We start from the raw sequence: 72,089 nt of genomic DNA on the forward strand, positions 1-72,089 counted from the left end.
TTCTGGAAAGTACCAACGTTGTTTTAGGTACTAAGGAGAGAGGGATAAATCAGAAGCCCTTCTCATAGGTGCATGTGCTATCGGAGGGAGTGAAAGGCAGACGTAAGCAGAGCTCTTGCACAGCAGAGGGAATAAAGATTACAGGAGAAAGAAAATGAGGTGAAGGAGGTTAGGTTTCCAAGTGGATAGGCGAGGCCTGTATGAGGGGGCCATTGAGCTCCTGCTGGGAGCAAGTGGGGAACTGAGCCACGTGATTATCTGGAGGAAGAGAAGAGCAGAAATGCAAGCCCTGCCCTGGGCGGAAGAGGTCTCTGTTACCTGCTTTAGTTGCCTTGCTACCAAGCAAACCAGGCTCACATCACCACTTGCCTCTGCCTTAAGGTCACCAGGTCTTTGGGCTTTAGCAATAGACCTCTATGGGGCTCTGTCCTTGAAGGGGCTGACCCCCATATATCTCAGGCTAGGCATACAATCTGGTACACATTTCCTAGTGTGCATGAGGGATGCAGGCTGTAGTCACCTCGACGGATGCTTCTTTTGGTACCGAACTCTTTGTTATATTGAAAACCAAGAGAAGTTGAGGAGAAAAAGTCTATGACACACATTTATACATACATATACATGTGTGTATGTATATATATATATATATATATATATATATATATATTTGAACTTGAAAGGACTTTGGGACATAAATCCGAACACACTTCTGGTCCCTGCTTTACCAAAGATCAGACGCATTCAAGTGAACTGCGACCAAGCTCTGCACCAGAGATTTTTTTTTCTTCTGCAAAATATAAGAAGTCATTGGACTAACTTAAGGGGTTCAGGACAAGACTTTGAATATTATGCAGTAATGGGAATCGATATGGGAAATAAGATGTCAGAGATGCTCTCAGTCTTAACTCGGGCAGAGGACAAGTTCTCGAAACTTTGCCATACGCTTAGAGGCTACTGCCCCATGGCTATGGTGGCAGAAGAAACTTTGAGCTTCCAGAAGCATGCAGTTTATTTGGGAAGCAATCCCAGAAAGCATCAGTTGGAAGCAGGCAGAAGTGAGATGGTGCCTTGCCAGGACACTTGCTACTGTGAGCCCCAAGGGCTGAATCCTGTTGGGACCGCCTGAGGCACCGATGGCTGAAGGTTTCTCCACTGAGTTGGGAATAGCATTGCCCTCTGGCACCCTGGCCCTCGGCAATTGCACTGCCACGCTTCTTTTCTTCAGGAAGCCCAGAGGCAAAGGAGTGGAGGCACTGTTGACTGGAAGTTGAATGATGTGTCAGCTTCAAGTCACTCCAACAACAGACCTGATATAGCAGGAGAGACGACTCCAAAAAAAAAAAAAAAAAAAAAGTTAAAACCCTTTCCCCAGATCCACATGTGTGCTGGGTGGGCATGACTGCTGTCAGTAATTCCAGCCTCGGAAGACAGACACAAGGGATCTCTGGGACACGCTGACTACTGAGACTAACCGTATTAGTGAGATCTGGGTTTGACTGAGAGATCCCACCTCAAAGGATAAGGCAGACAGACTATCATTCAGTTGCATCAGCATCAGGCCTCTAGCCACATGCATGCACATTGTATCTACATGTGTACCCACACATATGTAAACATGTGTGCATACACACATAGAAAAGAAAAAAACAACAACAACTGTTTATGGGATAAAAAAAAAAAAGAGTGTGCTGGTTAGTTTGGGTTAACTTAACACAAACTAGAGACACTAGGGAAGAAAGAACCTCAGCTGAGGAATTACCTCCATCAGACTGGCCTGTGGGCATGCCTGATGGGCATTTTTCTGAATGATGGCTGATGTGGCAGGGTTCATCTTACTGTGGGCATGTGGTACTGGGCTGTATAAGCAAGCACATGGAAAGAAAGCCAGCAAGCCACATTTCTTCATGGTCTCTGCTTCAGTTCCTGCCTCTAGGCTCCTCCCTTGAGTTCCTGCCCTGACTTTCTCCAGTGATGGACTGTAAGCTATAAACTGAAATAAACCCTTTCAGCTCAAAACTGCTACTGGTCATGGTTGGTGTTTATCACTGTGATAGAAAGCAAACTAGGGCAGCCCGGTTGTATATGTTTGGCGCCCAATGTGATGGACTAAATCCACTTAAAAACCTGCGAGGGCTTAAAAAGGAGAGAGAGTTTAACACAGCTTTTTGCTGTTTGCTGGCAGCGTGCGGCAGAGAGACTTTCCTGACTCAGTGAGAGCAGCAATAAAAAAAAAGAGCTGCACCATTTTAAAACAAGTCTTCCTGGGCCCTGCCGCAGGTGCAATCTCCAGCTATGGAGCATTTGTGAGCATAAATGTTTGTGTGCCCATTTGGGGGCGGGAACAAAGTACCTGAGACCATGCTTGTGGCTTGGTGCTCCCTGCCTGGGTAGGCAGCAGGATGAGGTCTACTAGAAAGTGGTGGCTTTGAAATACCAGTTTCTGGGCTGCCAGCGTGACCTCTGTCTCTTGAGGGAGACAGAGCATTTAGATGGGGTTTGTGACACTGTGGCTCAGAGGCACAAATGACTCAGAGACACAAGCAGCTCTGCCATGATAGCGGTGCAGTGCGCATGGCTCAGACGCACAAGCGGCTCCACCATATTGGACTGGGAAGGGCAAGCAGGCAGTACTTTGACCTGGGATTGTCGCAGCTTAGATTCTTGAGAGCTTAGCATTTAAAAAGTTCTTCAAGACAATAGAGAAATAAAGACAATGCAATAGGACAGATTCAGACATAAAAGACCTCTAAATGGTCATAGTGTTAGATAAAGTATGTAGGCTTGGGAGAGAGAAGAAAAAAGTACAGAAAGTCATAAAATACTCCAAAGCCACAGAGAAACCCTGTCTCGAAAAACCAAAAAAAAAAAAAAAAAAAAAGAAAATCATAAAATAAAGTTAACATTTTAAAAAAGGGGGTAAAGTCTTTAAAGAGACAGAGTACAGATAGTCATAGATTAAAAAAAATAAAGAAAAATAAGCCACGTAAAAATGAAAAATTCACAGAGAGTCTGGACTATGTGTATTATTGTGTTTTCTTTAACTATTTTGACTGTGAAGGAGCTAAGTACAGAGAGACATCTCATTATATGGGCTGCCAAGCTAAACCAGCATGGATATTATAAAGGTATCTTGACTTCAGAATTTGGGTCTAAGGATATGATGCTTTGGAAAAGGGGTTCTTCTTTTGTTTTCACAGAAGATGAGACCCTGTGGATTGCTTCTAGACCAATATGGTATGATAGACCACGCCCTCCTGAAAGGTTGCAATAAACACCCTCAAAAAATTACTTCACTCAACTGTAGACTAAGATGACACTCGCACACAGGATACATCATAAAAGACCTGATTAACAGCGCCCCCATAGAGCACCAAGCAGTTTGGAGAGAAAAAAAACTGCACCCATATTCCCAAATATTGTTTATAAATGTTCTTTCACATTTACAGGGGGATATGATATAGATATGAATAATTTACATTGATATAAATTTTGCTTTGTTGATATAAATTTAAGGTCAATGTTGTTATATGTATATTTCTGCTCTTGATTAAGGTATTGTGATTGTGCATTTCATTTAAAAATGTAATGTATAATTAGGGAATATAAGTTGTTAATGGATAATCATTGATAATAGTCAAGCTTGTAGTTAGTTAAGATTTTCTAGATATATAGAGATATATTTCAGTTAGATAGGCATTCTTCATGTCTTTAAAAGACTACAAAATATGGCATTAAAAATGTTTTAATAACTTAGGGCTTTTCATGACAATGAGGCATGTCTACTCCTGGCAGCACCAAGATACTTCCTGAAGAAGATGGGCATCGAAGAGGCTCCTTATGGAGTTTGTTAGCCATTTGAGCAAGAAACTGCTCTTGCCTGAACTGTAGCATAAACTGGACATGAAGAACCTGTAGAGAGAGGACTACTGAACTTGCCTAAAGGTAAGATGGTCCTTTGGGATTTCTGCTTCATGAAAGAGTCTGTGGGACATTCTGCAGGATACAAAAGAAAGTAACTGGACTGCCTTTGAAATTTCCTGCTTCATGGAAAAGTCTGCTGGATATTATGGGCCTGAAGACCAAAGATGGATGCCCCAATGGTATAGAAAAACTTTAGGTGACTGTCCAGGCAATGAAATGTCTCTGTCATTTCTAGGGTTTTGGAAGTTGCTTACTTCTTGTTTACTTAGGTAATATTATATCCTTCTGGAGTCTTTGATGGATTTGAAGAATAGTTGGTTATAGTTTTCCATTGTTATCCTAACAATAAAAGATAAAATAGACATAAATATTGTATTTGTAGTTCTTGCTTGATAACTGTTTTGTTATATGTAATTTTACTATGTTTTTTTACTTAAACAGAAAAGGGGAAATGGTATAGGAGGTCCTTCTGGATTTGTGTTGCTTTCATTTGTTGAATAAAGAATCTGCCTTGGCCTTTTGCTAGGGCAGAACTTAGATAGGTGGAGTAGACTGAACTGGATGCTGGGAAGAAGGGCAGTGTGGCAGATGCTATGATTCTCCTGCCAGAGAAGGACGCTGGTTAGACTCATGCCAGTAAACCACAGTCAAGTGGTGATACACATTAATAGAAATGGGTTGAATCAAGATGTGAGAGTTAGCCAATAAGAGGCTAGAACTTATGGGCCAAGCAGTAATTTAACTGATACAATTTCTGTGTGATTATTTTGGGGGTTAAGATAGCCAGGAGTCTGGGAGCTGGGCAGGACGGAACAAAGGACCCACTCTTACTACAGATGTTTGTGTCTAAAGTTAGGCAGCCCTATTGCTTTAACCAACAGTGAGGGAAACAGACATATCACATCATAGCAGGTTGATCTGTCCAATGAGGTGCTCATGTCTCCAGCCGAGAATCAAGGGGCTAGATTAAGAGATTGGCATGCCCTTTGAGGGCATGATCCCAATAACATAAAGACCCCACTTTAGGCTTTACCTCTTAAAGGTACACAGAACCTCCCAATATCTCCACCCTGGGAAGCAAGTTTTTACTTATGGACCGACCTTGAGGGGCACTCATCCAAACTACAGCAAAAGGCAGTCACTCACTGTTATGTCTCAAATAGCTAACTGGGGTGCCTATTAACATATCAAAACAGATGCTGGCCACAAGATCCTCCCAGCATCTCTCAGTCCCTAACTATTACAGAGTCCTCTTGCCTGGCATACCTGCCCCCTAACCTAAACTTCCCCCTTGCTTCTCTGATTCTTATGTAGCCCAGTCATTTTTGGTTTGCGGTCCTTTTGGCCTCTTGGCCACTGCTCTTGGTCTTCTTTCATTTCACTAAAGTGGGAAGGGCAAGAGCATAGGAGTAGAACACAGCAATACCTACTACGGTCCCTAGAACAAGGACCTGTCCTGTCCCATGTCTGTCTTTCAGGCAACAGGGCTTACACTTTGGCCTCAGATGCACACCAGAGAAGTCCACCCTTCAGCAGCAGGTGGCAGCTTCGCACTCTAGCCTAAGGTCTATCTATGTGTGCTCAGGCCCCACACACATGTAGCAAAGATGAGAGCTGAGAAGGCCAGTTGAGGGTTTAGAAAGAGCTTGGGACCCCAGAGAATTGGTTTTCATGGAAGGTACCATGTGCTCAGCCCCTCAAATGAGCTTGCCAGATGAGAACTTCTCTGTGTGATGCCCCTACAGAGGATGCCACTCTCTGACTGACAAGAGAAAGGCTGGCACTATTACCATGGCAACCAATAAGAGCCCACCCAAAGACCCTTCTCCTAACAGAAAAGATGGGGCACAAACCAGAACTCAGAAACTCCCCCTCCACAGAGGCAACTGGAGCCAAAGTTGGTGGGTTTTCTTACCCTAGACATTGCAAATATGACCCATAGCTTATGCATGTGCTCACACAAATGTTTGGGTGGCACGCACACACACATACACTACCCAAAGCTGGTTGGGCCTGGGCAAACAACTGTCACAATGTTGTGCCGACTTGCTGGGTAAGCAGGAACAAGTGGGTGTCTCTGTTTTCCCCTGCATGGAATGATTCAGATGGTACCAGTTCCATGGCCTTCACCGTGGGAGGAGGCAAGAATTGATGCAGGAACGTCTGCGAGGCATTTGGAGCATCTTGAAAGAAGCAGTTGAAAATTCCTGTTATGAAATCCCAAAGTCTTCCTTTCCTTCACACTTGAAACCTTTAGTCTTCCCAATCAGCAATTCTTCAGAGACCACAAAGCATCCAGAGCCACTGACCACAAAGTGAAGGTAAAAATAAAACGAGAATTCAAAAGATTTCCTAACTTGCGGCAAGATTCCAGTTTGGACCTTAAAAGCTTCCTCTCTGGTCAGCTTCTTGCGTTGAACCCCGCCCCCACCCCCCACCAAGGCTCTCTTAGCTCTGAGAGTCTGTGTATTCTTTGCCATTAGAGACAGAAAACAGGAAATGAAGGGGCCTGTAGGGGGAAGGGAAAGCTTAAAACAACTTCAGAGAACAAGCTGATGAAGTCATTGATCGTATCGCCCTGCCTTTTCCATGTCGGGTTTCTTTAAAGATAAGGTAGTGACTCAAAATGTGCTGCCATTCCCCCCCAAGATGGAGCAGGGAGGATTTCTTTAATATCCTCTTCCCTCCCAGTGTTTCCAAAGATAACCAGATGAGAGAAGCGACTCGATCCACGTGCATGTAAAATGCGATTACAGGACAATTTCCTCCTTGCGGTCCCTGAGGGCTGAGGGAGGAGGAGGAAGGGGGTGGAGGCCGGAGATGGAGAGGAGGCCAGTAGCCACTAGGTCTTGCATTGTTGATGAGGTGATTTTGTTAAGGCCCTGCTCAGGCTGGAGGGGAATGCTGTGGCCAATGGCTGCTGGGTAACTAAATGGGAGCCGGTGTGTAACTAAATGGGATATTGTAGCCTATATCAAGTGGGTATCCGAATGATGGGGCCTGGCAGAAGCAGGAAGAAAGGGGGAGGTGCTGCATGCCCAGATCTCTGCCTGTGAAATGTAAGGCAGAGCCTTTGAGAATGCTAACAGGTGGCCATGGTACACCATCACAGGTGCCCAGGCTGTGCTGGGTCAGGCAGTACTGTGAGATAAGAGGTGGGAAGGCAGGCACCCCAGCCAAGCACGCCACTAAGACAAATGCAAACCTTGATGCTGCAAGGTACAGATGAATGACAGCGGCTGGGAGAGCTCCGTGAGAGCAAAGATCTAAGAACACAGGGGAGGGGACGCACAGACCTCAATTCAAATCCGATTCTGCTGCAAACCTCTTCCCAAAGCTTCCATTTTCTTTCCCACAGAAGTGGCCACTGCACATAGCATGGGATTGATATGGGGTGGTGATGGGGAGGCCTGAAGTTTGCTTTTGCAAAAGCGCTTGAGGCTGTGAGCTGTGGAAGGGTGCCATAAGGAGGTATTTATGAAGTGCCAGCAAAATGGTACTGGGGGAGCGGGCCTGCCAAGTTAAAGGAAATACACAAAAGTCGAGCTAAGCTTATTTATGAAACAGCGTCTCTGGCCTTTGGGTGAACCTAGAGAACAATTTCCGTCTGGCAAGGCAAAACAGTGGTGAGCAAGAGATTGGGGGCTTGTGAAGTCTTTAGGGCAGCTCGCTTGGAAAGGGAGCCCCTTGCCTCTCATGAGAAGTAGACACCTGGCCTTGGCCCTGCCCCACCCTGCCAAGGGTGATGGATGTGGGTCAGAACCTACAGGGCCAGGTTTCTTCTCTCTCGAGGCAGTCCGGGATGAGAACTTGCAGGAAATTAAGTAAAAAGATGAGAAGTGCAGGAGGAGGTGGGGAGGGTTGGACTGGGAGGAGGAGGGGTTCCACGGCACACAACCTGTGTGCACTGTCCAGAGTCCAGGAGCAGGGATGTGAGAGGAAACAGATCAGAGAAGAGCAAAGAAAGGTGGCAGGCAAGGGAGCAGAGAAGAGAACATTGGACAACTAGTCCGGGCCTGTTTCCATGTCCAGCCTAAAAGAACAGGAGGGCCATTGCCTTTGAAGTTCTTCATTCTGCTGAAGAGTCTATCTCCTTGTCACGAAAAATGAGACAGACACAATGAACTTTTGTCCATGGGTGAACTGCAGTAAATGTATTTGCTGCCCTCTCCTCAACCCCAACCCTGTGTGCTATGTCTTTGCTTATGGAACCAGTTCAAAAGAAGTACCCGTCTAATATCCTTCCGCCTCTAGTCCCACATCCCAAGCTGCTACCTCACCTACTCCCAGGGCTGTCACACCCTCCAAAAGATGGCTTCTGGCTGAGGCACAGTAATGGCATCTTGGAGCAGTCCGGGATTACCACTGGGCTCCAGGAGTCAGGCGAGTAGGGATCGGTGGTGGTAGTGGTGGTGGTAGTGGTGGTGGTAGTGGTGGTGGTGGTGGTGGTAGTGGTGGTGGTAGTGGTGGTGGTAGTGGTGGTGGTAGTGGTGGTGGTAGTGGTGGTGGTAGTGGTGGTGGTAGTGGTGGTGGTTGGGGGTGGGCGGGGACTGTGACACTTTGAATCCAGCTCAGGATTCTGTGTCTCCATGACCAGGAGGCACCCTGGGCTTCAGACTCATGGTCCTTGATCCTCAGCCTTGACTCTCCATGAATGAAGCTGAGATCCACAATGACAATCCCAGATTACTTGACTTCCTAAAAGCTCTTCCAGATAATTTTACCAAGCAAGGTTGAACACTCCTATTGGAAGGACTTAAGCGACTAAACAGTTCCCATCTCTTCTTCGGACAACAGTTTACCTCGGAGAAACAAGGGATTTGGATGCAGGAATTCACCTCCTTTGCTACTCAGTACTTCTGAGGAAACACCAGTGCAGGCACGCTCATGAACACACAGGCACTCAGCATTCACGCAAAGCTACGGATATGATATACACAATCAGGATTGGGGGGCTTACTTCCCAGCTGGAGGCGCAACCATAAAATGAGAATGCATGCTTCTCCATGTCTCTCCACCATTCGGCTCTGCTTCCCCACACCCAGAGGCAATGGAGCTAAGCGAACATGGACTGAACCCCCTGAAACTGTGATCCAAAATAATCCTTCCCTGTAAGCTTCCTCCCAACTGTGTGTCAAGGAGAGGAGCAACTAACACCCAAGTTTTCCTTGCTTCCTTCTACCAGAAGCACATGAGGTGAGAGAGGGCTTTTCCAGTGGAGACTGAGGCAGAGTTGGTTAGGCTGGGCATGGAGTCAGGGTGGGCACACAGAGAAAAAGGGAATGCCAGAGAATGTCATTCTTTTGTACTGCCCTTCCTCTACACCCACAGATCAGGTCATGCAAACTATTTCCTGCACACATTTGTGCTGGTCTGACTTCTGTGGATCAAAAGGACCCCTGACATTCACATGAGGAACAATGCCCCCCACCACAGCCAGGCTCTGGGTAGACCAGTCCTATGTCAGAGTCTGGGCTGCATCGACAAGAGTTTAAGCCTGTTAGAACCCCTCCCTCCTCTCTCGTTGGCCCTACTTGAGTTTTCAGCATTCAGACACAATACTGGAAGCCCTGGGAGGGGAACAGCAAAGAATGGAACACTCACCTTCTTTCTCCCGGAGCAGCTTAAAGATTTCTTCTTCTACTGATGGATGAAAGAGGAAAGCTAGGCCAGCTACTGCTACCAGGAGGGATGTAACTGTCAGTGGTCCAGCACTGTGGGCGTCACTGCCTCTAAAATGGAATGTCACTGCCCTGGTTTTCAAAGAAGGATTCCAGGGTGGAGAAAGGGAATAGCTGGGGAGCCTTCCAGAAGAAATGTTTGCATTAGAACCACAGTGTTTAGTGGGGAATAGAATGGCACCTCAGGGCCAAAGTTTCCTCTTAGGTCCTGGCCAGAAAGCTAGTGCCAGTCCTTTCCCTGAGAGCCTAGCATAAGCACTCGTTAAATGAGTGAACGAATGGATGTGAGGAGAGAGCTGAAGAGCTCAGAGCAGAGGCAGTGAGTGGGTCACCATGTAGCAATGTATGAGTAATCACAGGAAGTGGAAGTCATTGGTTAGAGGAAGAGAGGTGTCTGAGCTGTGAGGAGCAAACTGCACCTCAAATGGCTGAGTGGATGGACTATAGCCATGACTCAACAAGAGACATGGAAGCAGGGCCAGGGTTACTTCACACAAGGCGAACTTCAAAGCAGAGTTCCATAAATTTCTCTGAAGGAAGCAGAGCAAATGACTCCTCTTGACACTGTTTCTGGGGGCCCTTTCTGCTTGCCATCATCTTTGCTCCTTTGACAATTTCATATATGTATAGAATGCAACCTTTCCTTATTTATAGGGCGGCACAGTGGGGGACAAAATATATTATTTGACAGCTAGCCTGAAGGATGTCTCTGCCAATGCTCAGCTTACTTTGACTGCAAGTCTTCCGTCTTGCAACGTATCTTCTCTAGCATCCGTTACTTCCCTTTCCTGTCTGCCTTTATCCCATAATAAGTCACAACAGCATCTGCGGTCAGTTGGTGAATGAGCCTGCAAATCCAGGGAGCTCTCTTTCAGTCATGGTCTGCTTCCAATCACTCCCCAAACAGTTCTTAAATGCTCCAAGAAATGCATTTCAGAATATTCGGCTTTGGAGCAGCCAAAGCAGAAGCAACCACTATCCACTGAAAGCAAAGGAGAGAGGAGGACCAGGATGCATACATACACAAGGCGTAGAGAAGGAGACACAGCACGACTCTATCTCACACATAGCATGCCGAGTAAAGGAAGGCAGATATCAAAGAGTCCACAGGCATCTATTGATGCGCACGGTTCAGAAGCAGACAAAGGGAAAATGTGGTGTTGGGAAAGGATGTGCAGAGTTCAGGGAAGGGCTGGGAGTAGAAGGGCATGAAGGAGGCCTTGTGGCTTCAGAGGTCTTCACCTAAGTGTTGCTTGCTCTGTACTAATTCTCTGAGCTAATCATTCATGTACTAAGCATCTTTCTTTATATGTGTTTTCTCCATAGGTGTGTGTGTGTGTGTGTGTATGTAGTCAATAATATCATCCAGAAGAAAGGAAAATTCTAGGACTGTCTAATCTAAGACATGCTGTGGGGACCAGGAAAACACCAGGAATTTCACTTGACTGTGGTGGTCTGAGACTACAGAAAGCCAAGATTCCTCAATACATTTTATTAGGTATGTGTGGGGAGTGGATGTGTTCTCACGCATGTTTATGTGTTTATGTGCACCTGTACATGTAGGTGTATGTGCATGTCTGTGGAGAACTGATGTCACTATTGGGTGAATTTCTCAGTCAGTCTCTAGATGAATTTTTTGAGACAAAGTTTCTCATTGAACCCTGAGTCACTGATTCATCTGGCTAACAGGCCAGAGAGCTCCAAAACTGCACCAACACAAGGATTACAGACATGGAACTGACATTCCAAGCTTTTTACATGGATGTTGGGGACCTGAACTCGGATCTTTATGCTTGTGCAACAAGCACTTTCATGACTGAGCTGTGTCTTCAGCCCCTAAACTCACTTTTGAAAACATCAGTTACGGCAGATAAATGCATAAGTAGGCAATGTCCCCAAGACACACCTGAGTCTGATTATGTCCTCAGGCCATCAGCACGCTCTAAAACCATCCAGCCCCTCAAAGAGAAGTCTTGAAGTCACAACCTCCACTCTCCTCTGTGATCGCTTGCTCCCGGTGGACATATGCCTTGCTTCCCCTAGAGAACATCAGGTTCTTCCTCTCTGGCCTTGAGCGGTGGACAGTCTTTGTTGAGCCCTCTCCACAGCACAGGGCCCGACGCATCTCACAGCCACAAAACTAAAATGTCTGGCTTCAGCAACAATTTCCTCACAAGACACAAACATCTGCTCCCTGGGGATATCAGCCGCTCTCTGCTAGACACGAAGCAGCTGCTACCTCTTAAAGATTCCACCATCTTCATCTCTGGATGCTGACAGCGTTCCTCTCTGCTTCCATCCTCCACAAGGCAGCATTTCCACTACAAATATCATCGTATTTTCTTCTGTGCTCCCACTTACAGCCCATTGCCTGGTCTTCTACACTATGCTACCGATGTTAAACCAATGGATGATGAGCAAAAATACAATCGCCCCGTAGCTTGGATGCTCACAGTTTCTAGAGGTATGGCAGGAGTAGAAAGCTACTCTTGAGCAGTAGAGGAAGGGGAAGAGGACCAGTTAAGAGAAGGGGAGAGACAAGAGAAAGGAAATATGGATAGAAACAAAGCTAGGGAAAGGAACAGGGAGGAAAAAGTCAAGGAGAGACGGGGGAAGAAGGTGATGAGAAAGAAGGGGAGACATTCCAGGGAAAGGGAAGGTAAGAAGAAGGGAACTGGAGATAAAGGAAGAAGACAGGAAAAGAAGCTGATGGCTTTTGTGAATTGAAAACAATCAGCTAAGCCAAGAGCATCCAAGTCATAGGCTTCCTTTGTAGTTAGCTTGCAACCGTGATTGTTCTTTAACTCACAAAAATACAAAACCTTTGTAGCAAGGCAAATTCTATCACTCACGTGAAACATATCTCCACATAGAGGAGCAGGGACCACGTAAGTCCAAGGTTTTGTTATCCAGTTGGAAGACACTACAATCCAAGTGATCAGAGTCCGAAGTCAGGACGATTCCAAATCTAGGCTGAGCTTGTGTATCAGGCCACCCAAACCAACTCCCCATGGCATGCACTCCCGCCTGCTCTCTCAGATCAGACTGGCAAGGTCTTTTAGCTGCTCTTCTGCATTCTTCTGTCCTTCACCACACCACCATCTCCCTTTCTTTTCCTGAACTTATGTCCCCAAGCACTTCCTAGATGCTCAGATAGAGGAACCTATCTGTCCCTCATCCTGTTGTAAACCTCATTACTCACTTCCTACTAACAGTCTCTAGTCAGTCAGGACCTAGTTAGCATATGATAGTCTATTGGCAGGAACAGAGCCATCCGGGTATTAGTTTAGGAAAAGCTTACTCTAGTATCAAAGAGTCAAATTGTATTTCTTTTTCAGGAAAAGTCCAGTTAAGGGCCAGTGTTTGTTACTTTGCACAACTGTAACCAAAGTATCTGAGGAAACAAGAGAAGAAGAATAATGTTGGGCTCACAGTTTCAAAATGATTGAGTTCATGGTTGCTTGACCCCATGCGGTTGGGAAGAACTTCATGATGGCATGAATATGTGGCAGAAGAACTTCTTCATGATGGCATGAATGTATGGCAGAAGAACTTCATGATGGCATGAATGTGTGGTGGAAGAACTTCATGATGGCATGAATGTGTGGCGGAAGAACTTCATGATGGCATGAATGTGTGGCGGAAGAGACTCTTCAAATCATGCCAGTCAGAAAGCAGAGATGGCAAAAGGTACTAGGGGGCTGGTATAACTTTCAAAAACCCCTAATGACTTAGCTCCTCCAGCAAGACCCTAGCTCCCAAAGTTTCCAGAATGTCCCAAAGTAACATCACCAACCAGTTGGGGACCAAACACTGAACATATGAGCCTGTGGGAGGCTTTTCAGATTCAAACCATAATGTGGCAGAAGAAGAGACTTAGCTTTACATAGTCATTGAGAGTTCAAAACCAATAGGTAGCTCTGTCTCTTTAACAGTAGAAATTCTAATTTCATAGACTGAGCATGGGATATGAGCATAGAGTTTTGTTTTAGGCTTCCCTGGTATCCCTAGTGGGCAGCATGTTGAGAATATTTAGTCTTCCAACATCACTCTATATGTTAACTTCTAACCAGCAGGGATGACCAATGGAAGAATGAGATCCAAAGACCATGTAGGAAGTAACTATCAGCCAACCCTAAAAGTACTTTGCATACATTTGACTGTGTTTAATCAGCCACAAGTCAATTAAATGGCCATACTTTACCCCAAGAACGGCTGGGAAATGTAGTCCAGGTGAGTGTCCAGGACTAAAATAAAATATGTTGGATGGATATTTAGTTAATATATCAATATTCAGGACTATTTCTGTCTCTGAAATAGAACTTTAAACATTGATAGCCTTAAACCTTGATAAATTATCTCATTTTATTATTTATTATTAAATGACAGACAATCTTGTATGTTTATGGGATACAATGTGATGTTTTGATCTACGTCTATACTATAAAAAGAGTTGATCAAGCTAATTAACATATGTATCACCTCCCCAACTTACCATCTTTTGTGATGAGAATGTCAAACATCTCTTTTAATAATTTTGAAATTATTACAATGTTTTTATTAGCTGGAGTCACGATGCAACGTGACAGACCACCAAAAGCTATTCCTTCAGTTTGACTAAAACTTTGTACCCTTTGATCAACATCTTTTTATTCCCCACATCCTTCTCTTAACCTTCACTAACTGTCTGTCTCCTCTATCCTTCTATAAGGCTGGCTTTCAAAGATTTCATATCCATGTGAAATTGTCTTTTTTTAAATGAAAAATGGCATGGACTCTGAGAGAATGAATTCTAGAAGTTTCTGGTTATAGCATGGCCCTCTGCTGAGATTGTCTGACTGATAGATTATTAATGGTGTTATGTTCATTCGCCCTTAGAATGAAACAGGGTGTAGCTCTAAAGCTGATGGGTATTTGAATGAACATAGCAGAGCTGGATAGAAGAGTTACCTAGTACATATTAGAGACAACACTGCGTGGCAGAACAGAACCCAGGACAGAAGAAGGAAAAACAACTGTAACAAGACCAAGGATGGAAAAGGCTGGGACTTAGAGTCACACCCACATACTGCCTTTAGGGCTTCATGGGCTTTTACTGAGGTAAGCAAAACTCTGCACAGGTCCATGAGGGGGTGGCAGAATGTCAACTGAATGGATTCACAGATGTGACAGACAGCCTTGATGTGATGGCTATGAAAGACAAAGTGTGTATGGGCTGAGGGAAAGACTACAGAATGGTTCTGGGCCCAAGTTGGCCCTCTTCGATGTGTAAACCACCATTAAGTTTATGAAGAACTCAAATCAGAAAGGAAACTGAAGGCATTCTGAAAGCTTCTTGTAACCAAACCGGTTCTAAACCAAAGTCAGGGCCTGACGAGACAGCTTCGGTTTGGGTTTTGCACCTGAAAGCAGGCTTATTGTAACTTGAAGAGAGCCAGAGCCAGCCAGTGTCTGGAAAGTTCTATGAGGACTGACTTTCAAGATGGACCACCCTCAGTTGGGCCAGCATCTTCTTAGTTCAGGTCACTGTAGAAAATGATCTCAGAGTGGAGTTCTAAAGAAGAAATATTTCTTTCTCATGCTTCTTGAGTTTTGACAGCCAAGACCAGTGAGAATTTGGTCAGGTTCTTGGTGAGGACACTTTTTCTGATTCACAGATGGTTGCTTCTTTTTTTTTTTTTTTTTTTTTTTGGTTTTTCGAGACAGGGTTTCTCTGTGGTTTTGGAGCCTGTCCTGGAAATAGCTCTTGTAGACCAGGCTGGTCTCGAACTCACAGAGATCCGCCTGCCTCTGCCTCCCAAGTGCTGGGATTAAAGGCGTGCGCCACCACCGCCCGTAGATGGTTGCTTCTTGCTGTATGTCCTTTGGGAGAGTGGGAGTGTGCAGAGAGAGAGAGGGACAGAGACAAAAAGAAAAAGATTCTCATTTCCATTTCTTTTATTTTCTTGTGGTGCTGGGGACTGACCCAGGGCCTCGTTCACAGTGGGCAAGCACTTTGTGCTAACCATCAGAACTCTACCCTCGGGAGCTCACCGAATGGCGGTCATTTTAGGAGAGGAAGAAGCATGCACACAGGAATTGAACACCGATGTGCCTCCTTCTACCCAAGTGAAGGTATCAAACAGAAACAAAGCCAAGAATGGGAGACGGCACTGGGGCTGTTGAGGCTGAGAGGTGCTTTGTGGCCGTCTTTTTACCATATTGAGAGGAACGGTCGGAAAAGTGCATAGACCACACATATACGGTTCCACAAGATTTCACAAACTCAACAATCTGACCTCACAGCACCTAGACCAAGAACTCGGAGCAGACCCGCTCTCTCTTTGCAATGACAAAACACTCGCTATAAATAACATAAAGGCAAACTGCTTATTTTGTCCTACAGTTTCAAGAGGTTCTGTCCATGGTTGCGTGGCCGCCTATACTGGAGAAGTATAACCGCAGGAGTATGCGGCAGAGGAACTGCTTTCCCTCATAGCAGAGAGGGAGAAAGAGACTGGGGACCTGGCATAAGCTCCAAAAGCATGTCACCAGTGACCTGCTTCTTCTAGCTAGGCCTCACCACCTAAAGTTTCCAGAGCATCTGAATTTAGCACTGCCAGCTGTGAACCAAGCATTCCTAACGGAGGCCTTTGTGGGACACTTCAGACTCAATCGGCAAGCAGTGTGAGCCCAGAAATCGCCTTGCATTCTCTCTCCGTCACTGCTTCTGGCCAACAGTGGCCCACGTTCTGCTTTCCAACCGTATATGCTAATTTCCCTGGATTCAGAACGTGGCATCGGTGCAGTCAGGGAGTACATACTCTTTCACGTCTGACTGCTCTTGATCAAGGCTATGAGAGTCATCTGTATCGTTGCACCTAATTGGAGGTTGTTGGTTCCCATTGCTGATACTGTTTCATTGTGTGACGGTGACATGCCTTATTTATCTCTTCTCCTGCAGATAGGCATTTGAATTGTTTCCAGGGTTTTCTTTTTTCTTTTTTACTATTATGACTATTTTTGTATGTGCTCTCTTAGCAAACCTGGGCATGCATTTCGGCTGAGCAGAGACGTGGGAGTAGCATAGTTAGATCAAGGGGAGCGTGTGTCTTCACTCTTCATAGATACTTGCAAACAGCTTGTTCAAATATATGTATGCCACGAGACACTTTGGAGAGCCGGTGGCGTTGCCTACTTAGCAAACTCCATATCAGAGTAACAAAACCAAACATGGACTGCCCCAGGACAATCTGTCTCTGCCTTTGTGAGAGGCCTGCAGTCCTGTATCCCTGGCCATTTCCTGCAAGGCCTACCTATGGGGGGAAAGTGACTCACATCCAGGGATGTGAAGCATTCTTGCAAGAACATGTATTCTAGAAAGTAGACCAGCTTCAGATATCCTGGCAACTAACACCCTTAAACTAGCACGTTTCCTCAGCAGAGAAGGGGTATGGAGACTGCCCTCTGCTTCGGCTCTTCTTCTGTCATTTGTGCATATTCTCCCAAACCTCCCCAAGCCTTCCACACAGCAGTTAGTTGAAATTGAACCTCTTTGGCAGGTCCCTGAACTGCACGGCTAGAAAATGGCACGCCGTGCACATCTGCCGCGAGGAACGTGAGGCATTCTAGCGGAGATTTATTGCCGCCTTTCCCTCCTCCTTTCGGAAGGTTTCTGGATGCCGTTCCCTGTGTATAGCATGTGCCTCCGGCTTATCACTACGGTAAGTATAAAAGCAATTAATTTCCCCCCTTTTGGAAAGCGGAAGTTTTAACCGCACTTGAATACCATTTGCATTTCTGATTTCTATCAAGTTCACACTTCCAGCAAAGAGAGTCCTGCTGATATAATTTGGTTTTTTTTTTTAATTGCATATTCTCTGGCAGGAAGCAGCTCCTTTTGCCTCCAAAGCAGAAAACACACACACAGAGAAGTGTGGAGCATTCGCCCTCTGCTTCAGGTCCACTCACCTTCTTGGCACAAGGGAGGCAGGACAGGCATGGGGACTCAGAGCAAGGTTCACCTACATTTTTCTTTTTTATCTCTGCGTCCACATATGCTGAGCCTGTGCAAAGCGGTTGCCCTGCATGGGGAAGGTGAGCAGTTTTCACTACCTGCATCTTTGTCATTGGCTCTTCCGGTCAGAGACATTTTATAAAGGCAGAACAGACCGATTCTTGCTTGCTGTCATTTGCTGGCACGTTTTCTGCTTCTCTGCTTCCAGGTCAATTTTTGTCCTTACAGAATACTTAAGCCAGGAGGCACCTGGCTAAGGAACTTGTGACCTGGTGACTTTTTTGTGTTATAGGTGAGGAGGCTATGGCCAATTGCATCATGGTACCACATCCTTCACCCCACTTCGTGGTGATGTCACATCACAGGTGGAGTATATTTCCTTGGTTTCAGGTGAGATGTGACATGAAACTTGCTTCTACTGTTGGTGGGGCCTCAGACCTTTCCCCTTCTCCATGGTACCTCTGGTATTAATAGAGGACAGTTGTCTTAGACCATTTGTATTGATATAACAGAATACCCGAGGCCGGCTCTTGTAGGAAAATAGGGATCTAGTTCTCTGGTAGCTCTGAAAATTGAGAAGTCCAAGATGGAGACTCTGTGTGTTTCTGTCAGAAGAAAGGAAGGCAAGAGAGGTAGGTTGTCCTCGTATGGCAGAATAGCAGAAAACAGTGCCATCACTCCCATGAGCACTTTTGAGAGCAACAAGAGTCACTTCTCACTAAAGCAAGGCCTTGTAAGCTCCACACTCCCCAGATCCTAGTACTGCTGCTTAGGAGATGCGGTGTCGAGCATGTGGATTTAGGAAAGGACTGGACATCGAAGCCACAACACCTGCCTGGCCGATTGATCTGAGAAGGAGGTATGGAGAGGCACAGGTCGAACAGAATTGTTTCAGCCAAGGCCCTGATCTGAAGCCATGGGCCTGAAGGAAGCCCGGACTCTATCAGCCCCATCTCGGCCACCCACCAGATGTGTGGGACCATTTGTTACCGCTGAATATCGTTGATACTTTGAGTACGATTTTTACATGCCACGGCTAACCAATACAGATACAGCAACCCAGAGAAGAGACATGGCTCGCCGATTTTCACACACATGGCTTGTTGTGTCGAAAGCAAGATTAGAACCTGTTGCCCCATTCTCAGTCCTGCAGGAGTTATCCCAAGAGTTTCACACACATGTGCAAGATACCATTTGGTTGTAGGTCTTGCCGCTTTTAGGAAATATAGCTTGTAAAAACTCATTGAGAGAAAACAGATGAAACTTTACATGGCTCCGGGGATTAATAATGTAACGGGGATTGTTCCACTTCTGCTTTGAAGTGAATCTGAACTGGCTGTTCCCCTCCTCTCTCCCTCCTCTCCCACAGCTGGGGAGTTCCCCAGGAGGAAGGCTTTAATGGCTTGGGAGCTGCTCCAAATAGTATCTGCAAGAACCAGAGCTGGAGTAGCCCTGGAGACCAACAATGACTGAAGCTGGGATGTGGCCTTTTCCTAAACAAGCAGGAAGACCAACCCCCAACCCCAGCACTCCCATCCATGGCAGCTCAGGCAAGAAGCACGCAGAAGATGCTGGAGGGCTGAGGTGCCGCGCACCACACTTCTTTGCCTGCTTGTACTTGGGAGTGCCAGACTGTCATACAGTGAACTTAGGGAAGCAAAGAGCCGCGTCCACCTCCCAGCCAGTCTATGAGTCTCTCAGCCTGTCTATGAGAGACAGGGTTTCTCTGTAGCTTTGGAGCCTGTCCTGGAACTATCTCTTATAGACCAGGCTGGCCTCAGACTCACAGAGAACCGTCTGCCTCTGCCTTCCAAGTGCTGGGATTAAAGGTGTGTGCCATCACTGCCCGGCTATATGGTGTATTCTTATTGATGAGTGCAGGCTATGTCTTCATAACTCTGGAACTTTTAACAGACTACAGGACATTGTCTTTTTGCTTGACTTTGTTTTGTTTTGTAATGGGGTCTCATTTAGCCCAGGCTAGCATTGAATTCCTTATGTACTTGAGGATGTCCCTAAAACCTTGATCCTTCTGCCTTTCCCTCCCAAGTTACAGAATTACAAGTCATAAGGCTCCACAACACTGTGTTTTAATACAGTTTTGGGATTCGGCTAGTGTAAAAGGAAAGCCAGCTGCTGCCGTGTAACTACAAACGATTAAGGCTTAATCAAGCCAGGTATGGGTGGCATACACCTTAATCCCAGTACTTGGGAGGGAGAAGCAGGCAGATCTCTGAGTTTGAAGCCACCCTGATCTACACAGAAAGTTCCAAGCCAGCTAGGGCTACATTGAGAGCTTTCTCTCAAAAACAAAGACTTGATCGAGGTCTATGTCTATTCCGTATTATAAGTTCAAAAGAGAGGAAGAACATATTGTCATTTTTCTTCGTTACATGGCCAGTTCATAACACAGTGCCAAACACATAAGGACCATCGCTATAGGGGTGGATGAATGAATTTGAGAATAAACAAACACAGCTGGTCGGAGAGGGAGCCCACAGGTGGCATTTTTGCATAACTGGCCACCATGGTTCAGCATATGAGACCTGGGCCTCTGGGTCCTTTGGCATCTGGTGAAGGTCCCCCTGCTCCTCCCCATGGCACCAGGCCATGCTAAACTTGTCTCAACAAGTAGTTACTGCTAAGCTAACATCTCTATCACCCCAGCCTCCCTAGTGACTAGAGGGGACAGGGGACACTGGGCACTGTGGCAGCCCGAGCAAGTGACTGCACTCTCCTGCCGAGTCCCCACCCCTGAATCGCTGGCAGAAGTTGGTGTGCTGGCAGCATCTGCTACTGTTTGGAACCAAAGCTGCTCATTGTCATTCCTGGTGCCAGCTGGGCAGCCGAGCAAAGTCACCAATGCATAGGAGAGTCCAAACTGTCAGGGGCCACCAACTGCCTGCGACAGGGCAGACAGGCCATGTCTGGTAAGAACATCACATGGTCATTAACCTTGCTCACTGCTAGGACAGGTTGTCTGAGGCCAGTGCAGGGAAGGCAAAAGAAAAATAGCTGTCCCCTCCTCCCATGTTTCTTACTCGCCTTCGTCCAAGGCAACAGTCTGAGACAGGCTGAAGCTAGACACAAGTGCTGCTACCCGGCCTTGACGGATGCTCCTGCAAAGCGGAGGTGAGGTTGCCGGGAGACTGAGCCAAGGTAAGGGAGGAGAGTCAATTTGGGGTGCATTAAGGAACTGTAGGCATTTGCTGGGGCTCAGGCATTTGTTCTCTTTGAAAGCCTCTGAAGGACGAAAGGCAAGTAGACTATTTACTCTTATCTTGTCCCCCATTGCAGGTGGGTTGCCCCTGACCTATATACTTCCTTGCATTAGCCCTCAAGTGGGCAAGCTGAGAGGCACAGGTTCTTGAAGGAAAAGAGACGCAGTGCTCTCCAGAGCTGTCCAGTCAGAAACATTGAATCAGCGTGTGTCTATAGAATATGAATGTGACCTCAACAAGTTCTGTAAATTTGCTTTACAAATGGCCTAGAATGAGGTCGCCTGCACTTAACTGTAAGATCTTGCCTGTCAACTCAGCCTCTGCTTTTCCATTCAGGAAAACACAAAGGTTCTGTCCGTGAAACTCGGAGGGATTGTTTGGGGAAGCAAATTATAACAGAGAACCAAATATGCCATGTTTTTATGTTAATATGAAATCCTGGTCCTTGAACTTGTCCAAAAAGCTACCAAATTGCTCTCCTGTCAATACGCTCTCAGGGAGGGTGTCTAAAGCTACAAGCTGTCAAGGCCCCTGAAAAAACTAAAAGTACAGTACAGTTTCAGATGGGAATATGTCAATGAGTCCACCTGCCACCGGTTCCAGATGTTTCTCTGGGAAAATCTGGCCCCTTGGAAAGGAAGATTCTCATGACCTCATTCAAGAATTCTTCCCATACTTGGATGGCCCTACTTAAGCCTCGGTTACTGATCTCCTGTCTTCTCAACCTCTTCCCTCACACATCTCATAGCTCCTCAGGGTGATGCTAATAAGTTCTCTGCCTCCTCACTTCCTAATTCTGTTAGTTAAAGTAATGCTGGCTGCTGTAACTTACTGACCGTCACAGCCCTGGGCTTCTAATGAAAGGTTTCATTCTTATGTGACAAGCAGTCACCATGAAGCCAATTGTTCTGGACCCATCTGCACCATTGTCATCATCAGCATGAAGTTCCTACAGGAGTTCTCTGTGTTCAGTCAACTGGAGAGGAATAAAAATGTGTGTGGATGCACAAACATCAGAACGTGGACAAAGTCTGGTCTACTGTATACCGCCACTCCACTAGAACTTAACTGTCATGGCTACACTTAGCTGCAAAAGAAGCTGAGAAGGGCAGGCCACCTTAGTGACCAGGCAAAACAGAAAATGGCCTTGGTGACCAGACAGTAACACCGACATAACCTTTAGGTCCATATGGTCAGTTGTTAGAGTTTGGACCTTTAGTGTCTCCTCAAGGCTCATCTGTTGGTGGCTTGGTCACTAGTCTCTGGTGCTACTGGGTAGTGATGGAACCTTTAGGATAGGGTCCCAGTGGGAAGAAGTGATGTCGTTGAGGTCTTGTCCTTCAAGGAATACTGTAACTGCAACCTCCACCCCACACCTGTGCATCAACTTCCGTGAGCTCTGCTTTGACACATGCTGCTCCATCCCCCATACTGCTCGCTCTGTCTTGCCACAGTCCCAAAGCAAGGAGACCCACCGATCATTGTCTGAAATCTCTAAAACTGGGGAGGGGGGGTCTAACCTTTTGACACTGTGGTAAGGTGTCATCTACAAATGTGTTGGGCAACATTCATGTCTGTCTTAGGGCACATGTGGCTGTGGGCCCACAGATTGGACATGTCTCTCTGAAATAGTCTCCCAGAACAAAACTTTCCTCATTTTGAGCTGATTACCTTAAATATCTTATCACAATGACCAAAACTTAACACATCAAAGAAGAACTGACTCACCCGGGAGCACTTCCTGATGGAAAGTCAACACACACAAAAAAAAGATGAGTCAAAAAAAGGACCGCAAGGAGACCATAGTCAGAAAAGTTAGCAGTTGCTCTAGCTGTTGCCTGTGCATGTCCCCATGCAACCCTCCCATCTACAGGGCTAAAGCACCTAACGCTCTCCCCAAAGCCAGGGGTTGACATGCTTCTGCCCCTTTGCTCCTATGTCTTCTTTTACCCAGTGCCTTTCCCAGTTTCATTTAGCTGCTCCGCCATATGTCTGTCCCAGTGAAGCCAGCCTCCTGATAGTTAGGCTCTTGACACATCCCCTCCCTTTAAATCGGGGCTGATTGCACAGCTATGCTTAGTCAACAGACTGAAGTGACGGTGGCAATTGGACAGTTCCAGGCCTAACACAGAGGACAGCCTGACAGCTTCTGCTCAGGTGTTCTGGAGCTCCTGAGTCACCGTTTAAGGAGTCTGGCTGCCGTGCTAGACAGAACACACAGCATAACTATGTGGGGATGCAGAGACCACTAGGAGAGGGAAAAGCTCCAGTCTTCAGCCAAACAGCCAGCTGAATTTAGGCACAGAAGGATTACCAGAAAGGCCAACAGAAGAGTTACCCAGCTGATCTCAGCCCTGACTAGAGAAGGATTAGCAAATAAAGCGTGTTTTAAGTCATTACATTTGGGGTGACGTGTTAGGCAGAAGTAGAAATATTGTCCTTCGGGTTTTATGCCAGTCTTAGACGTAATCTCTTTGTTCCCCCGCCTACCTCTCTATCATCCTTGTCACTGTTGGAATATAAAATGACCCCATACGATCATATTTGAACACTCGGTCCCCAACTGACGGTGCTATTTGGGGAGGTTGTGGAACCTTAGAAGCTAGGGCTTAGATGGCAGAAATGGGCCACTAGGAGAAGGCCTTGAGGATTATGGCCCAGCCCCACTTCCAGCTTTATTCTCTGCTTCCTCCTGTGTCATCACGATGTGAATGTGTCGTAAGTTGCAATCATCACAGACCAACCACTCCACCATGCTACCCCATGTGCGATGCATACTCTGAAACTGTAAGGCAACATAGCCTCTCCTCCCGAAACTGCTTCTGGAAGGTATTTTTGTCAAAGAAAGTAACTAATACAGTTCTCTTAGCAGGGTTAGAAACTTCCCTCTCTGAGGCTCCCCTCAGCTCCCACAGAATACTAAACATCTGTTTTGCCGTCTCTCACTCTCGGTCCCATCATTTACATTCCCACTCCTTTGTCTGCAAGGCTGAACACTTTTCATAAACTTGAACCAAGAATTCGTTTTGTGTTTTCCATGCTGACTTCATGGCAGTAGGTGCTCCAAATTCCTTCCTGAAGCAATCAGTCATCGTTTCTAATTGGTTCACAAACTGGAACATGGGTTTCATCTAACAGAGAGAACCCAAGAGAATAAGGTGTGGTTTTCACCTAAAACTTGATAAATATGATTCAGAGCAGTTCTGTGTGAGAGAATTGGGTTGGGTAATTGCTTTCACTTTTCTCCAATTCTACTTGGAGATATTAACAAGCTAAAAACTGCATTTTGAAGATGCCTTTAGAACAAGGCTTCTGACAATGCGCTGAGGGGTTTGGAAGAGGAGAGAGGCACCTCTGCCTGAGGCAGTCGACATGACCAGGTACACAGGCCACTACTGCAGGCAGCAAGTGGACTCCAGTCAATCTAGTTATCAGCCTTCTATGGATCTATGTGATAGGATAGGCAGTGAAAACCAAAGCTCTCCGATCTCCAGGAAGATGTTACAGGACCCTGGGGGATTGAAAAATACCATTGACCTTTGTCTAATGATTGTTGAGAGGCCTGACAATCAAGCACAAGAGAAGGTTCTAAACAGGAAACAGTATGGCTGAAGCATGTGATAGCCTCATGTAACAAGAAAAGCCATTCTGAGGCTATCTCTGAGGGTGTCCTGAGAACAGGAACCACGTACTTGTAACGCAAGGTTTCAATTCAACTTACCATCTGGAGGAGCTGGGCAGCATGGATGCAATACTAGAGACAGAGCAGGAAACCTCTATACCTAGACAAGAGTAGTAAAAAAAAAATCCAGGCTACAATTCCTACAGTGGAGCGTGGTGGGCTTCACACTATCCAATCAGCCACATTTTACAATATGGCACTCATAAGGCTTAAGATGGGGCATGTTAGTTTGTCAATGGCGAATTAACCCCGGGGGACAGAAGGTAGAATGGAGTTTAATCTGTTTTCATGACAGGGAAGGGGAGGAAAATGTAGCAGGGAACGGGGAGAGGCTGATTGACTGACCCTTGCCTGCATGGGTTGTTTCTGTGAAAACATTGGAAACACCACAATGGCATAGTGATTTAGGGCCTTTCACACATAAGATATCTGAGTTCAAATCTCAACCCTACCATCCATATTATTTAACTGAGGACACATTAATTATTTGCATTGAGCCTCAATTTCAAGTTGAGAGATGAAGACACAAATATTATTTCCCTTATAAGGTTGCTGTAATGACAAAATACAACATTATCTTTGGAAGCACAAAATGCCTAGCACAGAGTAAATACTTGAAAATGATAGCCACTCACCAGCGGAGGGTAGAAAATAATCAAAAGCCAGTCTAAAGCAATTTGCTCGTATTGTTAGCGTTTGAATTTTTTGAATGATACAAAAAGGATACTTAGATAAAATTAAGATGTATCCACAATACTCATCTAGAAAAGGGTGATATACTTCTTTCCAGTGATTGACAACAGTAAAACATTTTAATATTATTTATTAAGGTTGACAATATGCTAGATTGTGTCTGAAGCACTTTATATACACAAAATTATTGCATCTTCTCAGCAACACTACACGGTAGATGCTGCTATTGTCCTCACTTACAGATGAAAAATTCAGGGCTCAGAAAGACTAAACAGCTGGCTCTGGGTTGCACAGCTAGCAGGATGCCAGGTTCTAACTTGAGCCTAGCCATTCTGGCTGAGCAGCAATCTACCATCCTCATAAAATGCCTCTCTTCTACACAACATTCCAGGAGGACTGCAAGATCAGAACTTATTTGTAAGCAGGAATTGTTCTGTTATTAAAGAACTTACGAGGGAGACTGGAAAAAGAAATATATTGCTCGTGCAAGTAAATATTTACATACACCAAAATATTTATGTCCATATATGTGAGCACTGCTTTCCGCAGGGGGAGAAGAAAATGCGTAAATATTTACTCACTGGAAATAGCTGACAAGTAGTTAGGAAATAAGAATATTTATACTGTGCATTGCTTTTGTGTTGTTCAATTGTTTCATCTGGAGTCCATGCGCTAATTTCCAAGTTGGACAAGCAATACAAGATTCTCGAACTTGTAAATTCAGGGCTGCTTTTGGAGATCCCTAATATGGACATGAAACCAATCGCTAAGCAAAGAAAATCCTAATTTTCTTAAACGTCATTGTCTACAACGGCACATTACTTTTTAAGATGCCTTGATCCTTTCCTGGAAGAATAACTCTTAGGCCAAAAATCGAAGGCTCTGTCTTTCTGTTCCAAGCCCCACACTGTAAGCTCTGGCTGGGATGCATGCTTTGGGGGTACTTCTGGGCCAACAGTTGGAAGTTATTAGGGAGCAGGTCAAATACTGAATTGGTTGGATAAATGCCCAGATTGGTGGTGACCCCCAGACAGATCCAAAGACTGGAAAATGTTCAAGTTTTTTTTTTACATGCATAGTGGAATTACAAAAGATATTCTAACAAAATGAAACTCCAGTGTGTGTGTGTGTGTGTGTGTGTGTGTGTGTGTGTGTGTGTGTGTGAAAACAGAAATTTATAACAGGAACCCTGACCTAGTGTATTGGTCATTCATGTTGGCACTTTCTCATGTCATTGTGTTTGACCCTAATTTGTTAGGATTTCTTTACAAACTGGATTTGCTGTAGCTGCAAATAACAGAAAATCCCCATGCGTTTTATGCAAATGACAAGAGATTTTTCTTATTTAATCATTTTCTGATTTAATAATGAGTGTTAACGTGGAAGTATGCTGGGGTTGGTAAATCAGTGGGTCACACCTGCTGTCCATGTCTCATTTCCTTCCATTTTTCCCTGTGTGTTCTTAGTGTATTTATTGTCTTGTCCTAGGCAAGATTGTCTCACGGTGGCAAGACTGAAATTCATCTGCAGGCAACACAAAGTCAAACAGAAGATATGAGAGGCTTCAAATCTTTACTCATCACTTCTATTGTCTAAATCTGTCCTGTCATAGCATTGGTCAGAATTAAACCATATGCCCATATAGCCAGTAAAGGGAATGGAGCCAGGCAGTTAGCACACAGCAATCATTAGGTGTCCACCTTGTGAGCATGAGAGTGGGACCTACTTCCTCTGAGGATGCATCCTCCCTGAACAAGGGGAAGAAAGCCCATAATTCCAGGAAAGGATGAAGATGAGAAGTAGTTATCAAAGATGCAGGTGACAGGTTCTCCTCTGTCCCATGAGAAAGATGCAGAAAAGGAGCTTAGAGATGTAGCGGTCGTGCCTTTGGTCAATGTGCCAGCTGTGACTCAGACACACTGCCATTTCTGCCCTGCCAGGTCTGCTTTAAGTATCTCCAACTGCTGCAGCTTCCATGCTAGCAGAGCAGCTGGCTGTGTGGGTACCATTGATGTTCTCCACTGAGCGCTCTTCTCCATCTCCTGTCCAGACCATTCTGAAAGAACTGCTTATGAAAATTCATTCGTAGGCCTTGCTCACCTGCCACTGGCTCCAGGTCTCCTTACTTTATCTCTCTCCAGCAGTCCTGTCAGAGGCCATATTTACCTCAGCATGGAGGCCTGCTGAGCAGAGCACCTCTAGGCTGGGCAATGAGAACCAAAAGCCACTTAAAGGACTATGGCTTCTTTGCCAGATACACACACACACACACACACACACACACACACACACACTTCCTGCAATTACCTGGCCTTGTAACTGAAGCTGCCTCCCTCATACTTAGGTTTTGACTGCTCAATGCTCAGTCCTCAAGCTCAGAGTCACTATCTCCCTGCCCATCCAGCTCCTAGACAATCCCTACTGTTTTCACTGCAATGGTGTAGGAAGGTCTTCTTTCTATGTGTTGCTTTCATTGGTTGAATAAAGAAAACTGCCTTGGCTTTTGATAGGGCAGCCCATAGATGGGCGTGGTAGACAGAACAGAATTCTGGGATGAAGAAGGCAGTGTAGCAGATGCCATGATTCCCCTTCCCGAGACAGACACTGGCTAGACTCATGCCAGTAAGCCACAGTCATGTAGCAATACACATTAATGGAGATGGGTTAAATGAATATGTGAGAGTTAGCCAATAAGAGGTTAGAACTAATGGGCCAGGCAATAATCTAATTAATACAAATTTCTGTGTGATTATTTCAGGCATAAGCTAGCCAGGCGGCAGTGAGCCGGATGGGACGGAACAAAAGGCTTGCACTCCTCTCGGGCAGTGGGAAGTGGCTCCGTTGCTCCTTTTACAACACTGCAACATGATGTCTCCAAAACTTTCTTGTTGTCTGGCCTTCCATGAATCTTTGCCACAGATCAGAGTGCCTATCCTCGCTAGTCCCCTTTGTTTAGAGCCCTTTCTCCCAACTAGATCTTTTATATCAGGCGACTTTATAGTAGCCTATTTCCTTATTCTATTTGTGAGTTTCCAGTGGGTAGGGTCTACATTGTCTACAATGGCTCTTTTAGGCCCAGTGAAAACCAAAATATGCATAGCATGGTGGTAGCCATCCTCTGCACAAGCTCTATAGGCATGAATTTGTATGTGCTTTTGTAATGAGATTTTCATAAGCTTTTGTTTATTGGCTAATGAAGGAAGAAGGAGGTTTATTCATGTTTGTTTTGTTTATGTGTTTGCTTTGTTTGCTTGTTTAATTTATTTTAATGCTAAGGCACTAGGAGAGTTGAGAGAAAAGAGACGAGGAAGTGAAGAACAGGCGATCTGCCAAAGGCTGCTGGTGGTCTGCCTAAATGCCCTAAATATTCTACCTCTTTTTCTTATTAATGGAACCTTTGTTTTATTCTGCATGGCAATATGCCCAGCTAAAATACACACATCCCAGCTGTCTTGTAGCTAAAGACAGCTGCATGGCATGGCTCTGATCATTGAGATACAAGGAAATCTTGGTATGTGAGGTCTTCAGGAACGCCTGCATGGTGCCTCTGAGATGCTGAGGTTTAGGGATGAATAGTTTGTTGCCTCAACTGTTAAGAATTATGCTGACAGACAGTCTTTTGGTGTTAACTCCTATGTGGTTACTTCCACTAGACAAATCACTTTCTTCCTGGCCTCCAGTGACATGTCAGCATGGAGTATGTATAGCTGACTACCCAAACTCTAATTTCGAATGATGTTGGGATGGCTTCATGGCTCTACTTCCCGTTCTGCAGAATCACACTTCTTCCCCTCCCTTCTATGAATCTTCATCTTAAGAGAACCCCCCTTCTACCTCATCTTCTTTGAAGAATCTGAATCCTGGGGAAGTCAAGCTACTACAGCTCTTGAAAGAGGGAGACTCATTCAATTTACAACATCTGTCTTTGGCATACCTAGAGCGCAGATACTAGCTGTATTGATGGCAAAGCAGCCATGTTGTGACCATACAAAAAAAAGTGCATCTAAAAACACATCTGGATGGAAAACATCCACTAGGGAGATTGAGAACACTCAAGGAAATACACAGGAGCCTCTTCCGGACACCATGGCATTTTGGAACCCCTGACATTCCTTCACTGGACGATTACCTCTGAATTTCTTGGTCCCCCAAAATAAGAACAAATCACAATTTGGCAAAGCCACCATTAAGTGTTACAAACATAACATAGCCACCAATAGCACATAATAGCTCAGTTCTGAGGCCTTGTGAAAAAAGAGATTCACTCACTTCGTGGTCAACAAACAGGCAATATGCTCCTACTATCATTTCTAGGTCTATGTTAGGCAGAAGGGACATTATATTAAACAGACAAGGTCTCTGTTCTCATAGCGCTTCTATATTATGGCATAAAAAGGGATGGGCAGGGCATGCTAATGTGCTCGGGGTTCGGAAGGTTTACAATGAAATGTTGCTGAACAGAAAGTGTTCTAAGTGACATTTTGAAGGATACTTTAGGTGTCATAAAGGTGGCTAGAAGTTGACAAGAGTGACAGTGGATATGCCAATGAGGGGGGTCCATGAGAGCAAGGAGGCTTGGGATTCGATGTTGATGGTGGAAACGGAGAAAAGGAAATGGATTTGAGCTTCTTGCTGTAAGGGACTCACTAGTGGATTGCCTGTAGGTAGTATAGAGCAAATTCTAGAATGAGTTTTATGCTCTTGCATAGAACATCTGGAGGAAAGTGAAAACATTTGCCAAGATAGAACAAACTTAAGAACACCTACATGACATGAACAACAGAGTCTTATTGTTTTTAAGTTTGGCATGTCTGCCAGATGGGCAAAAGCAAGCATTAACTAATATCGAGGTCATGAAAATGTGGCACTAGGAAGCAAATAGATTTATGAGATAAGATTCTACACTACACAATGAGACCACACTACCAAAAGTCTGCTCCCAGACCCTGATGGCACCACAGTCTCATTCCTACAAGATATGGGGAATCCTCCAATAGGTAACTTTGGGTAAAGGACTCCCTAGCATGGGCATGGTATGGGACAATTCTGTATTCTGTCAATTATGTTTTAAATAAATGCTGATTGGCCAGTAGCCAGGCAAGGAGTATAGGTGGGACAACCAGACAGGAAGTAGAGGTGAGGCAAGGAGAACAGAAGTATTCTGGGAAGAAGGAAGCTCTCTCCCCAGTCCTGTCCAGACACCAAAGAAGCAGGATGTAACCTGCCCCACTGAAAAAGGTACTGATCCACATGGCTAACGTATACTAGAATAATGGGCTAATATAAGTTATAAGAGCTAATATGAAGCCTGACCTAATGGGCCAATCAGTTTATAACCTATGGAGACCTCCGTGTGATTTTCTTTGGGACTTGCCGGTTGCGGGAACTGGGCAGGACAGAAACCCCCAACAAGCAGGACCTCAATGTTACATGGGCATGAACATTTTCTTTCTTTTTTTAAGTTTTTAATGTTTTTGTGGATTTTACATCATACACCCAGATTCTACTAATCTCCCCCTTCCAACATCTGTCTTTGTAATCCTTCCAATGCAAGTGTTCATTGTAATAAGTCACTGGTCTGGTTCGAGGCCATACTATACTATCTGCGAAAGTTTATATACTATCAATGCTGGCCCCTCCCTCCGGCTCTCTTTGGGGATTCTATTGTTGACTTGTGTCATGGAGATCCTACAGCTTTGGATCTGTAGGTCTGGCCCCTTCACATGTTCCAGCAGTTCATAGACGAGGTAGATTTTGTGGTAGGCTAACTCATATTTTTGGTTGTGGGCCTAGGTGGTAGCTAAGTTAATCAGTCTGCCAACTTTCCTAATCATTACCATCCAGGCAAGCTCTTCATCACTGCCTGGGCTGGTTCTCCCAGGGTGGCAGGCCACAAGGAGCAGGGCCAGTGTTTCTGCTCTCATTCCATCAAGTTCAGCTCTCCCATGCTCACATCACCAAAGCCAGCTTTACTGCTTTGCACAGGTAAGGGGGAGGGCCAGCTTTTCCATTCTCATTTTCTCAAGGCCAGCTCTCTTTCCTTGCAGGTGGCAAGGAGTGGGGAGGACATAATTCCTTCACCCATGCCACCATATGGCATATGAGGAAGGGGGCAACTTTCCTGCTCTCACCCCCTGAGAGCCGACTCACCTGCGCCCTTGCCAATCCCAAGAGGGTCATATCTATTGTGCTGCCCAGGTGAGGTGCAGGGCATGCTCTCCTGCATGCTGCAGTTGGTGAGGGGCAGGGCCAGTTTTCCCTAGTGCTACAGACACTGTCTTTGGTGGTAACAGGAGCCGCGGACATCAATACAGACCTCCGACTACAACTGGGCCATCAACATTTTTCTGGAACTGTGCTACAGCCTGAGACTCTTTGAACTCACTTCCCCTTCTCTCCCTTCATTGCCCCTTCCATGTCATCAGGCCCCCTTTGCAGTCTGGAGGCCCATCTTGCCTGATTCCAGCCCCTGGATTGCTTGTTACACTTCACCAGTATTTCTTCACCCAAAAAACTTCCTGCACATAGAATTCAATCTGCTTCTAAAGGACCTAAAGAAGTACCGTTAGGATGTAGCTAGTAAACCTGCTGCAAGGAAAAAAGTCTCAGTTGAGTTGTTGATAAAAACTTTGAACTATATTGTGAACCTAAATGACATCACCTAAGAAGTATGGGTATAAATAAATTTAGAAGACTATGCGAGACTAAACACTGAGGTTTTCTTTATAGAACTTGTGCAGAAGTGACAGACAAACACGGGGGCATGGCCGCAGAAAGGTGAAAGGTTTTCTATTAGTATTGTTAGCTCAGCGTCATTGTACAATAGGGTGCATTGCACATCCACGTCTGTTTGCACTTAGTTCATACTCAGCGCCATTGTCTTTTCTCATACCCCGCCACTTGTCTTCTTTCCCTAAAGTGGCCTCCCTCTGCCCTCATATCTCATATGCGTATTTAAGTGTAGAGTCCACATATCAGAGAAAAGAGTGACACTTATCTTTATGAAGCCAACTTATTTGTTTAACATAATGAACGCCAATTCTATTTTCCTACAGATGACATAGTTTCCTTTTTGTTAATAACTAAACAAAACTCTGTCGAATAAAATTATAATGTTATTTATGCACTCATCTGTTGAAGACTATCTGGGCTGGTAGCATGTCTTCCCTATTGTATCTAGTACAGCGAAAAACACTGACACACAAGCATCTCTGTGGTCCAAGGACTTAAAGTCCTCCAGATAGAAACCAAGGACAAGTACAGCTGGATTTGTATGTTAGCTCCGCTTTTAGCTTTAGAAGACTCTCCATGCTGATTACCATACAGGCTGCACTAAATGACTTCCCACCTAGCAGTGTATATGTGTTTCTTTTCCTCTACACCTTTACTGACAGTTCTTGCTTGTTTCCTTGATGATGGCCATTCTGACCGGAGGAAGATGGAATCTCTGAGTAGTTTTGATGTCTATTTCTCTGACATGAAAAATTCCTTGATCACTCTTCATATGTTTATTGGCGATTTGTATATCTTAATCTGAGACCTGTCTGTCCAATTCCTTTGCCTATTTATTGATCGCATGATATGATTTGGGGTATCTAATGTTTTTAGTTTTAATATATTCTAAGTATTGTATTAACTCCGTCAGACACATGCTGACAAAGATTTTTCTTTCATTCTGCAGGCTGTCTCTTCACTCTGGTACTTGATTCCTTTACTCTACAGAAGCAATTTAAAAAACCAGGAAAATACTAACTGTGTCAAATGTTTCTTCAAGGGCGAACAAGATGAATCATTGGGGTGTCCAGTGTAACTTAGTACTGGCCCTGAAGTAAAATAAGGCAAATAAATTCATTGATAAAATATTAAAAAATATTATTATTATTATTGTCACTTTCTTAACAAAGAACAAGATAAAGGCATATACTTGCAGTTAAGGACTGGAGGAAATGTAAGTTTGCAGAAAGGGGAGAAATTGTGAAATAACTGTATTCAAGGGCAGATAACAAGCTTCAAAGAAAGGCTTGCCATATGGCTAGCACGCCTTTTGATATTCTTGGTCATATGTTTCAAATGAATCCTTCAGTCCATTTGGATAAAGACCCGCATGAGGAAAGCCGATTTCATGACAGGAGTACGTGAGCTGGCAGCAAGTGGAGCTGTCCAAGACCCAAGGGAGAAACAATCCCCAAGTTTGGACCTGTCTTTCTTTGTTTGCCGTCATCATCGCAGAACTCAAGGCAACTTTGGTACCCTAGGAGTTCAGAGTTGAAACTGCCAAGAAATAAACACTTTGTTGTGGAACTGTGGGTGTATCCACAGCTCTCAGGGGAACCATGTCTTTTGTGAGACACTAGAACAAAGGGCAGTCCCTCTTCCAGTAGTTTCTGATGATATCCTTCCACCAAGATGCCAAGGTTATGAATTTGTTTCTTTGTGTTCCAAGACACAGTCAAGACTTTCTCTGAGCATTCCTAGAAACACCTGAAGGAAACTTTGTGATTCTGCAACCTTATTTCCAGGAATAATACACTATTATAACTTAAATATTGAGAGAATTGATTCTAGCCGATGCTGATAGGTTCATATAGTATGTGGAGGTGTTTGGGGAACTGGATAAACATTTGAGAAGGTAGACTCTATCTAAAGCAGGTTTCCATCTCTCATATATATGGGCTTCATCCAGGGTAGAACATAGAACAAAACAATGACCAAGCAAGACGAAATTCTTTCCAGAACATGAGCTAGTTTGTGGGTTTCCAGCTTGCCAACCTACCTTCTACATCTGGGAATTTTCAACCTCCCTAGTCACTCAACAAATCAACCCATCTCTGTTTCTATCTCTACCTCTTTGTACATGACTTTCTAATCTACACACACACACACACACACACTATCGGTTCTGGTTCACTGGAGAGAATATTTATGGGGAGCAGAGAGTTCTGATTTTATAGAGAGAATATTCATGGGGAGTAACTCGGCTCAGATACTAATTTTCAGGCGTTTCATTTGCCCTTAAAGCCTGGGGAAGCGAACGTTTTGTTCTGTTGTTGTTATCTCAATCTCTGTTGCCCAACTGTTTTATTTCTTGATTTAGTTGACCTTCTTGAAAATTCTAGGGTTTACTTTTCTGCCTATCTTCCTGCAAATGGAGCTAGACTTTTGGAACCATATCTGGTCCTCTTGACTCTACTTTTTTTTTTTTTTGAAAAAGAGAAGTCTAGTGGTTTATAGACCTTGTAATCAAGGCTTTGTGTGAACCTTGGGGGGGGGGGGACCCGCCTCCTTTCTCCCATCTCCTTTTCTTCTCATTGGCTTTAGCTTCAGTATCAGATGGTCTTTTCCTTCACGGGAGAGTGCTCTGCTGACCTTCTGTTGCTCACAGTGTCCTCTGAGACCGCTTCTATTTCTTGTTCAGCTCCCTTTGCCTCTAAGACAGCCCTCGTAGGTGTATTCAGCCAGCCTTGTCCATTTGCTCCATATCCTCAGCGAGAGCCAGACCAGATGTCTTAGTTTTATCGTGTTGCTAGAACAAAATTGGAGTCTGTGAGTAATGCATAAAGAAAAGAAGTTTGCTTGGCTCGTGATTCAGGTGGCTGGAAAGTCCAAACAGCTTGGCAGATGTTTGGCAAGGACCCTCTTGGCTGTGTCACAACACAGCCGAGAAGTGGAAAGGAAAATGGCCACATGCCCAATGGGTGTGTGTGAGAGCAAGGAAGGAAGAGACCCAGGAAGGTTAAGCTCGCTCTTTTGTACTAATCCATTTGTGAGTGAATTAGCACAGTCTTTTGAGAACTATATTAACCCTTTCAGAGAGGGCTTTTCCCATTACTTAATCGTCTCTTTAGAAACCGCCACCCCTGCCCTAGTACACTGGGTGCCAAGCTACCATCACACAAAGCTTTGAAGGATAGTTCCAGAACCTTTGCCAGCCTCCATAAGAGCAAAGCTGACACTTTCTCTACAGAGTAGCTGTTCGGGGTTAAGGATGCAGGTCATTCGGTGGGACTCCAGATTGTTGCCTGCAGATGGCTGGCTCTGTGGTAAAAAAAAATCACGATGTGCTAAATTCTAGGCTTTCTATATTTTAAAAGCTACTCCTAGGCTTTCACTGAAATACATTGGGGACGCTGGGCTCCATTTCCAAAGCTCAGCTGTGGTTTTATGTCAAGACAATTCAATCTAAGAGGCTCTCCGAGGCCACACTGAAAGGGAGAAGCCTCAACAGTCATTGAGATGGGCTAATCATGTCTGCTTTAATCAAATCAGAGAGCAGTCCCACTCCAGAGGAAAATAATTATGTCTGTGTATTTATGTGTCAGCTGCTTTCCTCCTGTCCAAAAGAACCTGGGATTTGCCTATTATAATAACAACTGCTCTGGACTATGGGTACACAGACATCCTTAAAAATGGGGCTATGTCTCCATGCGGCACTAGGACCATAGCAGAACTTGCTAAATAGTTCTCTATTCCTGGACAATTGGATACTCAGCCATTCAGCCTGCTTTACTGAAACCAAAATGAAAAGACCACAGGAAAAAAAAGGTTTAATATGTGCCAGGATCTCACAGAATTCTTAAATTGGAGTTTTCTGTTATATTTGCAAAGAACGATGTGTTCTGGTCCTCATCCAGGGTCATGAGTGACTCATGGCATTGGCAACTAGCCCCCCATGACCCAGAAAGTCAGTGTGCCGCCTTTGACAACAATCATAAAGCCAGGGCAGGATGGCATCTTAATTCTTGATGTGAGATCCCTAAGATGAGAGCACTGCCAGCTGAGGCCAACATTTTGGTTCTTTGTATTGATAAAGCACTCACACACACTACCTACTTGGAATCTGAATGTTAGTGCCGGAAGAAAGCTGAAAGGTCCATCTAGTTCTGTGTTCCTCAACACAAACTCTGCTAGACTAGAAAGCTCTAAATTCTCCACAAAGGATCAATTGAAATTATATAGATGTAATATAAATTTATTCAAATTTCTTAATGAACAGTAGAAATCTTTTCAAACTCAACTCTCATTCCTCTTCCCACTCCTGTAAATAGTTGGCTCATATTAAAGATAGTTTATTTTAAAATGAATTTCATAATCTTATAGATTTTAAGATATGAAGGTTTTCAGAGGCGAAACAAAGATCTTTGTCCTGAACCAATGCCAACTGAATGTCGGAAGACTTTGAGTCGACTTCAGTCTCTTTTGTTTCCTCTATAAAGAGAGAAGGAGAATAATGCCACAGATCACTTAGTCAAGTCCAAAACCAGCATCTCTGGACACCCACACTCACAAAACCCATTGGGTCACAAATATATATACAAAAGGGGGAAGTGTCAGTGAAGTCTGGTGCTCCAAACAGTACATAATAACTTGTCTTCACCACCTGCTGGAGTTTATTTTGCGCATGCTCACTTTATTCACTCTTCTATTTCCCAATCTCCATCACTAGTATGGAGTAGCAGTCAGGATATATTTCAGTACAACAGAAAAGTCTACCTAACAGTGGCCTTTACCATGAATTTGCCTATTTCTATTTTGCACATAGTCTGAAGGTGGGTAGTTATCAGGTCCACTGAACTACTTCAGAAACCCAGTGATAACTTTCCAATTACGTAATCCTCAGCCTAATACCTCTGTCCTCAAGTTTGCTACCTCATGATCTCAAGCCTCAGAGAGCACCCAAACATGTTAACATACCAAACTGGAAACAACCAAGGGAAAACAGGGCATCTTTTTCTGTGGGTCTCTGTTTTATAGAAGCTAGTACTTCTCAGTATCCCTCTGCCATGATTTTCTTATATCTATTTGCTCAGAACTATGTCACAAGGTATCAGTCAATTGTGAAGGAAAGCAGAATTACTCTAGTTGCCTTGGTGTAAGCACGATCTATCCCTGGAGCCTGCACACATTGCCACTGAACAAACTATGGTTCTGTTACCAAGGAACAAAGGGAAACAGCCTTTGTCTAAACACCCGTCTCCACCCTGCACCTGACATGAAAATGAGAATGCTCCTTCCTGGAAGAACAGTCAGGAGCCCTGCTTTCTTTCAACGTTAAGAAGCCATGAGTCATTTGTGTCTAAAAAACACAAAAAGGCATAGTGACCTGGCACATCCTTCTAAAGACCCTCTGAAAGGTACATCAGAGCAGAGGCAATACTACTCAAGGCCAGGGCCCACTGTCTTCCCTGTAATAAAGGAACTGTCCCTCTGTTCTCTCCCACCACCTCTGAAACCCAAGAAAGAAGATCTAGAGAGTGGTTAGGACATCCACGTGTCTCATAATTGCATTAGGTATTTTTTTAGATCTTTCAAAGACCTACAGAACATGGGATTTAAAAGGTTTTAAAAACTTAGACTTTTACTCAACAGTAAGACATGTCTGCTTCTGGCAGCACCAGTTACTTCAAGAGGATGATGGGCATTGAAGAGGCTCCTTATGGAGTTTGCTAGCCATTTGGGCAAGAAACTGCTCTTGCCTGGACTGCTTGAGGATATGCTGTATGAACTGGACAAGCAGGACTCATGGAAAAATGGCTGCTGAACTTGCCTAAAGAAGGTGAGATGATCCTTCGGGGTTCCTGTTTCATGAAAGAGTCTGCCAGACATTCTGCAGGACACAGAAGAAAGCAACTGATAACTTTGTCATTATAAGGCAAAACAAATCTTCAAATTTCCTGCTTCATGGAAAAGTCTGTCTGTCAGACACTATGAGTCTGTAGGCTGAAGATGGATGCCCCAACATTACAGAAGAACTTTGGGTGACTGTCAAGGCAGCAAGATGTCTCTGTCAATTCTAGAGATTTGGAAGTTACTTACAATGAACTTCCTGTTTACATAGGTAATATTATATACTTCTGGGGTTTTTGGTGGAGTTGAAGACAGATAATTACACTTACAGTTTTCCTTAGTTATGATAAAAGATAGATATGAAACTTTAGACCCACAATGAAATATCGTAACTGTAATTCTTGCATGATACCTGTTTGTTTTATGTAATTTTATTATGTTAAAGTTAAAACCTTCCTTTCTAATTAGTCAGAAAAGGGGAGGTGATGTGGGATGTCCTTCTGTATATGTGATGCTTGTATTTGTTAATGAATAAAGCTGTTTTGGCCAATGGTTTAGCAGAGCAAAGCCAGGCAGAAAATCTAAACAGAGATGTAGAAAGAAAGTAAGCAGAATCAGGGAGAGGCCATGTAGCTGCTGAAGGAGACAGATGCCCAGAACCTTTACCGATAAGCCATAGCCTCATGGTGATACACAGAAAATAGAAGTGGGTTAATTCAAGATGCAAGAACTAGGTAGAAATATGCCTGAGTCATTGGTCAAGCAGTGTTGTAATTAATATAGTTTTATGTGATTATTCAGGTCTGAGCAGCCGTGAAATGACGCAGTCTCTGCCTACACTGAAGTGAGATATTTCTCTTATATTTTATGTATTGGGCCATCAAGGCTGGAATGGAAAGGGAAGCTATTCAGGCATTTTCCTGTCAGTTCCAGAACATCCCCATCAGAGACCCCTACTTCTTCCACTCAATTAGACAACCATTGACTCCCAATATGTCCAAGGTAGCTATGGTCTACCCACCCTAGCCTCCAGCTATTGCCAAAACTGTTATGTCCAGCAGTTGGTTACCAACGGACTGCAGGCTCTCTGTGACTTCTAAAATGTCTCAACCTGATCCTGTTAAAAGTTCTTCCAGAGGTAGACCATCTTTCACTAAGGACTCTTAAAACAGCACTGTTGTGTCAAAGACTTCATAGTCTAGCAATACAAACGAAAAACCCACCTCCATAAGATTGGCCTTCAGGCAACTCTGTAAGGCATTTTCTTGATTAATGATTAGCATAGCAGCACCCAGGCCACCCTGGGTGGTATCACCACTTGGCAAGTGGCTCTGAGTTGTATAAGAAAGCAATCGGAGCAAACTAGAGGGAGGAAGCCAGTAAGCAGTGCTCCTCCATAGTCTATCCTTTAGTTCCTGTCCTCTCCCTCCAGGTTAGACTCCAAACTGTAACCCTTTCCTCCCCAAGTTGCTTTTGTTTAGTGTTTAGCACAATAACCCAAGCAAACTAAGGCAGGTCTGGAGGATGGGGGCCCAGGCACAGTCAGCCACATATTTGTGTGTCTAGCCCTGGGAATGGCCTAGCCCCTGACTCTCAGAAGAGACCCTCTCCTGCTCCATCAGTAGACTAAGAAGGAGGGTAAAGTTTTCTTTGCTCAAATGCAGGCTTGAAACAGAGGGATATGATGGCAGCCTTCTCTGCTCTCTGCCAAGAGAGGCATGCTCCTCAGTCCCATGGCTGTCTTGGTATTGGTGACGTCCTTGTGGCTAGGGCCATTTTCTGTTTTCAATTGAGATCTATCAATAGAGCACACCCAGAGGGCTACACTTCATGCTTCCTCTGCCTCTGTCCAAATACACAAGTGTCCTTATTACGGCTATGCAGCAGCCACCATCTCCAGCTCGTTCTCAGATGTCCTTGGGGTACAGGAATCAGATATAGCTGAGAGACTCTGTCAAAGAGCCAAGAAGATAACTATGCCTCCTGTCCTCCTTCTCAGCCCTGACTTTAAATCGAGGGAGGCGAATCCTTCCTCAAGCCTTTAAGGCTATATGCTTCTGTATCCTTCTTCTGTCTCCTCCTACTCTCTCTCTCTCTCTCTCTCTCTCTCTCTCTCTCTCTCTCTCTCTCTCCTCTTCTCTCCTCTCCTCTCCTCTCCCCTTATCCTTTTGCCAAGCCTTGATGAACAAGATTCAAGGTTGGGAAAACGCTACTGGCTAGAATAAGGGCTCAGCTGCCTGTGTGCTTCGCCCCCAAAGGTGTCTAGATTATGCTGTAGGCAGGAGATGAGTAATGGTGTTTGTTCATTTGGGAGAGGCACTATCACCATCTTGGTGTTGGGGGATGAACAGGAACACCCGTCAAATTCCACGCAGAGGGTAGAGTGTGAGGTTCATGCCCTTTAGATCCCAGCAGTGCCTGCTTCTACTGCCCCAGAGCCCCTAGGAGGTGACAACTAGAGCTGCCTGCCTGCACTCACACTGAAGCCTTTCCTTCAAGCTCCCCTTGAGTGCCTGCTGCTTAGAGCCAATGAGATTCAGAGGCCCCAAGCACAGACTGCTGTTTCTAGCTGCGTGGGAGCCTGAAGATGGTGCTGGCTAGAAAACCTCTGGGATCCTCCTGTCTTTGTCTCCCCAGAGCTGTGATTAGAGGCATATGCTGATACGCCCAGCTTTTCAGGTGGATTCTGGGGACCTGAACTCAATTCACAGCAAGCACCGTCCATGCTGAGGCCTCTCACCTCCCCAGCCCCTGAGTATACTCTCACAAATGAGGTGAGGCAGGGACTCTCATCCTAGAGAGATCTGTGGCTTGGTGCCTAAACAATTTAAGTGGGCAGAGGAAACAGCTCTCAACCAGCGTCAGACAGGAAGGTGGTGCCTGCTATGATCTGATGCAGTTTATCCACACCGAAACTCATGCTGAAGCTTGGTACCCTACACAGAAGCGGTAGAGAAGACAGTGGGATTCCAATCAATCAGCAGACTAGGAAAGATCCTCCAGGAATGATCCTCCAGGAATGAAACTGTTCTTGTGACAGCACAGAGCTGGGAAGGAAAGTAGAATTCACAGTGCTTGTCAATCTACTCGGCTGATTATTTACTCTCCTTTGTCTCCCCGCTCTCCCTCTTCCGTGTGCTCCTTCCATATGTGCCTACTTTGGCTCTCTGCTCTCCTCTCCTCTTGGGAAATTACATAGCAAGAAGATCCTGGTGCTACTTAGCCTCCATGACTGAGAGCCCAAACACATCCCTTTCCGTTTGAAATTACCAAGACTCTCAGATTTTGTTGTAGTAACCGAAAACAAACTAAAAGAGTGGGTCAAAGCCTAACTTGCTAAGTCTCCGGGTGAGGCGGCTCTGAACCACGCTCCCAGTGGCCCCCACAGAACCCCCTGGCATTACCCGCAGTTGTCCACAGCAGTAAGCTACCTTCCATGCACCTCTTAGCTGGCCTTGCAGTGAGAGAGCTGCATTTGAGAGGCAGAAAAGAACTCAGAAATCAAGAGCTATTCTTCTCAGGAGGAAATGGAAGTCTCCTGCATTTAAGAGATTTGCACAAGTCCTCCAATCCGATAAGCAGAGCTTGGATTAGATCTCTCTGTTACAAAAGACCACAAAACAAAGCAGCACTCCCACTATTTACTGAGCCCCCATCCTGGCTTGTCTTTTGAGTGCCTCATTTCATTCCCACGAGCATCTTGGGAAGACTGTTCTTTTGCCCTCTCCTCTAGTGAGGAGCTCAGAAATCCACCCTGCACATTGAGAATTTATCCAAGGTCACACAGCCTGTAAGATCCAAACCCGAGTTTGCTCATGCCCAAGGAGAAATGGGCTATTGAATGCCACAGCTAGCACGATGGGATGTTGTTAATCCATAGGTATGACTTTTGAATATATGAGGAGAGGAACATGATTTGATTACTTTCTAGAGAACTTGATTCTTCTCTACTTACTATCCAAGAAGGAACCAGCACAGAAGCTTTTTGAGTTCAGCATGAGAGGAGGAGGAGACGAAGGAGGAGGAGAATTGGGGAGGGAGAAGGAGGAAGAAAAGGAAGAGGCAGCAGCCAGAGAAAGAACCAAAAGCAAAAAGCCAAGAAAGAGTAAATAATCCGCCAATAGATTTCAAAGCACTCTGAATTCTGCAGCATGGCATGGCAGAAACAGGATGCCACCTCTCGTGCTGTGGGGTAGTCTTCCTGGGAATTTCCTCCCAAGCCAGGTAACTGAATTGCAAGGTGTGAGAATGGCTCTCACAAGGGAGCCTCTCCCTCCTAAATCCATGTTCTTTCCGTGTGCTGATGGAGAATTCCTGAAGTGAAGAACTGCCAAGGATTCTAGCACAATTGGAGAGACAATTACAAGGTCTAAAGCAGGCTGCTGGGGCCTGTGGGGGCAAGAAACACAGACATGATGAGTTGCCCAGGGATAAAGATTTCAGTACATGAAAAAGAAGAGAACCAAGGAGAGAGGCAGCAGGGTTTGAGCATCAGCAAAAGAAGAAAATTAAATAGAAGTATGTGGAAGGGGGAGGAGGGAGAGAAAAAAGAGAATGAACAAGCTGCCTAGATTCTAGGAAGAAGGCTTAATGGACTTGACCAAGCCCACAGGGAGACATGGAACTAGAATGTTCTTTGGGAACTGGGTGGAGATGGTGAAGTTTCTTTTAATCCTTTTAAAATCATTTTCTGCATATGAGAAGCACCAGAAGCGGTAGCAGTGTCTTCTTCTAAGGCTACTGTGGCATTGCCAGCAGTCTTGGAAGCTGATCAGAGTAATCTGTCAGCATGTCTACCAAAATGCATGTGTGCAAGCATGTTCATATCTGACCAAGAATATATAACATGTATGCTTGTGATTACTGCTCTCACGATTGGAATTGGGCTCCCGTGCTAAATTGCCACACACACCACTGAGCACCCAACTTGACAGCCATTGCCAGTGTGAGGGGGATAGATACAGCAGAGCAAGAATGAGCAGCACATCTGCCCACAGAAAAACCGTGAGGAAGGCTCCAGAGCCACTCACTGGGAGCTGGCAGGTCAGGAACCAAAGAGGCGGAATGAGACCAGTGTTGGGAGGCAAAGTGCAGATACAGGGACGTAGGAAGAATCTGATGTGATGACTGCCTTTGATTGTCAACTTGGCAAAAATCTGGAACCACCTGGGAGATGCCTCTGGTCGTGCTGGTGAGGGATTATCCTGATTATGCTAATTGATGTGTACAAAAATCTGAATTGTGGGCAGGACCGTTCCCCAGGCAGGGCAAAGCAGACCGTATAACCTGGAGAAGAGCTGTACATGTTAGCCTGTCTCTATGCTTCTTGACTGTAGATGCAGCGTAGCCAGTCGGGGCACCTGCCAATGTGACTTCTCTGCCACCATGTGAACTAAATGAACCTCTTCCTTAAGTTGCTTTTGTCAGAGTGTTTTATCACAATAACAGGAAAAGCAAAACAAAACAGCAGCAATAACAGAATACTAAGACACATGGCCAGAGACTGAAAAGGGGACTGAAACTCAGAGAGGAAAGAGAAAGGGAGAAGGGGAAGATTTACATAGAGCAAAATATAAATCAGACAGGACCAAAGACACACAGACACACATACAACCAACCAGCACACATAGTAGGGCACAGGCAGAGACAAACAAAAGAAGCAAACAGAGGCAAGAGCATGCAGAGAGATGAAATAACGCTAGGCTTTCTTGAGCCTCTTTATTCCTCAGAGAAAGGTGGGTGCACTATCCGCCCATTCTGCAGCCCCATGATGCAGGACAATCAGACATGATAGGAAGTCCAGTCAAAGCAGGAACTCAGTTTATTACTGTGAGCACAAGCGTTAAGAGACACTCTGTGATGTAAGGGTACCTCCAGCCAATGAGAGGCAGCCAAACCCTCCCTCTGGCTGGAGGGGCATCTACCTAGTTTTTGCTGTCTCATCCTCACTCAAACTCCAGCTAGGCTTTTCTCTGTCCTACAGGCCTCAAAGTCTAGGCCCTGAACTTAAACTTTTTTTTTCTGTCCTGTAGGCCCCGAGGTATAGGCCCTGAGGTAATTTTGGCCCAACAAAATAAGACACACACACACACACAAATAGATACCAACAAAGTGAGCAAAGATGGACACAGAACAGAAGAGTAGATTGAAAAGAATGATGAAGAGAAAGACTAAGGAAGACCTAGAGGGGGTGCAAAGAGTCAAGAGGGGAAACTGAAGGAGAAGAGGCAGAACTTGGGAGTGCTAGGCCCTGCCAGGAGTACAGTGATGTGAAGGAGACAGAGGATTCCTCAGAACTCCTAGATCCAATGAAAACATTTCATTAGAAATTACCTGTTTCTTTACCATTCAAACTTAGTGGCAGCACTAACTCATTCCTGACAGGAATAACAGACAGAAGCTGCAGCCCAGGTCCTCAGGGCAAAGAGGGAAACCAGTGGATGAGGGAAGCCTCCAAGGCTGGGCCTCTTGGAAAGCTGTGTTCCTTTGGCCACCATAGGGGGCAGGGCTACCTTCCTTCCCTCCAGCAGCTTCCTGGAGCCTCCTTCAGTACGACTCTCTCAAGCAAGCTTCTCCAGCCACACGCTTCCCAGAACACTCACCTGGACATGCAAACAGCTCATGCAACAGTTAGCTGAGCTGCTGAGCATCTCTGTGCCTATGAGCCCTGGGGTCAGCCTGGTGAGACTCCTCCCTGCGGTCCGCCTTTAGGGAAAACAACAGTTTCTGCAAATAAAATACAGGGTGAAGAGGACTGGAGTGTGAACCCAGTGAGATGCTGAAGCCCAGGAGAAAGTCTTAAGCCATGGGGAGTGAGGGAGAAATTCATGTGGTCAGTTGCTCTCTGCAACTGTGGAATGGCTGCAAAGATGACACGTTATGACCCTTAGGGAAGTAAGGGAGGAAGTTCTGCTATTCTATACAATCATACTCAGCGGGACCAAGTTAGGCCCAGAAGCTGGAAATGAATCTGGGGGATGGTGGATCTCCAGAGCACATTGGCCTTCTTCCTCCTGAGAGATGCTTCCTGATGACCAGGGGCTAGTAGAGCCCAAAGCTACATAGGAGAGGGTTTAAAGTCTGCTGCCATGCCAACAATGTCCCTAAGGTTAGCGGGGCAGAGCAAAGATGGTCAAGGGAGGTTCTTTATTCAGGGATCCAGTGTGCTCCACCCACAGGCTCTGCCAGGCGCTCTTTCCGAGAAGAGCTCCAAATGCCCCTGCCATGGATTAGCCTTCTGGCCTTCTGCTCCCTGTTGACAGCATGTATTGTCTGTGTCCAACTTAAGCCTACTATTCTACAACAGATGAACACCGCTGCCAGCTACACATGTCAATGCAGGGTACGCTCTGGAGAAGGCACAGGTAAGATCATATTAACAAGTAGTAGAACCAAATGCTAAAGTCCGTAAAGCTCAGACAGTTCTTCTTTCGGTATACTACTTTATGTTGGTTAAAATTGACAGCTCCATGCATGACTTCAAAACCGGGGATCCCTGAGTTTCTATGGGCATTTGAGGCACTCGAAAATCCTGTTAAAATTCAGGTAATTTTTCAAGAACTCCGAGAAAAACACAGAATTAAAAACCTCTAACTTGTCCCTGGGTGATGCAGACCCTACTGGTCCATAGACCATTTCAAACAGCAAAGAGCTAATCTATACAGTTGAGGCGGAATATATCCTGAGGATACCAGGGCCTACTCCTACACACCTATCTCTTTACGTGTACAAATGCTGGGCCCTCCAAGGGCTAGAGCATGAAACAGGCAAAAACAATGGACTCAGCATTTATCTAAAGGAAGCAGTGGGTTACAATGGACACAAGTGCCTTTGGGTCTAAACCATCCTAATCTCTAGCTCCCCTTCCACTATGGATAAACAATTTGGCCTTGTTTAAAGTCGCTTGACTTTCTGGCTCCCAGATGTCTCAGTTGTAAAATGGACATATTCGACATTGCCAGGTTATGGGAGAGAATACAAAGGAAGGAAGTTACAGGTGAGTTTGGCCAAACCCGGAACACTTATTTTGAGCCCTTTAACCTTGGCCATCTTTTAAATGCCAGTTCACAGTATCTGAGTCCTGTGCTTAGCAACTCTTCCTCTTCCGATCACATATGCTACCTGTGAACTCTATGTAAAGCTAGGCTTTATCTGGCCTGGTGACCGCTACTGGATTATAAACTTGCTGTCAAATTCTTAGATGGAATATTTTTAATTTAGTTATTACCCACTAAGTACAAATCAAAGGATAGTTGACTGCGTGAATTGATGAACAGATGGCTGAATGATTGTGTGTTTGTATAATTGAATGGACAGACGGCTGAGTGAGTGGGTGGGCAGATAGATGGATTTGAGGATTTATGGATCCATGGAAGGACGGATTGAGCACGACATATGAATCTTTTGATGCCTAGTCTACCTCCTCTGTGACTCTGGTAGAGTCTTAACACTTGGCTCAGTCCTCCTGAAGCCAATAGTTGTCTCAAGCTAAGGTGAGAGATACTGGCCAAGCGCTTGGTGAGTTGGTCAGAGAGAGCAATAGCTACAGAAATTTCAACCAAGAGTGATACCTCTACCTTGATCATTTTAAAGAATCACACACCAAGCTACAGTTTTTCCATCCTGGCAGGAATGAGAGGGCCGCAACTCGTCCCACACTGGTCTGGATATGGAACAAGAGCAAGTGGCGAATATAGGTCATGCGGCTGCCGCTGAGCAGATGAACCTGGTGTCTGCAGGGCCCATCTGAAGGGGAGATTTTCTAGCTAAACTTCTTACTAGCTGCCGAAAGAACGACCCACTAGGAGAACTGGTGCTCTGGTTACAAGAGCACCCTGGGACCAAACTTTTACTCCCATACTCCAAATACAGACATGGTTTGGGGGCCAGGCTTACTATTAAACCTGCCCTTATTAGTCGATGGATTTATTCCAGTAGCAAATAGTTTCCCATTCAGATCTGGGTTCAATGAACAGCTAGCTGGACTTACTAAGGAGAGTGAATTCGGTCCTGGAGCCTTAGGGGAATGATGCTCTTGCTCACTGGAAACATGTGTGTCTTTGGGATGAGGATTCAAGATGACATTTACCAGCTTCTTGTGCTCCCTTTCCAGCTTTTTGGTTTGTATTACTAATTGTTACAGTATCGCATTTTCTCTCTTTGATTTTGTGTAATTTCCTTGGCTTTATAGGAGAATTCAGACTTTGATCAGCCCTGAAGAACAGTTGAACTTAGGGGTCTCATCTTTTTTCTCTGTTTTAAGGCGGCCTAGACCCAGCTTCTGTTCAAGGAAAGATCCTCAGTCTTCCCATCTCTCGAGTGAGGGACTGGATCAGATGATGATGTGGCCTCCTTCCAGTTCTCTGGATCCATACATCAAGAAGTGTCTGTTTTCAATCCAACTACCCAGCACGTTAAAACTCCTTCATATCTTGAGGCTGAAGCATGAGGAAGACATCACTGAGTGGGAGTGAGAATGTGAAAATTTGAAAGAAAATAGTGTTTAAGAGTCATGGCACATTTGAATTAAAATGGAGCTTGGAGATCTCCAGACCTACCAGACTCCTTCACATTGTAAACAATAAAGCTAGAAGAAACTAATGCAATCTTACTTTTTTTTCCTCCCTTGATAAAATATGTTATTAAATAAAAATTGCAACAAAAGATCATTCACATTTTAAAAACCATGTAGTGGATGTACTTAAAGAAAACTCATGTTAATATCTCGTGCTGGGTTCCCACCTGTGGTAGATTGTTCCCTATCCCCCCTGACCAATAAGCCACACTTTATTAGCATTTACTTCTTTAAGGAATCCTCTCTCACCAACTTTGGGATTGACCATGTTCAGTAGACTTAACACTAGCAAGCAAGACCTGAGCAGAAGCGTCCTTATGTACAGCTTTCCCATCTACATATCCGTGCTTTTCTTCTTATACACTAACTACTGGACACTCCCTCCCAGAACCTTCTGGAAGAAGCCCAAGCCACATGGACTAGCACAAGGGCTCTCAACCACAGCCCCAGCTAATGGAACAGGAGCACCATCTTGCAAGCACATGAGGGCACCATCTTGGAAATGGCTCCTCCCCACAACCCTCCTTGATAAATTGTCCCAGAAAATGTGGTGTGTAGCAGAGACAAGCCTTCTACATCGAATATCGCTTGAATTGCATAATCATGAGCAAATAAATGCCTGCTATTTTTGAAGCCACAGATGTTGAGGTGCTTGGACACAGAGCGATGGATAACTGGTACACCACAGTCACACTCAGAGGCATGCTTTCTACTTCTCGGGCTTGGCATAGTTCCTAATGGGGTTCTCCACACTGCCTCGAGGCATTTCTGCCTCCAACCCTGTTGTTATCAGCAATAGCAACTAAACAGCTTTCAAATTCCACCTTTGCCATAAGAACGGACGGTTTGGTTCTCTGTGTCTTTGTGAGCATAAGTTTCTTTTCTTTCCTCAAATAAATACCTTTTTGCATAGACAAATAAAGGCTGAGGAGTGAGAAAGTGCTGATTTAGGGATAGGTTCCATAGTTTGCTTGCTTATCAGGTGCTTATGGGCTTTGAATGCATCAAGGTTCCAAACCTAAAGGTTAATGTTTTGACACTGAAAATCCATCAGTCAGAGGGTGAGGACGAGGGGACAGTTTGCATTAATTATGTCTGACTCTTAATTTGAATCAATGAAAATGCCAGAATGACGGAGGTGTTTGGGCTGCATCATAATTAGCAAGACTGATACGGGCCTGAACAAAGAGGAGTAGGGGAGGGGCTGACAGTTTGTGACAGTAGGGAACAGGCTGACGAGGCAGGGCTGGAGTCAGAGAGGCCAGCCAAGTATGAGCCTTGGGCAGGGTGAAAGGCAGCTGAGGGGAGAGGGCCGAAAGGCCAGGCAGGGAGGGGTCTAGGCTCTGGAAGGGCACAGTCTTTGGAGCAGCATTAGCACTGCGGGGCTTTCTAATCCAAGAATGAATTGAGAACTGGACCAAGGTGTGGATGCTCTCTCATATCACGACTTGTCTCATTTCGGAGCAAAAGTGTCTCTTGGGTTTTTGATATCAACATCCTCAATGAACCATTTTCACCCGCAGAAGGGTAAAAGCTCACAGACTGGAGGGGGCTTGGCCAAAGCCACATAGCTCCTGAAGGACAGAGGCAACAGACTTCCGCACCTTCTAACTCCCCCACCCCAAACTGACCCCTGGTCCCAACATTTGGAAGTTTCATATATATGAATTATCCTGGCATATTTTTACCCTTTCATTGGGGCAGGATGCCAAGCAGTTAGGAACATCCCTGGTGGGGAAGAAGACAGAATAATTTTAGAGATAAATGTTAGTCGCATGAATAAAATACAATTTAGCAATAGTTGGAAGGGGTAGCTAGCCTATTGCTGAGAGTCAATAGGAGTCTTTGTTCTAACTGCTTATTTAAAATTCTACCAGAAAATCATTTATTTGGATTAAACATTTCAGTCTTTATATAGTCCTTTTAAATTACATTTTAAGATTTATTTTTGTTTGTATTCATGTACAGATTAGGGTGTGTGTGTGTGTGTGTGTGTGTGTGTGTGGTTGCTTGCAGAGTCCAGAAGAGGGTGCTGGATCCCCTGGAGCTGCTTACTGTGCGCCACCTAATGTGCTAAGAATTAAACTCAGGTCCTTTAGAAAAGCTGTGAGTTCACTTCCTGCTGAGCTATCTCTCCTGCTGCTCCTTTAAAATTTTTCTTTGTGTGTATATGTATGAGAGAGAGAGAGAGAGAGAGAGAGAGAGAGAGAGAGAGAGAGAGAGAGAGGTGATATTTTTAATTTCAGTTTTAATAAATAAAGCATGCCTGAAGATCAGAGGGTAAAGCACTAGAGGCCATGCAGTGGTATCACACACCTTTAATCCCAGGATTTGGGAGACAGAGACAGATGGATCTGGTCTACACAAGATCAACGCAGAAACAGATTCAGGTGGTGGCAGCTCACACTGTTAATCCAAGAACTAGGTAATCACACACCATTAATCCCAGCACTAAAGGGGAATATAAGATGGGAGGAGACAAAGGAACGGGTCAAGGTTCAGTCTGCAGTCACCCAGTCTTGGTAGAGATAAGACTTCTCTAGTGGTTTTGCTTTTCTGATCTTCAGCTTGAACCCCAATATCTGTCTCTGGGTTTTTATTACTCATGCAGAGAGAGAGAGAGAGAGAGAGAGAGAGAGAGAGAGAGAGAGAGAGAGAGAGAGAGAAAATTGAATCTCTTGGAGCTGGAGTTACAGAAGATTGTGAACCACTGGATATGAGTGTTGGGAACAGAACCCAGGTGCCCCAAAAGAGGTCGTATGGAAGTTACTTATTTGCATCTTCATGCAAATCAACATAATCAACACATTTGCTTATTTAACAGACACATATGGGGTAAACCCTTAGTTCCAAAGCCTGAAACCCCAAAGTGGAGAAACTGCATCTCTTAGGGGCTAGAATCATACCTTTATTGAGCATCTGTTCGGTTCCAGGCCCCAACGACTGAGCCTGCTCCTCTTCTCATGCAGTCTCTCCAAGTAGAGACGGTACATAACCTTCCAAAGTCACATAGCCAGAGCAGGTGAAGTTTGAGCACGGTGCGCTTCTGCCTGGTTCCCAAGCCCAAGCCTTTTCAAGGACGTCGTCTGTGGCCTCCCAGCCGTACACCAGGTGTGAACGGAGCCAAGTGAACGCAGTGAGTTGAGATGAAGGAATGGAAAGAGTGCGTCAGACAACATTTAGGGGTCGTGCTGATGTTATAAGCCAAGGGACAATTTGGGGCCAAAGGCACAGAAAGATAAAAGCATAATCTTTTTTCAGGAAACCCTAAGTAGTCCATCATGACTGAAGCCAAGAAATTAAAAAAAAATCTGCTCACAAACGTAAGCTATGTAGGCAGGCAGGGGCCAGTTCTCCCAGGGTGCCGCTCACAGAATCTGGATTTTATCCTGAGCTTGGCACAAATCTTTGGCCAATGTTAAGCCTAAGAGCTTTGGCAAGGACACAGCTTTGAAGCCTGGGACTCCTGGAGCACAAGGCTTAGGAGCACCTGCCCTGGGGTCAGATCTGGATTCCATCCTGCTCTATGCTACAGAAGCTCATTAACTTTTCTCCTGCCTGCTGGAATGTGAGCTCTCTGAGGTCAGCACCCCAACTTCTTGATCTCTGCTGTAGGCACAAAAATCACTAGCATATAGTAGAAAGTTAGGGGAGACCAGTGAATGTTTCCCCAAACCTTTCTCTTTTTTTTTTTTTCTGGACATATGTCACGAAGGTGACATTCCCACCCTTCTCTGCAGGTAGATGTGGTCATGCATTAAATTTTTCTGGTAGGATGTGGTGTGTGTTTGTGTGTGTGTGTGTGTGTGTGTTGCCACACTTGCTTTTGGAGTTGCTTTTCTCCTTTACCTTACTACAAGCTAGAAGACAAGCGCTGTCCTAGTCTGGCTTTGACCTTATAATGAGTGCAATGCTCTAGCAGATGGTAGAGCAGAAAAGCGGAGTCCTGGATTCCAGAATAATCATCTACAGAGCTGAGCTACTGACCTCAGGATTGTCACACGTAGAACAAATGAAGTATGTTTGGTGAGTCGCATCATTAAAGGGGACTTTATGCCACAGTGGCTTGTCTTTACCATAAGTGACTCCGTGAGTGTCCCCCGAATGAAGTGTATGCTCCTGCAATTGGTATTGGGGTTTTGTTTTGCTTGTCCAGCATGACAACAGCACTCAAGTTTCTGTCTGTCTACTGTCTCCAAAGCTCCTAGATTGGTTCCAGGATCCTGTTGAAATGAACAAAAGGCAATAAAGTCAATTTTGGCAGGACAAGTCTCCCTAGGCCTGTTTCCGTAGTCTGCTTTGCTAATGAGAGGGTTGCCCGCCCCCTCTTCCACTCCCAATACTAGTGAGAGAGCTTAAGAAGTGTTTCAGGCTTTTGGATAAGAAGGAAAAGTTGGAGGCGGCACCACCAAGGTAAAAGCCTCATGGGTGACACTGTGAAATTTCCAGAATTGCAGCTGGCAGAGCTCAAGCTTTGCCCTGCCACGGCTGAAAAGTCACAAGGGAGAAAGGGAACCCCTCTCTGTAGAGAGAAGCATGCCGGCTACAGTAGGGCATCAAATTTAACAACACTGCCACGCACATCCCCAAATCCTGTGCTGCTGAGAACTCGTTAGTGACATCGGATGTGACATATGGGAGGGTAATAGAGTCTGGAGCCTAGATTTCTGTAATTAACCAATAGCAATCAGGAGTGAGGGCAATTCCAGGGGAACTGTAATTGTCTGGAAGTTTGGGGTGCCTGCAGGCTGAGCCGCAGGCCAGAAACCCAGCCAACTCTGTCCCCAGGAATCACAAAGAGCCAAGGTCATGGTTGCCATTTTAAAGGGGCCCTTTCTCAGAAAGCTTGAGATCACAGCAGATTGTGGCAGGTGAGAATTTCCTCTGTGATGTGAGCTGGCTGTTGGGGGTGGAGGGTACTCCGGCAGCACCATGGAGTGAGCCAATTACCTGCCGGGACTCCAGGGAGTAAATGGCACCAGCTCTGGGTGACCAGTAACCGCAGGCTGTCAAGCCAGTTTCAAATTCTCTCATTCGACAAAGACTTACTGTATAATTATCATATACCAAGCTGGAGGCTGGGTCTAAATGTTTAGATTGCTTTTTTTTTTCTCTTGCTTGCTTTTTCTGAGGCAGAGTTTTTACTGGATTACCATCCTGGCTGGCCTCAGATTCATGGCAGTCCTCCTGCCTCAGTCTCCCAGAAAGCATCTGTTGTTGGTGTGTGTTCATTGTATAATATGGTAGGTTTGGGATTGGCATTTTTGTTCAAGCATTGGTCAAGTATCCTCAGCCCCCTTGCCCCACAGCAAACAGTTTGCACTTCATGGCCTGCCTGTGTGTGTAAAATCTAGGTTGGGCCACTGAGAAAATGCAATGACAGCTCTCTTCTAGAGTCTGGCTTATTTAGTTTAGTATGATGATCTCCAACCTTATCTGGTTCATGAAAATTACATTAGATGACATTTTCTGTGGTTGAGAATTTCATACATGCATATGTGTTTTAAACAAATATTCCTGTCTTCCTTCCCATTACTCCCAAGTCTCTCCTTGACTCCGCCAACTTCATGGATTCTCTATTTTTTTAATACACTGAGTCCACTTAGTGCTGCCTATATGTGCACGGGTGTAGGTACTGGAACAGCTTCTTGGTCACAATCCCTAAAGAACACGGATTCTCCCTTCTACCGCAGCCGTCATCAATTGCCAATAGCGCCTCATTTTCATTGTCCATTTCAATACTGATTGGCACTCAGCCTGATTCCATATCTTCGGTATTATGGAGAGTGTCACAATAAGCATGTGACTCTTTGAGCAGGTGATTCCTTTGGCTGTCTTTTTTTTTTTTTTTTTTTTTTTTTTTTTTTTTGGTTTTTCGAGACAGGGTTTCTCTGTGGTTTTGGAGCCTGTCCTGGAACTAGCTCTTGTAGACCAGGCTGGTCTCGAACTCACAGAGATCCACCTGCCTCTGCCTCCCAAGTGCTGGGATTAAAGGCATGCGCCACCACCGCCCGGCCCTTTGGCTGTCTTTAGGAAGTGTTTTTAAATGTTTGCCAAGAAAGGCAAAGCAAGTGTTGCTTTTCCTTTTCTGTGGTGTTAGGGATCAAATCTAGGGCATTGCCAGGCAAGTGCTCTACCAATGAGCTACCTCCCAGCTTAATGCAGATATAACGTTGGTGGCTACTATAAACCCTTTGAGACTGTGTTGCCTTCTTCTTGATAGAACCTATGGAACCTAGTGCCTGCTTCCCTGTCTAAAGGCCATGCCTTTGGGAAGCAGAAGTTGAGAAAACAGAAATGGAGTCTGTGAAGCAAGGTGGTGGGAGAGAGGGAAGGATGCACGGTGGACAAGGATCAGGAGATTGGGGATACCAGCAGGGCTGGGGGAGGGCAAGGAGCTGCAGGGACTAGGAATTTGGTCAGTGTCAAAAGACAGACAAGTCCAGAGAGATGTGGCAAAGAGACCACGAATGGGTTGCCCGAAAAGACTGCTACTTTTGGTGTTAATAAACTGATAAGAATGCTGTGTGAATCCGGGCCCTGTGAGCTGTGTCAAAAGTGACGGGAGGTTTCCCCCCTCTGTAAAGTTGTACAAGAATTCCTTTAGCATCTTGCGATGCACTCTGTTCGGCAAACTCCTCCTCCCTCATCACGTGAAAATAAACAAATGCTTATTGGGCATCTCTCTGAATCATCACAAATTCCAGAGAAGAACAGCCTGTATTAATGAGGCTTTTAAATCTTACTATCCCACGTGGAGCTGGAACGCAAACAGCCCTTGTTTGTCTGGGCAATAGGACACAGAGCTCCAAACATTCCAGGCTGCAATAAGGATCCATAACCCCCTCCCAAGGTATTAAACTCCCAGAAAGGAAAAAGGCAACATGGTTCTGGGTTCTTGAACTTTAAAGAGAGCCTCAGTATTCACTCAAACTTGGAAAGAGGAGAAATCTTTGTTCCTGTCCCAAGGTTGTGCCTCTGGGAAGCAGAGGTGGAGTCTATGATATAAGATTGTTGGACAGGCACACCTGTGGGTAGGAGGGGATAAAGCACAGTGGACAGAGGTGGACAGAGGTGGGGGCTGCCAGTAGGGAGAGGGGAAGGCAAGAAACTGCTGTCTAATACCCACCAGGGTATTCTGCAGCTGGATTGCCTAATAAAAGCCTTGTATTAGGCAGAAATAGCTGAGCCTTCACATGCACGCAAGCATGCATGCACACACACACACACACACAGAGAGAGAGAGAGAGAGAGAGAGAGAGAGAGAGATGCAGAACCAAGACCACCCCAGAAGAAGGCATGACCAGGGGCCAGAAAGCTCTCAACAGCAGAGGTGCCTCGCCAGAGGAGCTGACAGCTGGAGGCTGTCTGTAGACCATGCTCCTCGCAGCTGGGTAGCAAAGTCCTTCCTTGAAGAAGAATCCTGGCAGTACATCGCTGTCTATCACAGCTCCGGAAGGCAAAATTGGCTGTAAGTGCTGCCCAGGGCTTCCCAGCTGCTGGAAACCTCCAGACCAGCCCACTTTACCTGCCCTGTGAGGTATCAGATGAGCTTTGTGCAGAACTGCTGGAGAAGCTGCCTGCCTCTTCCTGTGTAGTCCCTACACCACCACCACTCCCGCCCACACATCATATTGTATCGATGTGGTTGCTTTCTCTGTCCCATCTTTAGAAGGTTTAACAATACTATCAAATGCCAACTCCCTGCTGGAGGTATTGAGGCTGTACTGAGATAGCACAGAAAGGTCTCTGCTTTCGAATAGCTGACAATCTACAGCAGAAAAGTGTGGCTGAGCTGGCATCAAAACCAGCTGTTTTCACCCAAGTTTGACCAGAAAATAAAAAGAGTACTTGAAACACACTGGGCAGTGGTGGTGCATAACTATACTCCCAGCAATCAGGAGACAGAGACAGAGGCAGGCAGATCTCAATGAGTTCGAGGCTAACCTGGTCTACACAGTGAGTTCCAAGACAGTCAAGGCTACATAGAGAAACTATATCTTGACACCCCCTCACATCCCACCAATGAAAAAGTTATCTGAAACGTTTTGACCATACTGCTTCCTAACTTGCTAAAAAGATCACTAGCGGCTATTATTTTGAGGTGTTTCTTGCCATGGCCAGGCACTGTTCTTAGAAGGCCATCTGAGCTAAGGTCTGTCACTCACTCTGAGCCTAGGAGGAAGGTTCTAGTACTATCCTTCTATTGAGATTTAGACATGTCAGGACTCAGTTAATCACTGGTGAAGGAAGCTTCACCACACATATTCTAGCTTCTTCAGAATGCTCCGCTTTCATCTGTATGGTGTACTATCTCTGCCAATTATCTGGTACCTCAGCTACCTCTTGGGACCTCTTCAAATGGGCAGGAAGAGAAGAAGCTTATGCACAAATGGAAGGCACTAGAGAAGAGGAAGCCTTGGAGAGGTAGATAGGTGGGTGCAAGACAAAAAGGACTCTTCTAGCAGGAAGATAACCCAGACAAGGCCTGTAAATGCTAGTATCAAGAGTCTGAGGAGATAGCGCAGAAGTTAAGAGCCTGGATTCTCTTGTAGAGGACCCAAGTTTGATTCCCAGCATCCACAGGGCAGTTCACAACTGTCTGTAACAGTTCTGGGGTATCAGAACCCTCTTCTAACCTTTATACCTATGGGGTACACTACACAGACATACATACAGGCCAAATACCCATATACATAAAATAATATTTTATAAGAAGAAATATTAGCAAGAAGCGTTACAAGTAAGGATTTGAGTGCCAGTATTGTGTATTGTGTGGTGTGTGTGTGTGTGTGTGTGTGATCTCTTTCTAGAAACCACCAAGAGGGAATGTAGTAGAAGATAAACAGGACAGGACAGGTACTAACTGATGGCTGCCTGTCCCTCTGGGGAGTTCTGAGAGATACAATAGAAGGAGCTCCAGTTACCCCACTCAAGGGTCAGGACAGCTGAGGCATTGACCTCCTGGGTCCTATCAGGTATCAGAGAAGGCTCCTCCCCTTAAAGTGCTGATTCCCCCCTTCCTCCACCTGCCCTGTGCACAGGTAGTACACACCTGTGCCAGAGTACAGCACAGAAAGCAAGGTACTCAACAGAATTGTGCAAATATGTCTGATCCCATAGGGATGTGGTTAGGATACTGGCAGGCTGGGCCGGGACACATTCTAGAGGTGGTACAATGAATAGCTAGCGCGCGCGCACGCGCACACACACACACACACACAGAGATAGAGACAGAGACAGACAGAGAGACAGAGAAACAGAGAGAGAGAGAGAGACTTCTACCTCTTAATCCCCAGAGTCTAGAATTGTATTACTCTCCCTAACAAAAGGAACACTTCAGGTAGAAGAAATTAGCAATCTTAGGAATGGGGGGAGCACCCTGGCCTGGTATCTACAATAGGAGATATGATATTGGAAGCCGAAGGGAGACATAAAGAAGGGGCCATGCAGCATGCCATGTAGGTGGCCTCTGGAAGCTGGGAAAGGCCAGTCAGTGGGGACCGCACCTTCTAGAGCCTCCACAGAGAATCAGGTCTCCATGGACCTTAGCTGGAACCTTAGAGAGACTGGTTTTCAGTGCCTGTCTCCTCGAACTGTCAAACTAGATGTGTGTTGTTTTAAGTCGCTGATTCCATGGTTACATCTGTTACAGGGACAACTGCCAACACCTATAGTCCTCTTCCACTGAGGCACTGAGTGAGTTGGCGAGCAAAAAGGTCATAGTTTTCCTTGGAGTCTCGGCTTTGTGCAGTGCTTAAATTTAGAACTTTCTTGGCAGCTCCTCATAGCAATGGCGTTGGGTTGGTTAGGAAAGCCTTACCTCCATGTCTTTCTTTTCTTTTCTTTTCTTCCTTGCTTTTTTTTTTGGGGGGGGGGCGGGTCGGAAGATGAGGCTCAGAGAAGCCAAAGGGATTTTCCTGGACTTCTCAGCACACTTGCAAATGAAGCAGCCCCATGCACACAGCTGCTTTGCTCCTGGTTCTGTAAACTGAGGACCCTCTCGCACAGAAGCAAGTCTATCGTTTCCAGGAGTCTCTCTCCTCTCTGCCTGGGGATGAGACGCTGCTCAGATGTTACCACTGGAACCGGAGCCATGCCCTTTGGAATCATGGACTTGGTCCAGGGAGAAGATGCAAAAGCCACTCTCAGCCCACCTGCGCCCTTGACCTATATTCGCTGACTTTCTTAATCCAATGGATTGCGGAGAACTTCTACCATACGGAGAGGGGCTATGTAGACAGAGTTTCTCTGTATCTTGGCTGCTGCTCACAAATAACGATTCATAAACTTATTATTAATTATAAATGCTTGTCTAATACCTCAGGGTTGTTACTAGCTCACTCTGACATTTTAAGTTAACCCATGTTTCTTATCCGCCCTCTGCTACTTGACTTGGTACCTTTTCTTAATACAACAAGTTGATTTCCTCTCAGCGTTTCCTCCCAAATCTCAGAGACTCCTCTCCTTCGCGATGCTCTCTCTCTCTCTCTCTCTCTCTCTCTCTCTCTCTCTCTCTCTCTCTCTCTCTCTCTCGTCTCACCTAACCTCTACCTGTTCAGATATTGGCCAGTCAGCTTCTTTACTAACTCCATCAGAGTGACACAAGTTAACATAGGGTAAAGGAGTATTCCACAGGGCTACCCAATGTTTGCTCCTGCATCTTATCCTAGGGGCATGGTAGAAGAGGAAGTGATGGTCTAAGTTCTGATACTAGTTAACTGAATGAGCTTGGCCAAGAAATGTTACCTTTCAATTCCTGGTAAATCAAGAGCCTCTGGCTTACCATAGACCAAACCAAAAGGGGGCGAGGAACAGCTGAGCCACCCATGTGGTATCACTTAAGCAAACACTCACCCCAGAGGATCTTAATTACCTACTATTAGGGTGCCTGAACTGCTGTACTAGATATTCGTGTCTTGAGGGAGATAATCTTGTTTTCGAAGGTCTACTACTATTGTGGTTTGAACGTAAAATGTCCCCATGAGCTCATGTGTGTGAACTTGGTCCCCAGTTGGTGGCACTGTGTGATAGGGTCGTGTAACCTTTAGATGGTAGAGCCTAGCTTGAGAAAGCACATCCTGGCAGAGTTTCACAGTATGTTATGGTATGGCTCCATTTCCTGTTCATAATCTCTCTCTGTCTCTCTCGGCCTCTGTCTCTCTCTGTCTCTCTGTCTCTCTCTCTCTCTCTCTCTCTCTCTCTCTCTCTCTCCCTCCTCATTGGCAGGCTACCCTTATGTCCATGCTGCAAGCCCTCCTTCCCTACCGTGATGCACTGTGTGCTCTCTGGAAACCTAAGGTTAACTTTCTAACTTCCTTTTGCTTGTCTAATTTCAGCCCAATATCCGTAAAGTACCTGATGCACTCCATGGAGTGGGAAGCCCTGGGTAACAGCTATGCCTGGAGTTCTGATGGACAGTCACTTGAACCCAGGATTACCACACATTTGAGACTGTGTCCTCTGCCTGAATTTAAGACATATGCAGAAAAGGGCCTCTGCGAGCAGGAAGATGAACAGAGAGCCCTGAGGAAGTCAGAGAGGGAGATGCCAGAACAAAAATCTTCATTCTGACTCTTGCTTTTGTCCTAAGTTGGTCTTCAGGCCAAAGGTCTGAGCTCATGAACACATTTAATCGGCCAGTGTTCTCTTCCTGGTGTTTGTTCCTTCCTGGTACAGCCTAGCAGGAAACTCATTTGGAATCCCAAACGCAATTTCACCAAAATTGTCTGCATATTTGAGGTCAAGGAAGGACTGCGTGATAAAATGTCTCAGTAGCTCTGGATCCCGTTCTCTGCGTTTGTGGGCTAGAAGAATCCAACTGTCAAAGTCACATTTAATTGGTGCCACTGCCGGGGATTCCAAGGAAACTGAGGCTGCGGTCACCTTCCTTGCTAGTGCTGTAGAGAGGAGATGCTCCCAAGTCAGTTCTGTGGGGATGAGGGGGAAGAGCAGGAAGGCAAATGAAGGATGGAGACACAGTACACAACTCAGTCACACCAGAAACCTTCAAGGACACTGCAGAAAACCCTGCATTTGGAGCCATCAGACAGGAGGTGAACACCAAATGCCCATCACTCCTGATCACCTATCTCTCTGCTGTTTACTCCAGCTCACCCTAAGGGTATGTGTCTCCCTGCACATCAAGACCATGATTCAAAGCCTCTTTAGGAGTCTCTAGAGAAGCCAAAGCCATTGTGGTCTCGACCTGATGCTTGAAACATTGCACTGGGTAAGACAAAACCAGGCTGAAAGCCCAGCGGCCAGGCAAAGCAGGACTTCAGAGCTAAAGGCAGCACGAAAGGTTGGGAAGCACGAGTGGGCAAGGAGTGGGGGTAGAGATCAACGGCACTCAGCCAAAAGATGCTGCTGCTTAAACTTGGACTGGAAAGATCACTGTGGGCCCATTCAGAAAAATCAGAAAGTAATGGACTTAAGGATCTGTCCATCCAGTCCCATCTCATGCAGGCTCAGAGCCGAAAAGGCCAAGTATCCTCCTCCATTGACTCCTTAAACTATCTGATGATGCTCGAAAGTTCTGGAGTTTAGCATCTTAACCACCTGTGTAGATTGCCCGTCATGTACAGAGGAGGCTCAGCAAGTTGGCATGTGAAGAAAATAATCATGCAGCTCCAAGGCAGCACAGCTTCGAGTTACCAGAGCGCACTCTGAAAATGGCCGCCTTTCTCCATGAGAACCAGCTGTGTAATGCCAGCAATAAGCACTCTTGTGTCTCTGTCTGTGTGTTTCCGCTAAATCTATTATCATGACAGCATGCTATAGAAAGCCAGAAAGAGAGTGATGGAAAGAGCAGTGTCAAAGCACCCAGGTCACACCAAGCAAAACCCTTCTAGTTGGGCTGACAAAAAGCCAACCCTCGGACACATGATCAAGGCTAGCGACAATGAGCAAAGTCCCATGGATGACTGTAAATGCAGGCACACATGTGTCCAGCCCACAGTCATTGAAACTTACACACTTGGGAAAGAAAAGAAAAGCATATTGTTGTACGTCACCATGTCACTGTAGAGATTTTGTTACACAGCATTCTTATGGCAGTAGCAGACAGATACAACTCCATCAAGCTGAAGATAAACTCCTGCACTGTCAATTCTCATTCTCTCTCTCTCTGTGTATGGGACTTTCTCATTTTCCTTGTTCTTCCATAAACACAAGCGTCACCTTCCAAACCTGACCACAGTCTCCTGAATGTTCAAGTTTACCTTTCTCTGTTTCTTTGCAGGGTACTTAGAGGCACGATGAATACATGGTAGACCGTCAATCTGCCACTGGGATTTCTAGGCCCACATGGATTTCCATTCTCACTGCTCCTTGCTTTTCAGACTAGAAGATGAGAGTCAGAAAAGGATTAAGACAGCATGGAAGCTATCCCCTCCTTTTCCAAACCAGCAAGCTGAGGCTCGAGAGATTCAATTACTGTTCATGGCCACGTGGCTGGCTCAAAGCAATGCTTGACCCGTTGGCCAAGTCTCTTGGCTATGATTCCGGTTCTCTGCTCCCCAGTGGTAACATCAGTTCCGCAACCATTTAGCAAGGCCTGCCCGATACCAGTGTGATGAGATGTCCAGCATAAAAGGAGACAGACCCACGATGAGTAAGCCATATCTTCCAGGAGCACAGATCACCACTGCTTCTGGGTGATTATAGCTTACTTAGCCCATTGATTTTTATTTATTATAAAGATAACATTTTGTTTATCTCACCTTTGTCTCCTTCCTAGTTGGAAGAACACTGAAGCCTCCAGAGGCTCTTACTGATTCCTTTCTGAGCAGACTCAAGATCAGTATATTTGGTTACTCTTTGGACTGTGACAAAATACCCGACAGAAGAAACTTAAGGAAGGAAAAGTTTTGGAAGGCTCGTGGCTTCTGGGAATTAAGGTTCATCATGGCAGGAAATGCATGACTGTGGAAATGGCTCTACCCATGGTGGTGACAGGATGAAGCAGTTGTATTCATATTGTGAAGAAGAAGACTCAGAACTAAATGAAAATAGAGCAAGGCTTTATCTCCAAAATGCCCATCCATGTGGAACCAACTCAACCAGCCAGGCATACCCCACAACCTCCTAAACCAGAGTTACCAACTGGGGCCCCCATGTTCAAACCCATCAGCCTTGGAAGGTATTTCAGATGTCAGCTGTGACAGTGAGTAGCTTCTTTTGCTTTGACAAGGAAGCATTGTAGCATGATTTTTAATTGGTCCTAGCAATTAAATATTTGTTAGATATTAGGGGGTGAAAGCTGAAAGGTCAGAGAATCAGAGTGGCCAGCCACTTGTTTTTACCTCTCCAAAATTCCTCAGAATCAAGGCTACAAGATCCTGTCTCTGAATCCTCACACTAAAGGCTCTGAGCTCCTGCCTCCTCCCACCTTATGTTCCTCTCTCTCGGCCCAGCCATATTCCTCCCTGTCTCAACCTCCCTAGTGCTGGGATTAAAGCTATACGATTCCAAGGCTGAGAACAAAGGTGTGAGCTCCCTTTCTCTTTTAGACTGATTCAATTTCATGTAGCCCAGGGTGGCCTTGAACTCACAGAGATCTACCTGCCTCTGTCTCCAGAGTGCTGGGATTAAAGGTGTGAGCTAGTGCTGCCTGTTCTCTATGGCTAACTAGTGTGGCTAGCTCTGCACTCTGATCTTGAAGCAAGCTTTATTTGTTACAGAACAAATAAAATATCACCACAAAGCATTTTTAAAATCTCTAGTAGTATCTTTCGAGGTTGCAAGCATGCACAAACAGGTTTCCAAGTTAAAGGAAAGCTTAGGATATGAAAAGTAAAAAGTCAAAATCTTATATGGAGGTCAAGAGGTCACAGTAGCATCAAGACATTATAAGCTGGAAGAACTAGTTTTCTACTTCCCCTGCCCCCCCCATAAAACTGGGTTCTCCTTGCTCTGGTCAATGTTATTCATCCCCAGATTAACAGGCAGGGCCATCAGTGAACAAAGCACAGTTAACCTTGACCTTGCATAGACATCTAATAGGGGGAAGTTTTCATGGCAATAGGAGGAAATGCAGATGGGGTTGGAGAGATGGCTCTGTGTCAAGAGCACTCACCACTCTCCAGAGGACCTAGGTTCAGCTCCAGAGGATCTACCGCCCTCTTCTGGCAAGTGCACATACATGCAGGCAAAACACCTATATGCCTGAAATAAAAAATAAATAAATTGGTTTTTTTATAGAAAGGAAATTCTGACTCTATTTGCCTTTCTTCCTTCCTAAGAAGAGTAAAGGGTCACTTTCTAGTATCTTTTCCCTCTATTTGTCTCAACTGATGTCACTTCTTCAAGGAAATCCTCCCAGATGCTCAAGAAAAGGTCAGGGGCCCCTTCTCATGCCCCTTATTCTATTGAGTCTGAGATTGCTCAGTTTTAAGATATACCAATATGATAGGTACCAATCAGCGAAAATATGACACTATTTGATAATACAAGGCTTTCATACCTCTTAGGATTTTTGTTGTGTAGTTATTAAAAGAGTCCTTTTAAATTTATGTCGACAGATTTGTGTGATCTAGCACTCTTGTGCAAAAGAAAATACACTCACAATTAGCTGGTGGAGGCAATAATCCTTAACTTCCTTTGTACAAGGACAGGATCCTCCTTGGAGGGTATGAGGGAGGGAAGGGCAAATGATTGCGTAATGGCCGCAAAGTCACAGCCGGACAGGAGAAATGCATTCTGCTGTTTTATTACACAGAAGGGTGGCTGCAGTCAACAGCGTCACACCGTATAATTCAAAACAGCCAGAAGGAAGGACTTGGAATGTGCTCACCACAAAGCAATGATAAGCGTCTGTGATGGTAGATAAGCGCATATCCTGAGTTGACCATTCCACCGGGTATGAAGCTGCCAAACACTGCGTCATACCCCCACCAAGATGTGCAATTATCAACTGCCCGTTAAAAGCATCAGCCCATCAATCTGCTCTTGAAAAATGTGAAGATTTGGAATAGATTTGTGACGCAGAGTCCCCAGGCCCATGTCCCCACAGCCAGGTTTTTTCTCCTCACTATGACCTGCCCCACCTTCCACCACCTGTCTCTCTCTCCATGGCAGCCCTCTGTCACTGTCATACACAAGACATCTATTTTGTTCCCTGTCAGAAGAGTTTTATAGACTTGAACTCATGCCTAGTACCTCTTCAGCTGGGGACGACTGGAGTGATTTTGATCCCTAACTTGTCAAGGTAGATTTTCAAGCTCAGTGCGGAAAAGTCTCTTGCTAGTGTTGGTATGGCTGGCAAAGCAGCATGCAGAGCTGGTGCAATGGCCCAGCTAGGCTGGTTCTCAGGAAAATGCTCCCTCTGTAGAGCAGACATTCTTTCATCTCTTGTGCAAATAAGAACCCATCCATGACTCCTAGAACAGTCTGGTTCTCACAGCAAGCATCTGTCAGGGTGACAGACCAAGATAAGACACAGCTCTATCACTTCTTAGTCTTGGGTAGTCTTGGGAACTTGGGCTAGTGACTCTACCCACTCAGCTCTCAGCTTCCTTCTCTGAGAAAGGGGGCTCTCAGTCTCCTCATACTCTTATGGAAGCCCCGTAAGCTATGCCCAAGGATGAAGCAAACACAGCACATAGGGAACACAGGGAAACCATGGCCTATGGCTTCTATTGTAAAAGAGGCAACACAAGCCAAAGCTCCCTGTAGCGGGGTTTGCAGAACTGTCAAGCATCCCACCACAGGATCATCGCCATGCCGGAGTGAGTAGAAGACAAAAGCATGCCAGATGGATGCTACGGCAGAAGTGCCCAATGCTCACAGGAACCAGGCGGGGGCAGGGGGCTTTTAATGTAACTGAAGAAGTGTGTCATCTCAGGGGCAGGGTGCCATATTGGAAGGAGCAAAACAGTCAAAGGTCGAGTGGAATGCTGTGGGGGAAGGGCAAGTTTGGCAGGAAGAGATGCTCTGGTCCTATAACCCACGTGCAGAGAGACCTGTGAGTATAAGGGATTTTCGTGCATCAGTGGCGTATTCCTGTTGGCTAGAAAATTAAATAAACAAAAGAAAGGTTGTGTCTGGTGGGAGGAGGGAAGTAAGGAAAGAGTCCCAGCAAGGAGTTGTCTTGCTCCACAGTGCTGTTTCCAGGGATAACTTCTCGACAGCACACGGGGGCATGGCACACTGTGGAGGGGCAGTTAAGAGATCATTTCCATAGCCTTGGCAGAAAGTGTTGAGTGATAATCTAGGATTGGGCTCATGGACCAGTCACTGAGCCACACTGTACAGGAGAATTGTGCTGAGATGCAGAGCAGGGGAGATGCAGAGCAGGCCCCCAACACTGCGGATCCAGACACTTGAGAAAAAGCTGGGTTTGACACTGGAGGACATGACCCAGAGAGGGGTTGCATTCAGAAAAGATCGTTCAGGACAGAAGAAAAGAGGAAACTGTCTGTGCATGGGGCCATCAGTGATATCTCCATCACATGAAGTCTCCATCTCTCCTGGGGATACAGCACAGTGAAGAACAGTGTCTATTTTTTCAGTAATGTTCCCATGACCAACATCCCAGGAGGAATACAACTCTCTCCCGTCATTGTCAAATAAACTCTCTTCCCTAGCATGAAGGGAATTTGCTTAAATAAGACATGTGTTCTTTGCCCCCACTCTATTTACACAGGGGCCTTGTTTATGTGTGGAAATCTGTATAAGACACATGTATACACACACACACACAAATGTGGCCTCTATTTTCAAAAAAGTGTCAATTTAAGTGAGATCCCCTTAAAAATCTTAATTTGGAGCCATTCCAGGGCCACCTCATAACCAATGTAAGATTGTCTTTTTTCTCTCTATATATAAATATTTTAAAGACTTGTCAAATGGAAACTGACATGGTTTGGGGGAGAGAATGAGTATCGGTTTGGTTTATTGGAAGCAGGCAAATGAGAGCAACAGAAGGAAATGGGAAGGGAGATCCAGGCAGAGAGCAACATGAGCAAAGGCACGGAGAGCCAACATTGCTAGCACGCTAGAGTGCAACGGAGCCGTGAGGACTGTGTTCAACTCAAGGAGCAACAGCTTGAATAAACAGGGCTTGGTTTCATGGAGTCTCAGACAGAAAACTTGCCAGGTGCTGTATTGAGTCAGCCAATCAAAGACTCCGGGCGTGGCATTTCTGACACCTCTGGAGCCTTACTCTCATTTTGATTCCAAGAAGGTTGCTTAGCGCTGGCCATCACATTGGCATCTGCATTTAAGATGAAAGAGGGAAGATGAGTTATGTCAGCTACTAGAGATTGAGTTCTGCCAAAAGTAGAGTTCAAGCCAAGGACTTGGATGCTGAGAGTTTAGTTGCTAACTTTGGAAGTGTAAGAGAGAGTAAGAAACATGGCAGAAGCCAGACATGGTGGCATGTGCCTTTAATTCCAGCTATTCAGGCACCTGAAGCTGGAGGGTTTTGAATTCAAGGCTTACCTAGGCTATATTGTGGTGACTAATGAAGCCCTGTCTCAGGAGAGTACGCAGAAAGCCGGAGCCCAGCCGAAGAACTTGCCTAGCGTTTGTAAGAGAGGTGGCAAAGAAGCAGGAGATGGCAGACCTGGAAGAGGAGGCCATGTCAGAGGAAAACGAGCAGGAGGTCTAAGGGGAAGAGATGGAGAAGAGAAGGGAAAGATGGAAGAAGAGGAAGAGAAGGAAAATGCAGAGGAGGGAGTGGAGGCTACAGAGGAAGAGGAAAGCAGATAGAAAAGGACATGGGAGGTGAAGGAACCGGAGAAGCTAGAGGTAGCGGAGCAGCGGGTAGAGGCGGAGGAAGAGTTGGAAGAAGAGTATGGGAGGAGGGAGGAAGGTTGAAAGGGAAGAAATCACTATGAGTGCATGGCAAGGAGGTTTCTGCCTTGAACAACAGGGGCTTCATTACACCTTGGCTTCCTGAGATGAATACACAATACCTCTGAGACTTTTAATGCTGAAAAGCAGGTGGCGGGGGGGAACACGTGCCCTTTGTCCTCCACTAGCTAAGGATTGAGAGCAATACAGGCCTGCTTTGGCTGTTGTTGGCCTGGTGGGCCCCTGCACTGTTGCTGAAGCCTGGGAGCAGATAGAAGGGCAAGGCACGGCTTACACTGTGTCCAGACACTTTCAGGATGGAGGGTTTCAGAAGCGCACCATTTGCCCATCGTACCTGCTGCAGCACTCCAAAGCGACTGTGGGCGAGGAACACGGGGCACTAAGGTCACCTGTTCCAGCTAGACATTCCTGAGCCTCACTGGTCAGAACCATCCAGATTGGTCACTGCCAGCTGTAAGAGAGGCTAGGTGAGCTGAATCGATCCTTCCCCACCCTCTGGAACAGAGGCAATGAAGGAAAAAGCCAACAAGAAACGCTCTGAGTAAGACGAAGCCCTGTATGATCTCAGATTCATGCAAGATGTGGTGGGTCATGTCACCTGCTCTGCTCATGCTCCCCCCCCCACTTTACCAATGTGAGGGGAAGTGAGTCCTGATTTGGGAGTGCTCAGTCAGGGCTGAAGTTGGGAGCAGAGCTTGGGATTGCAGCGGGCCTTAGAGTCAGCAGGCCCTTCCAATCTTGCCATAATAACCCTCTTGGGCTGTAGAAGAATGCCCTGGCTGGAACTTTGTTTTTACAAAGTGAAAGGGAGGAAAGAAAGAAAGCTCCCACATTGCCAAGGTGGGCTCTGTTGTCATGAGACCTGGAACAATGAACCTGGGCATTTGGACTTGGTCTGAGGGGCCATAGGGAGCCTTTGTAGACTCTTAAACAAGAGCATGGCAATTTGGGCTGCTTGAGGGGAGATATTATATAAATAGAAGGGCTTATTTCTCTGTTGATTAGTACTGCCGATTCAGCCAAGAGGAAATGGTGCTCTGGGCAGGCCCACACCTCCAGTGGTGACTGCAGGTGCCGTTAAGGGAGGGGCCGGCTGCTGGCTGACATTTTCCAAAGGGCCCTGCTCTCCCGAGAGCAGCTTGATGCTTATTGCTAATAACAAGGCTAGCAGCCGGCTGCGGCCTTCACTCAAAAGTCTCCAGCTCTCAGTAATCAAAGCCAGGCCGGGGTTGTTCCTTGGCCCTAGACTGCAAAAGGAATTTCCTTAATTTTTTGAACATGGGGAGAATAAAAAGAAGTACATGTTGTTTTATAGGGCAAGTGGGGTGGCAATTTGAAGGAGGCATTTAGACATCTCTTTGGAATTAACATCGAGCCTCATTTAAGGCTTGGAGTGTTAATAAGGATGAGATGTATTTATTTTTCCCTGGGTTCATTTTTAGGAATCCCTGGGCAGTGTTCTGGAATTGATCTGTACTGGTTCAAATTTCACACGACCCCCCTTCCATTTTCCACATTTATTTCCTCATCCCCGCTTTATCATGACTTGTACCTCATATTAACCTGGAGAAACACCCTAGCCAGGATGCAGAACCAGGCACCATCGGTACCCACAAAGTACTGCTCATCGGACTGAAGCAGCTCAGCAAACAAAACAGCCTTCTTCTACCCAGAGAATCTGGTTTGAAAATTGGACATTAAGTTACGCTTCTAATGGAAATGAATTTGATGGTTTCAGAACAGTCCCCAATGACCCCAGCCCACATCATAAAAACCACCATGGGCAAATTGGCACCATTCAACCTTGGCTCCGATGGGCTAGGGAGCAAAAGAAGATGTCAACTGGATCTGTGGTTGTTTTTATTCTCAGATAGACAGGCTGGAGCAGCTTCCAGAGGGGAATTCGTGGCTCAGATTACATCATTCTCTTGGCAGCCTGGGAGGCAGTGTGGTATGGAAGTTTCCTCTTGTTTCTGACAGCAGTTGACATTTATGTCTTCGGGAACACTTTTTTGGATAGTTTTTTTTTTTCATTGGCTCCTCCTTCTCTGTAAAGTAAGCGAATCACGCACTGATAGTTCATTCAATTGCCTAAAACGTCTCTTAGAAATCAGGGATCCTGGTAGCTTGACTGCTGGCCATCCCACCAGCTGGCCTCAAAAGGAAAAGATGCTTGTCCTCCCATGAAAAGTGATCGTGAGGGTAGATGAGCTCAAAGCCCAGCAAAATGATATGAACTGGAGAACACGTCCAGGCTTCCAGCCAGGGGACCCCCTTAAGTATTCATTCCCTGGGCTATGTTAAGGTGGCGACGTCTGGAGCACAGACAGAAGACAGCTCTGGTCCTGGGCTAACACATCCTGAGCGACTTGGGGCTGGGATTTGCTCCTACGTGCATTGAGAAAATGATTGAGAGATTTGCAAAATTCCCTCTAATTGATGCGTGGGCTGGAGTGCACTCGAATACTTGTTAGGAAAAGCAAGACTTCAGTCACTGAAAGGGAGGCAGGCCAAGAGAGCTTGCGTTAGGACAGCATCCATGGAAACAGAACAGTGACCAGGCTATGCATGACCTAGGTGTTTGTGGTGCGACAGTTGGCAGAATTTAGTAACAGGTTTACTCCTGGTGGGAGGAGTGGTAGACGGGATGTATCGAGGCCAAGTTTCTTATGCAGAGGGATTTGCCACTTGCTGGGATGGGAAATATTGGTGGGAAAGTAAGCAAATTGAGAGTGGAAATTCAAAAGCCTATTGACCATTGTGTGCAGTTGGAGTGGTCCATGAGATAAACATTTTGAAGCCATCAGAATCCCAAAGGGGATGGGAAGCTCTAGAAGCTGAGGGGAAAGCTTAGGTCATCTTCTCCTTCAAAGACTCTAGGCCATGTGCTGCTCCATAAGCCTTCAAAGACCAACAATCTTCCTCCCTCTCTCCCTCCCTCCTTCCCTCCTTTCCTTCCTCCATTCCAGGAAGTCAAGGGTAGAACAGAGACAGAGCATGCTCAAGGCATTCTCACCCCTGCTCTCAATGTGTTCAGGACTTCAAAATCTTTCCACTCCCTCATCCCGGCCTTGGCTTTCTTCCTTGTACTGGACAGAACTCTGGCACGAATATCTAGGATAACCAGCTTCTATTGGAGAAAGGCTTGGGCCGGGGTAAAGTGCCTGCTGTACTAGCATGGTAGCCTAAGTTCAGATGCCCAGAACCCATGTTTAAAACAAAGCAAACAACAACAAGCGGAGCACGGTGGCACATACTTGTAACCCCAGTGTTTTGAAGAAGAACAGAGAGAACCAGATTCCTGAGGCTCACTGGCCAGCCAGCCTGTCAAAATCAATAACTTTCAGGTTCATAACAGATGATCCCTCAAAAAAAAATAAATGTAGAGATGGATTGAGGAAAGACAGCAAGACAGCCAATATCAAGCTCTGGTTCCACAGCAAGTGCACACATATATGCACACACCCACACTAGCAAGTACATTCAACACACACACACACACACACACACACACCAAAAAGCTATTTCTAGCCCCTATTTCATAGGTTTGAGCCCAGGATCATTTGGCCCCATTTGGGCCTGTATTGAGGTTACACATCACGGCAGAACCATGTGGTGAAGCAAGTGAATCATGCCATGGCAGCCAGGAATGGAGCAGAAAAGACAAGGCTCACATGTCTCCGATGGCCTAAAACTATTCAGTAGGGCCGCATCCAAAATGTCCCACAATCTCCCAACAGTGCTGTAGGCTAGGAAGCAAACTTCACCACGTAGGTCTTTAGCAGACATTCCAGATCCAGACTATAGTACCCTGCACCAGAGGCCCTTGTCCAAGGTGCTTTTCTAATAATGGCTGTCTTCTCCCACCCTTGCAGACAAGACTCTCTAGTCTGGAACAAACTGCTTCCGAAGAGGCACTGGTGCCTAGCCAGGACACGCGAATGTGGGACTGGGTTCCTCTGCTTGCCTGGCTCCAGAACACAGCTTGCAGAACACTCTAGCCCTGACAGCTAGCCTGCATGCCATAGGCATGCAGCTCAAGTGTGATGATGAAGAGAAGAGACGTTTCATCGTGCGATTGCTCAGTCAGCACGTCGGTCACATAGCCCACTTCCTCCATTCCACCTTTTCAGCACAGGTGAGAACAAGATGGCTATTATTTTCCAGGCAAGCACACAGGTCTGATGGGAGTTTCTCACATGGACACATCTCACTGCAGAGTGAGAGGCATGGAAGGAGAGCCGTCTTTAGCTCTGTACAAAGCAAGACAACAATTCTGAGTATTGTGTGACTTGCAACTAAGTTGCACCGAGGAACGCTGACCTAAACAGAAGGTGGGCTTAGACACCATTAACCCCCATCCCAACCCAAGTCTTCCTCGTTGAGCGGGAAAATTACATTTCCCCTCATTTGGACTCAGACATGACATTTTGGAACAGAAGGTCCAATGCTTGTAGACCTTAGGAACATGGGTTCGGGGACAATACATAGCACACTGGCTGGCTGTCCAAAATTAGCCTTCTGTAACTCTTTGTCTTCTAGTAACTCACCAGTTGACCAGTTATCCTGACAGGAAATTCACTTGCTTACACGGGTTCTATGAATGGATGGTAGAAATGGCCATAGGGCCCACCTAGAGCCCATGGAAGGCAAAGCATCTTCTCCATCACTACCATGATAGGGCCATCATGGTATTCAGTGCTCTGGGAGGTTTTAGTGTGGAGTGACACGGGGCCAAAAACACACTTAGAAGGCATTAGCTTGCCCAGAAGTGCTGTATACTTGTAAACTGTCTGATTGCCAAGTTAGTTCTTACCCAGAGCTATGGTCTTTCCATCATCCCAAGCTCTCAATAGTATCCAAGGTCCCCTTTGGCTCCAGGTAACCAAGAGTCAGTATGGGTATTGAGGATGAGCTAGTACCCAACTTTCAAGTCGGTTGCAAACAATCTTTGAAAGGGATACTAGCTCATCCTCAATGTCTATACATCTCACCAAAGAGAAGGACTACTTAGTGCCAGCCCTCTTTCTCCACCTATCACTGGGGTAGTCCACTGAGGATTTATCCCTGAGCCACTAATGAATTTTGCAACTGTCACAAAACAATGCAAATAAGTAAGATCCACATCTGCTGAACACTGTCATGAGGTCAAACTGTGGGTAAATAAATGCTCGCTTCAAGGAGAGGGGAAATCTTAAGGTGAGGAGTGACAGAGCTTTGTTTGCATAAACCCAGCAAGGTATTATGGGTAGGATATTAATTAAATCATGCTCCTGGGCCTCACGAAACCCCAGCTCAACGGCTTCAGCTTGTTGACAAACTGAACGCAAGGCCCCTAGAGAAAGCACTAACATTTTGATGAACAGGGTTTGTTGGGGGTGATGTTTCCTAACTAGCAATTTAATATACCCCTTGACGTTTTATCTGAGCAACTTGAAAAAAAAAATGTATGGATAAAAAAGAGGGGCAAACATCAAATATCCAAGGACGAAACTTTACATCTAGTCTTAGGCCCCTGGAATTGTTTCATGGGAAGAATTCTGTGCCTCCCAGCCTGCCTCTGGCCTTCCTTCTATGTCCCTCATCTTTCCTCTCCAGCACCCACAAGTCTCTGAATAATGTTGATGCTGCCTCAGGTGGAAATGAAGTTTTAATGAGTCTGAGAGTCTGCCCAGAACCCCTGAAATCTTTCCCTTTTGTTCCTCCTTCCTTTTTGAAGGCATTAACCTGATGGCAGGTGCGGTCTTCAGGGAAAGGGCTCTTAGGCAGGAGGAAATAAAAGACCCCATCACAGCTGGAGTGGAGGTTGGTCATTAATAGGCCCTTGGTGGCCATCAGCCATGCCCACTCTCCGAGAGACACTGACTGGGTAGATTCAAGCTCCTTGTAATTGACTAATGACCCTGTCCACCCAACAGCACCATTCCCATCTTCATTT

This window comes from Chionomys nivalis, chromosome X (assembly GCF_950005125.1).
Source record: "Chionomys nivalis chromosome X, mChiNiv1.1, whole genome shotgun sequence".
NCBI classification, from domain to species: Eukaryota; Metazoa; Chordata; class Mammalia; order Rodentia; family Cricetidae; genus Chionomys; species Chionomys nivalis.